This window comes from Lepus europaeus, chromosome 1, assembly GCF_033115175.1.
Source record: "Lepus europaeus isolate LE1 chromosome 1, mLepTim1.pri, whole genome shotgun sequence".
In the NCBI taxonomy this organism is placed as follows: domain Eukaryota; kingdom Metazoa; phylum Chordata; class Mammalia; order Lagomorpha; family Leporidae; genus Lepus; species Lepus europaeus.
Genome location: NC_084827.1, coordinates 167,678,940 through 167,751,028, shown reverse-complemented (window position 1 = coordinate 167,751,028; position 72,089 = coordinate 167,678,940).

Here is a 72,089-nt window from a genome sequence, read left to right as displayed (position 1 = left end):
CACCCGCATGGGAGACCAGGAAGAAGTACCTGGCTCCTGGCTTCAGACTGGCACAGTTCCAGTCATGGCAGTCATTTACAGGGTGACCCAACGGAAGGAAGACCTTTCTCTCTGTTTCTCTCTCACTGTCTATAACTCTACCTGTCAAATAAATTTTTTAAAAAATTTTAAAAAATCAACTCGAAGATGCATGCTGATTTCAAAGATATTATAAAGTAAAAAAGTGCATCTTTGAATTGATGAAATGCAATAATTTTATCTGCTTTTTGCTCTCCACATAAATTGTAAAATGGGAACAAACATACCAGAAACAACACCAGCCCCCTTTCCATTGCTTCTATGTAAAACTAGTCTTCTAGGATATATACACTATTTTTAATAATTTGAATAGAACAATAGTAAATTATAATCGGGTAGGGGTTTTTTGGTTAAAATTTATTTATTTATTTTAAAAGCAGAGTTACAGAGAGGCAGAGGCTGGAAGAGGGAGAGAGATACCTTCTACCCACTGGTTCACTCCCCAGATGGCTGCAACGGCCGGAGGTACGCCGATCCAAAGTGAGGAGCTTTCTTCAGGTCTGCCACAAGGGTGCAGGGGTCCACGCACTTGGGCCATCCTCCACTGCTTTCCCAGGACATAGCAGAGAGTTGGATCAGAAGTGGAGCAGCCAGGACTTGAACCAGCACCCATATGGGATGCCGGCGCTCCAGGCAGATGGTTTACTTGCTACACCACAGTGCCGACCCCAGTATAATTGGGTAGTTTTAAAAATATTAGTCCAAGGGTGATAAATGTCTATTTAAAGTAACCCAACATGGCCATAGTCATACAAGTGCACCCTCTTTACACAGAAATTCAGTAAGGAGCTTTTGAATGCCCTATCTCAAACTCTAGATTTCAGGAGCACTTGATTTCATTTTCTGAACCATCGGTGTTGCTGAAAACCATGTGAAAGTTAAGGTTAATAAAATCACTTACGAGGTTGGCACCATGGCAAAGTATGTTAATCCTCTGCCTTTGGCACTGGCATCCCATATCTCTTCCAATCCAGCTCTCTGCTGTGGCCTGGGAAAGCAGTAGAAGATAGCCCAAGTCCTTGGGCCCCTGTACCCTTGTGGGAGACTGGGAGGAAGCACCTGGCTCCTGGCTTCAGATTGGCACAGTTCCAGCCATTGCAGCCAATGGGGAATGAACCAAAGCATGGAAGATCTTTCTCTCTGTCTCTCCTTCTCACTGTCTGTAACTCTACCTCTCAAATAAATAAAATCTTTAGAAAATAAAATAAAATAACTTAAAAATCCTTAACAAATAGTGTCTTCACCCATTTGGCTTCCACGGACCAAATTACCTCTAACACAGCAAATAATGAAGAATGTTGTTTAGCTCCAACAACTTAGTACCTAGTTACCTCAAATCCATTTTAGAAGTAGATAAGTATAGATTTTGAATAAATTAAGGACATCATGCCCTGTCTTCATAATACTCTACGTAACTTTAAGGTTATATTTTGCATGACTAAAATCCAGCCTGTTTTTCTCTTAGTGATCAGTTTTAGGAGATAAATACTAACATACTTCTTGACCACAACTAAATTGGCAATTGGAAAAAAAAAATTGAGCCCAGAAATGTTGTCCCACTTATTGCAGTCTGAAAAACATTAGCAGTCATAATTTTTAGTAGTCTCTCTTCCCTGAAGGAGTAGGCACATAGTACACGAAATAAAACCCACAGCTCTTTCTACTCAGCCTGGCACAAAATGCACCAGTATCTGGATGACCAATAATAATCCAGGATTTTCTCCCTCAAACATGCTATAAATTATTGATAGACTCATGCATCAAGCAGAATGGCAGTGGCAAGAGGGTTTGGAGGAGCACTCTGCCAATATGAAGTTGATGCTTGTTTTCAAATCACTATTAATATGTTATATTCTCTTGTATCTTTCAGTAAACAAAAATGGTTTTGTCACTTTACATTACTTCTCTGTTGTTTATTGTGAATGCAGATAAACCAAAGTAATGTCATTAACCAAAACAACCAATGAATTTTGGAATTGCCTAGAAAATGAAACTCAGGCCATAATAATTATCAAGCTTAGTAAACTCTCAAATGCTTTCACATACTGGATATTTAATAGTAGTAGGCTACAATATCCAGTTCTGAAAGCACTGTGTGTTGGTTTCTTCTTTCTTATGGATAAGAATTTTTAAAATTTCCTTAAACTGGAGAAGCCTAGAGGAAAAACTACCTAAATGAGTCCAGAACTTTAAAGTTGTAACTTTTAAAATCTTGCTGCCTGCTTCTTTCCTTTTACAGGTAAGGAGACTGAAGCTCCAGGAGGCTGAATGTTGCCCAAGTTGTTGAAGTTGGAGAACCAAACGAAATACTGGTTCCTGGGCTCCCCAACCAGTGTTCCATCTAATATGTGATGACAAAATGCATTGCTGCAGATTTCAGCTTACACAGAGGTCTACCTTGAGTCACCTAGAAAAATATAACAGAGTCGGGGCAGGCACTGTGGCACAGCAGGTTAAAGTCCTGGCCTGAAGCACCAGCATCCCATATGGGCACAAGTTCTAGTCCCAGCTGCTCCTCTCTAGATCCAGCTCTCTGCTATGGCCTAGGAAAGCAGTGAAAGATGGCCCAAGTCCTTGGGCCCCTACACCCACGTGGGAGACCCTGAAGAAGCTCCTGGCTCCTGGCTTCTGATCAGCGCAGCTCCAGCCATTGCAGCCATCTGGGGAGTGAACCAGTGGATGGAAGACCTCTCTCTCTCTCTCCACCTCTTTCTGTAACTCTGTCTTTCAAATAAATAAAAAATAAATCTTTTAAAAAAAGAAAATGTAACTGAGTCAAACTATTTGGAACAAAGAATTGACATCAGTTCAGTACTTGTCAATAGTTCTATAGCTCATTCCTGACATCAATTAGTGATGCTGCACACTACTTGACTGAGGTGAATCAAGTATTATTAGCTGTGCAGCACAGAGGAAAAATCCACCTATATGTTTTATGTGTTTGTTGTCTAGTTGCCTTGCTTACTAAAATTCACAAATGTGCTCCAAATCCATTAATTTCTAGGGCAACCATGGAACTCTTTAAGAACACAGTTTCTAAATATGGTTTTCAGTCTATCCTAACACCGTAATGTTTTTCCACAACAAACTTGAGGTGTGCACCTATGTCAACCTAAACTTCATTGCCGGCAAATCCTGTCAGTCAGTCAACACCTTTCCATGCCCTACTGTAGCTTTACTATGTAGAAACTGGATACACTGTGTGGGGTTGTTTTGGAGGGAATGAGACAAATCAAGCCTTGTCTGCCTGGAGTTTCTCGTGGAGCCATGCCCATCATTGTGAAACTTCTCTTGGCACTAGTGGATGGGTAAAAAAGATAATAAAATGAGAAAAATGTTTTTATGATCTATTATCGCCAATCTTGACCACGAAACATCCAACTGAGATTTCCCACCCACATACCAGAACCAGAGTTTACCAAACCCACATACTGGGTGCCTTACCCTGTGCAGTGTGCTAGGGATAAAACAGTGCATTTAAAGTGTCTTACAGCCTGGTGGTCTTCCTTCTACAAACTGTTTACTGAGGATAACATAAAACAATAATAATAAGGGCAGCTGGTTGTGTTGATATTAGGAGCCATAATTATTAGTTTTTAATTAAACTTTTATTTAATGAATATAAATTTCCAAAGTACAGCTTATGGTTACAATGGCTTCCCCCTCCCAAAATTTCCCTCCCGCCCACAACCCTCCCCTTTCCCGCTCCCTCTCCCCTTCCAATCACATCATGATTCATTTTCAATTCTCTTTATATACAGAAGATCAGTTTAGTATATATTAGGTAACGATTTCAACAGTTTGCCCCCATATAGTATCACAAAGTGAAAAAAAATACTGTTGGAGTACTAGTTATAGCATTAAATAAGAGTGTACAGTACATTAAAGACAGAGATCCTACATAATATATATATTTTTTAAAAATTAATTAATTTTCTATGCCATTTCCAATTTAACACCAGGTTTTTCCTTTTTTCATTTCCAATTATCTTTATATACTAAAGATCGATTCAGTATATAATTAGTAAAGATCTCATCAGTTTGTATTGAGTATCTACTGTGTTCTGTTGTTAAGTAGAGTTTTATTTTATCTCTACAATTGTTTGAGACAGATATGTAGGCACTACTTTATAAATGAGAAAAATGTGATACCAAGATCTGAAATAATCTATATAAGTTATAGAGCCAGAATTAAACCCCAGCTTGTCTGCTACCAAGTTACATGCTCTCATCCGTGCTGCCCAGGTCACAGCACAAAAGCAGCAAAATAAGAGTAGACACATACCCCATGCCCACCGCCAGCTTCCTTTATCAAAATCAGACCAGCTCTCCATTAGAACCAGGCAAGAGATGAACAAAGGTAGAAGTCAGTCCTGCTGCCCTAAACAACACAAATGAGATGAAGTCTAGAAATGTTTAAAGAAGAGAAACCAGATGAGGGATGTGATAATACCCTGCCGTGAAAGCTAAATGACAGGGAAAGAGCTGTTCCCATAATGTTCACAAACTTGCCAAGGTTTCTAAATGGAGCACTGTATCTCTGTCTATTGGCTCCACATTTGTAAGAAAAGCCAAAGGACTTGTAAATCAACGTCACCTTTTCTAATCCTTGAATCACTAAACAATTTATTTTAGTGCAAATTGTAGTTTACATCGTGGATAAAAGCCCTGGCTTTAGGTTCCAGCTCTGTTCCTTGTCATCTATGTGGGGAGAGGCAACTCAGTAATCACTCTGAACCTCAGTTTTCTCGTCTAGAAAAGGTTTACCATCCTATTTCACAGTATTGCTGTGGGGATTCAGTGAAATTGTTCTGGCAATGAGCCTGGCAAATAATCTATACCCAATGAATGTATCTGCTATTATTAGACATTGCATATCTAGGGACAAACTGTAAGAGAAGTGTGAGAAAGAACTGGGAGAGGTGGTCCTGCCCATCAATGAATATAATTGACTTGATGAGACAAATCATTGAGGAAATCATGCAAGACAACCTACAAGGAAGGGCTCAGCGATGTCAGTGCTGTGAACCAGAGTTTACCAAACCTTCATTGGCACACCAATCCCCTGGTGGTCTTGTTAAAATGCATTTTCTGATTCAGTGTGTCTGGCGTGGGACTGAGACTCTACATTTTTAACAGTATCTCACATGAGGTATCATGTCATTGGTTTATAGACCACATTTTACATAGTGAGGCTGTGGATGCCAGAGGTGGGAGCAGGACCCTTCAGGAGGGAGTAAGCCATCAGAGAAGTTTTGAGAATGGATAAAATGGAGCTAGGGCATGAAGAATAAATGGACATGAGCACCTCTGAAGAAGGTAGTGACCTCCTGGGTGTGGAGAATGCCATAGTAGAAAGAGGGAAGACAGGAGAAGTGCATGGAACCATGAGGAAACATTCAAATTTCAAAGTCTGCACTCTGCCCCCACTCAGTGAGGTGCACCCAGCAAAGCTTTCCATCTCAGACCAAAGCTCTCACCCCTCAGTGGGCACCAGAATTAGTGGGGCAGCTCACAAAATCAGATTTGAGCCCCATGCCCCAAGATTCTGATTAAGCTGGTCTGACTCCATTAAACTTCAGGAGCTTGGATTTCAGTTACTGGAGGAAGGAGGAATAGTATGTAGCCATGCATCTTAAAGTCAGCTGCACTGTTACATTCACAGTACCATCAACATTGCAGAATCTTTAACTATTGAATTAATGAAGGACAAGTCTCCAAAACCATAGGAAACTGAGGTGAAGCATATCTTGGTCCATTACTACAAGGCTTTGGAAATATTTATTAACACTCAATCTGTGTTCCATGGCTTCCAGGCACCTATGCCTCTTGCAAGTGATGGCCAATTTATTATTTTATTTATTTCCAAAGTTCCTGGAAAAATCTAGGGATCATGTCACCAGATCCTACTGATTTGCATGCCCCAGGCTTTCCACATATTCCGTATGTATTTGTTTCTTCTTCTAATATGCTCTTCCTTCAAAAGTAGCTCAGCCAACAATGCATCTCTGATATTTCTGCAGAAGATAAAACAAAGAAGACAGTAAGCATGTCTGTCTTTACATTGGGCTTCTCTGACTCAATGGGAAAGATTTAAATTTTTTATTTCGTTATTATCTTCTACTTGACTGCCTAAATAGCTTTGTGAGTCTTTGATGTCACTCACCAAATGATCCCCTGTTTACCTGGAGCACTCCTTAAATAAAACAATTTTCTTTGACCGTGAAAGGCATTGAATACATATTTCCCAACGCACTTTCTTGAATAATGTTTCTCCAAAGTCTTTCTTGCTTTCTAATGTGAATAAAGGAAAATGGGTAGGAAGAGAGAGAGAGAGAGAGGTGGGAGGAAAGGAGAAAGGGAGAAGAAAGAAGGAGGAGGAGTAGGAGAGGAGGGAGGAAGAGGAGGAAAGCAGAAAACAGAGAGAGAGAGAGAGAGAGAAGAGGAGGGGAGGGGAAGAGATAGGAGGTGAGGGGGGAGTGGAGGGAGGGGAGGGAAACAGAGGGGAGTGGGGAGGGCAGGGGAGGGAGGAAGAGAAAACATGGAAGAAATAATGAAGGAAAAGAAAAGAAAAAGAAGGAAAGATGATGAAAACTTATGCATGAGTTGTTTGAGAAATAATAATGCTTATTGGAAGAAATAATCTTGAGTTAAATATCTCAGCAGAAAAATAAATATAAATAAATATGTAAATATAAGAATAAAAATAAGTATAGATAAATATATATTGACAAATTGGTAAATTCTTGCCAGAGATTAATCATTTTTCTTTTTGGTTTTAAACAGGGTTAATTATTTAAGTTTCTTATTAATGCAATTAATTGCACTGAACACTGTAACATTACAAAACATAGTAGTGTAGGAGCCACTAAATAAAATCTATGTGATTCTAGCATTCAAAAAGGTCTTCAGTGAAGAAATATAGTGTAACTCTGGAATAAAAATTTCCTTAAAATGCAAGGTCTTAAATGTGGAGAGAAACATTAGCACATTATTTCTTGTGCACAATACTTTAGAAGATTTATAAACCTCTCATGCCATTGATCTTTCTCTACTGCAAAGGAGAAAAGTTAGAATAAAAAGAATTTCTTTTTACAATAGTTATAGTTAACACTAATTGTTTGCTACGTGCCCAGCATTGTAGGACATGCTTTATCTGTTTCTTCCTCTTTGGCTTTTATAACAACTGCATGAGACTGGCATAATTTTAATCTCATTTTATGGAGAAAGAGCAAGAGGTTTAGTGGAGACATTGAGCAACTTGACCAAGATCAAGTAGTGAAACTGTATCATGATCCCAGGCTGCCTGACTCCAGATAGCCTAAAATTAACCAAATTGTTAAAGGAAACATTTAGACAAGAGTCACAGTCTTATCTTTCAAATACCTTTGTGCATAGTGCTTATTGTTTTGCATGTTTTTTGAGCAGGAAGTACAAATAAAATCCATCAAAATGAATCTTCCTTTGAATAGCACTAACCATTTACAAAGAAAAGCTTTATTCACATGAATTTCACATAAGTACATATCAACTGTTAATCAAAGCAAAAGCCTAAGGTCATTATGTTTGAAGTTCACCTTTCCGTTAGTCAGAGACTAGAATGTCCTCTAAGACAAATTTAGAATTCCTAGAACTGCCTGACCTTTAATATCCGTGTCACAAGACAAGTATACTTTGGTATCATTATCACATTATCGTTGATATATTTCTGTTATTCATCCCTCTCTGTTCATTAATCAGGCAAACATCCTGTAAACAGCTAAATTTATACAGGAATATAAATAGGATGGAGTTCTTTGGTTATTCACAAAATATCAAGAGATCCATGGGGAAAAAATTATGTGACAAAAACTGACGTGGTGGCAGCTTTTCACAGTCGCTATCATTTGATCTCAAATACATTTTCTTTTCTTATGTGCCATGAAATTAAGAGCTTGAGAGAAAAATAAAGAGTTCAAAAGAACTGCAAATTGTTTCATAATAATCAGCAATGAACTTTAGAGATGAAATAGGAAAAGTATGAAGTTACCCAACAGTAATAGCTGCTTGTTGGGTTTTTTTTTTTTTTTTTTTTTTTTTTTTTTTTTTTTTTTTTTTTTTTTTTAGTGTTTACCGTGTTCTCAATCCTTCATGTGATTACAATTAGTTTGGTCTCTCTGAAAAGAAAAGGTAAATAGGTAATTTATAAGCTGGAGGGAAAGTCAAAAAGAGGATAGAGAAATGAAACAGGGAAGGCAAGGCAGGTGATAAAGGGTACATTGTGAAGCCTGTTACCACTGTAGGAGAATAGAGCTGGATCTTACACAAAGTCCATGCCTCCTAGTTATTCCAACAGGCAAGGGAGCTGGAATATAGTTCTACAAATTTCCTTCAGTCATTATTTGAGAGATGCTTGTTGGATGTTAACTCCCCAGTACCTCAAGCTGATGCCTTCCACACCCTCAGAGAAAGCTTCAGGCAGAGACATAAATGGTGACCACTAGGACTCAACTTGCAGGTGGGAGATAGGACAACTCAAGAGCCTTAGGCAGTACACATATGGCATCTGCTACAGATGATTTAATTTAACTCCTCACAATAACCTTGTTAACTCTATGAGAATAGTGCTGTTATTATCTCCACTCCAAAGACAAGAACATTAAGGCTCAGAAATATGGAGTAACTACAAAGCAATTATGGGGGTTGACCTTACTTCCAAGGAGAACATAGTCAAGAGCTTGCAATCTTAGGTGTTAGTTCAGATTCCAAAATAAACATCTAATGGGTGATTTCACTGCCTCCCAGGGGGAAATAGGTGTCAATAACCTCTTTTCACCTACTGAGATCTGGTGGAATTTTTCTCTTAACATTTTTGTCATGAAAATTCTTGTTTTCTTTTATTATTTCTAGCACAATTTTCTGGCATTCAGTAAGTCTTAAATAAATGCTGAACTAATGAATGAATGGATGAGTGAATGACTCTATATGGTTAGCCATATGTGTGTGTGTGTGTGTGTAAAAAGAACTCTACTAGGTTCCAAAGAACTCTACTAGCTTCTAGTTTAAAATGTTGCCACACAAATTGTACAATTAAACAGTATTATACAGACTTTTCTTTCCACTTGCAGGACCACACAGCTTTCTGAAAAGGTCTCTCAAATATAGCTAGAAGACTCCAGGGAATTTTTTGCAGGCCATTCCAGCCTAAGACCATGTGACAGCTAACATTTTCCCTTCTCTGTTGCATTTTCTGCATTTCCCAGGGCTTCCAACAGGCACCACTAATGTGTGGCTGCCACACAGTACCAAACTGCAGGGTGTTGGTGTGGAAGTAGAGAAGACAGAAGCAGTACTACGCTGCTGGCCAACATTTTCCATGGAATAGTGAGCGAAAAACAAAACAAAATGAACAATTAAAAAAAATCTTTTCGGCCGGCACTGCGGCTCACTAGGCTAATCCTCCACCTGCGGCGCCGGCACCCCGGGGTTCTAGTCCCAGTCAGGGCGCCGGATTCTGTCCCGGTTGCTTCTCTTCCAGTTCAGCTCTCTGCTGTGGCCTGGGAAGGCAGTGGAGGATGGCCCAAGTGCTTGGGCCCTGCACCCTCATGGGAGACCAGGAGAAGCACCTGGCTCCTGGCTTCAGATCAGCGCGGTGCGCCGGCCGCAACGCACGGGTCACAGCAGCCATTGGGGGGTGAACCAATGGAAAAGGAAGACCTTTCTCTCTCTCTCTCTCTCTCTCTCTCTCACTGTCCACTCTGCCTGTCAAAAAAAATGAAAAATGAAAAAAAAAATCTTTTCTGCATTTTTACTCCCAGTTTTCTCTTGCCCTGGGACCTGGTCAGGGCTCCATATGATTCGGAGCCAGAAGGCGTGATCACGTAGGTCCCATGCAGACCAAGACTCTCTCTGGCCACTTTTAGGATGCCTGATTCTTCTTAGCATGAATGCTTTCCCAGTGGCCTTCCTGCTCTGCTATTTCTGAATGCTAGATAACTGGTACCCTATTCTGGTACCTATATTACAGTAATGCTTAAAGTAGATCTCCTGGTATCTTCATTTATTCTTAGTAGGATGATAGGATTCATACTTCATATGCAACATTGCATCTAAAGTTAGGAATATAATTCAATACTGCTATTGCTGGCAGATATGTTCCTCAGTTTCAAACTTGCTAACTTGCCATTCACTGTACTTAAAATATTCTTAGAATATATGCACAATAAAAAATTAAAAATTTTAATTTAAAAATCTGTTTTAAAATTTACCTATAACCCATATTTCGGAATCTGCAAACTCACAGAACATGCCTTCTTGACTTAATCTGACACCGGAGCTTTCTAACTAAATACACGGAGAGGGACAATGTCTCAGCACATAGAAATAAATCTCTAATGAGGAAGTTTGGGACAAATAGGTGGAGATGATATTTTGGTCAGAATTTTCCCTAGCATTTCTAAAATACTATTGTATAGCTAATTCCCATCAATAACATTAAGTGTACAATGACTTTATGGTGCTGAGCAATCAAAATACTGATTTTTTTCAAGTCAAATGGCAATGTGCTCTTTTGAGTAATGATCTTTGCCAAGAATTAAGGAAAACTCACAGAAAGTTTCAGATTTCAGGAACATCAATCTCCCATAATACGTGTTTAGAGATGGATGAACAAAATAATTGGATTTAGCTTTTTACCTATTTTTTGAAAAGAACAGTGTAAACAATTAACCGAATCAGATATAAATGCATTTTTAAAGAATTTTATTTATTTATTTAAAAGGCAGAGTTACAGAAAGAGAGGGAGAGACAGGGAGGGAGAAAGGTCTTCCATTTGCTGGCTTACTGCCCAACTAGCCACAATGACCAGGTCTGGGCCAGGCTGAAGCCAAACTCCATTCAGATCTCCCACATGCGTGGCAGAGGCCCAAACATTTGGGCCATCTTCTGGTGTTTTCCAAGGCACATTAGCAGGGAGCTGGATCAGAGTGGAACAGCCAGCACTTGAACCAATGCTCATGTGGGCTGCCAGCACTGCAGGTAGTGGCTGAACCATCCCCTACAAAAGCCATTTTTAAAATACTAATTAGATCTCTGTAATGTTGGCATAAAACATCATATAGCTCAAAAATATGAAAAAGGTAGAGTTTAAAATAAACACAGTGCCTGTATGACAAAAATATGCAGTTAAGATAAACAAGATTTAATAAAAAAAATATGCAAAATCAGCAGGTATCTGGGAATCACTATTGGGCACACAGCAAATATGAAGAAATTATCATCACCTGTGTATGCACATCAAATTTTATGTTGTACAAGAGAGTTCTGGGGACATTGATGAAGAAATCTTTCAAGAAATATTATAGGGACTGTGGCACAAAAAGTTAAGCTTCTGCCTGCATTGTCAGCATCCCATATGGGTGCTTTTTAGTGTCCCAGCTTCTCCACTTCAGATCCAGCTCCCTACTAATGCCTCTGGGAAAGCAGAGGAAGACGGCCAAGTGCTTGGGCCCCTACACCAATGTGGGAAACCTGAAGGAAGCTCCTGGCTCTTGGCTTCAGCCTGGCCCAGCCCTGGCCATTGCAGCCATTTGGGGAGTGAACCAGCAGATGGAAGATCTCTCTCTCCCTCTATTTCTGCCTTTCAAATACATAAATAAAATCCTTTAAAAAAAAAGAAATGTAGTATTTCCAACACTTGTCAAACAAACTCAGATTTCTATAACTCTAAATCAAGAAGTCATTCCAAATAGTGTGACTGTCCATGTGAAGAAGTTCTAGGGATAACTTAGCCAATTTATTTTATTTGTAGTTCCCTTTTTGTGTATGCAGACCTTACTTTATGTAAGAAAAGCCTATGTTTAAGTAAATATAAAAGCTCTTTAATGTTTAAATGCAAAAATTTAAGTAATAGGAGTCCTCACACTTTAGTTTAATTGACATGACTTTTCCTTTCCTAATGCTACATAGTCAGTGGCATTTTGGATTAGTGAAATGCTACATGGGACACGTCAACAAATTACTTCCTACAATTTCGTTCTTGAAGTGATTCAATGATACCTAAGGTAAATGAGTCAGTTAAGAGTCCTTTGGTTGTAGAACCAAACTAGTGATCCTGAAGACATGACAGAATTCTGACCTTAAATGATAAAGGAAATTTGAAATCCATATAACTCAACAATTCTGGGATTCCAGCAATGTTCATCCAATAATTAAAAGAATGTAACTGAAAGAGCTGATTTCCTTCTATTATTCTGTGGTATCATGTAAGTGACTTCATCCTCAGGGTGGCTCTCCTTTTAACAATGGGATGACTGCAGTAATTGCAGCCTTTACGTAGTCACTACAACAACCAAGTTACAACGGGATGAAGTGAGCTCCTGCAAAATTCACTTTTTGAAGTCCTTACTCCCAATACCTCATAATGTAGGACTACATTTGGATATAGGCCCTTTACATAAGTGATTAAGTGAAATATTAAACACTTAATATGATTGTCATATTAGTGGTATCTTTACATGAACAGGAAATTCAACCACAGGGAGAAACAAAGGAAAGACCACAGGAGGCTACAAATGAGAATATAGCCTTCTGCAAGTCACAAAAGAGGCCTCAGGAGACCCCAACATGCTGACACCCATATCTTAGATGTCTGACCTCCTGAATTGTGGGACAATAAGTTTCTACTACTTAAGCCACTCACTCTGGATATTTGTTATGGCAACTGCAGCAAACTGATACACGAGGCAAAGGCAAGACCTCTCACACAGCCCCTGCAAAAGGGAGGGAGTCTTTATTCCCAGGAACAAGAGCAGAGGTCTCCATTGTTTTGATTAGTTAACAAAGAGATGTTATAGATCTTTTGATTTTACCAACAAAAACCCACCTTCAGAGGAGAAGAGAGTTAAGTTCAGCCAGACCATGGTTTAGGAATGCCTTCCCATCAGGAAGTTTCTCAAGTAAAATTGGTACTGGGAATAGTTTCTAGAAAGAGGAGGCTTAAATTTTGAATCTTGAGGCTTAAGTAATTTTCCCAGGTCTGTATCAGTCAGCAGCTGTGCTTCAACCCAAGTTTGCTTAGCAACGCTGTCTGGTGCTTCCCATGCTTCACACTGTCTCTCTGGGCTGGACAAGCATCTTCTACCTCTTTCTACAGCTTAAGAAAGATTTCTCCATGAGAAACTGTCCTTAGAAGCAGATAGACTTGGAAACTGAGAACAGAAGATGGTATTTCCTAGTAGCACTCAAGACTTGAGAGAGAGAGAGGAGAGAGAGAGAGAGAGAGAGAGAGAGATCAACAATATAAAAGAAGAAAATTACCCCAGTTGTGGATCACGATTGAGTTGTCCCCTCACCCTGACCTGTACACCATTCCAGAAAGCTTCATACCAATTCAGAGAATATGAGACATTTTTCAAATTGCCTCTGAGAACATGATGCTCATGAGTGGCCTAGGATCTATCCTGCTCTTATGTTGTGTCTGTTCTTCTTTCTTCCCATTAACGTGAAAGAGAATGAAGGCCTTTGATGGGGATATGTGGAAGAGGCACACAATACCTTTCTTTTGCCTTATGCTGATCATCAAACCTTTTCAGAACCACAGTTTTCACCTCAAGCAGAACGTCTCATCCAATCTCAGTTCTGGTCCACTTATCAAGGAGGCTTTTCATTTCTGCACCTAACAAAGGATGTTACTGATGAAAGCCCGGACCTCCTTCTGGACCTTAAAAGATTACAAGTGATGGAATACTAGCCATTTACACCTCCTCTCAACTACAAGAGTATTTGTGGGAATGACAACCCCCCAATATTGTGGGAGTCCCATTGTGCCATAGATGCTTTCAAATTGCAAAGTGGGTTGAAGGCAATATGCTTATCTCCAAAGGACAGAACTTTTCTTATCACTTCTCACAAGGCATTAGAACAAGACTTTGGTTTGCTCAGTTCTATTTTTAATAACACCAAATTGGGGCCAGTGCTGTGGCATAGTGGATAAAGATGCCACCTGCAATGCTGGCATCCCTTATGGGAGCTGGTTCAAGTCCCAGCTGCTCCACTTCCAATCCAGCTCTCTACTATGGCCTGGAAAAGCAGTTGAAGATGGCCCAAGTCCTTGGGCCTCTGCACCCACATGGGAGACCTGGAAGAAGCTCCTGACTCCTGGCTTTGGGTCGGCTCAGCTTCAGCCATTGAGGCCAATAGGGGAGTGAACAAGCGATGGAAGACTTCTCTCTCTCTCTCTACCTCTCTGTAACTCTGCCTTTCAAATAAATAAATAAATCTTTAAAAAAAAAAAAAAACACCAAATCATCCTTGAAAACAGCTATCCGAGCACCAAAAAGGAAACCTGTTGAAGTGAAATGGACACTATGAGAAGCAGTGACTTGATTATCCCTTGTCCTGACTGTCGATCAACAACTAAATACTCTATCCCTTTGAGTATTTTTTTTGTTCTACTTAATACTATTGGTTGAACTCTTTAATTAGCACACAATTATTCTTAGGTGTTTAAATTTAACTGAAAAGTGATCTCTGTTAAATATAAGAGTGGGAATAAGAGAGGGAGGAGATGTACAGTTTGGGACATGCTCAAGCTGACTTGCCCCAAATGGTAGAGTTAGAAACGTGCCAGGGGATTCCAATGCAATCCCATCAAGGTAGCATCTACCAATGCCATCTCACTAGTCCAAGTGATCAATTTTAATTCATAATTGATCATACTGATAGGTCTAAGAAGTCAAAGGGATCACATAAACAAGTCTAATGTCTGCTAATACTAACTGATAGAATTAAAAAGGAGAGAACGATCCAACATGGTAAGCGGGATATACATCAGACTCATAGAATGGCAGATGTCCTAAACAGCACTCTGGCCTCAGAATCAGCCCTTAAGGCATTCAGATCCATCTAAAAAGTGCAAGAGAGTATTTTAGGCATGGAAAGCCAAGACACTCTGGAAAAAAAAAAAGGACCTAAATGAAAGATCACTGTGAGCGAGAGCCCAGTGGAAAGAATGGGCCATCAAAGAAGGAGGTACCTTTCTCTGAAGGCAGGAGAGAACTTCCACTTTGACTATGACCTTGTCTAAATAAGATTGGAGTTGGCGAACTCAAAAGGCTTCCATAGCCTTGGCAACTCATGACAAGAGCCTAGGGTGATTACTGATGCCATAAACAAGAGTATCAAATTGTTAAGTCAACAACAGGAGTCACTGTGCACTTGCTCCCCATATAGGATCTCTGTTCTTAATGTGTTGTCCAATGTGATTTAATGCTATAACTAGTACTCAAACAGTACTTTACACTTTGTGTTCTGTGTGGGTACAAACTGTTGAAATCTTTACTTAGTATATACTAAATCGATCTTCTATATATAAAGAGAATTGAAAATGAATCTTGATGTGAATGGCATGGGAGAGGGAGCAGGAGATGGGAGGGGTGCGAGTGGGAGGGAAGTTATGGGGGGGGGGAAGCCACTGTAATCCAAAAGCTATACTTTAGAAATTTATATTTATTAAATAAAAGTTAAAAAAAAGAAAACAGCTATCAGCTTTCCATCAGGCAGGTCTCAGTATTGGATATTTTTCTCAGTCTCTCTGCAACCTCTATCCTTCCCTGGATCCTGGCGAAACAAGCCGTGAGTCATTTCACTGCTGAGAGAAGAGAGAAGGAAAAGAGCAGTCACTGAGGAAATCATAGCGATGGCATTGGAAATGCCCGTTCGATGCCCGCATTGAATCTAATGAGGTCGTTTGCTTTTTCTGCTGAAGATTTAAAAGCATTTTGTTGTTATATAAGGTAGACTTTTACCCTTGAAATGCAATACTGTTGAAATATAAAACAATGGCAAAAGGTCTAGAGTAGAAAACCAGAGATATGATTCTGACTTGGCTCTATAATAAACAGCCCTATTCAGGTCCCTTATAGTAAAATGAGAGTCTATTCTGGCTTTTATTCTATCAAGCAACTGCTTACTGCATCTCCTATTCATGTCAGGCACTGTGCAAGGCACCCACACTGAGGAAGCAGGCAGTGCTGACCTCAGTGAGTCTGGCCTCAGAGAAGCAGATGAGTAGAGAAACCTGTGATCCAGAGGCAAAAGTGCCTTGATAGGAATTAGCACAAATTATTTCATCATATATTATATAACATTATATTAATATATTATGTATTAATATATAATTAATTATATATACTCAATGTATAATATATTATATTATATAACATTATACTAATATATAAATAAGATAAGTAAAAGTTTTCAGTATCTTGCAGTTATGCAAAATCAAATTTTCTAAAGACAAAATATTATAAATGTAATCAGAAGTTATCAAAATAGAATTCTTATCAAACAAAATTCAATTTATCAAAATATAGTGGTATAATTTTTAAAAAGCAGAAATTATGCCAAATGTTAATTTTAAACCATGCCCATGCCCAGAGAGTATAAGTGGAAACTTTTCTAAATATTTGTATAATTTCCAGATTGAGTTCTTCTAGAACTGTTTCATAAAATACACGTTATTTTCAACTATAACATTTTAAATATAATACACTTTCATGGAAATTTTTTATATTTTTTCCCATCACACCATAAGCATTATTTTGATTTAAATGATAGTGGTATTGAATTTAGAATCCAACCTTAATTTGTATAATCCTCTAATAGCAGCCCCAGAAATCCATTAAAGATCACCTTACTTTCTCATTTATATATAAAATACCAATCTGTTCATTCATTTCTGATTTTTTTGTAAATCTTGCTAATTTAAAAAAAATTGCCATTTTAACTCCTGGATTGAAAGCCCTTTCCATGTACTTTACCTTTTTAGATAATTTTTTAAAATTTATATAAGGGGAACAAATTTCATGTATTTTATACATACAGATTGAGGAGCCTAGTGATACTTCGCACCCTGCCCTCCCTCCTACCCAGGTTCCAATCCCCCCTCTTCCCTCCTTTCTTATTCTTTCTTTTAATTTTTACAATGACATACTTTCAGTTTATTTTATAATTATAAGATTAACCCTCCACTAAGCAAAGAATTCAACAAAAAGTAAGAAAAAAATAAAGAAACACGGTTCCACAACAGTAGAGACAAGAAATGTAAACAATAATCAATTCTCAAAACATCAATTTTGCTAATATACATTTTATTTTTTCATACTCCATTAACATAGATAAGGGAAAACATAAGGTTTTTGTCTTTTGGGGACTGGCTTATTTCACTACGTTTTGACTGACATGTAACACTCGTACATCTTTCGAGAATACAGTGCAATATTTTAATCTATGTGTATAAGATAAACTGATTAGAACAGGCAGTAATTTTTCCATTTCCTTAATTTTTTTCTTACATTTGGAGCCTACCAACTCCTTTATTCCAGTTTTATTTATTTATTTATTGGTTTGTTTATATTTGAAAGCCAGAGAGAGACACAGAGAAAGATAGAAAGAGCTTCCATCCACTGATTTACTCTTCAAATGTCCAAAAGAATACTTTTATTGCAGAAATCCAAATTGGCATGGGATTAAATATGACATACCCCTAATTCATAATTTTTGTTTTTATAACAATTTTATTTATCACTCAGAGTAAAGCACGCATGCACACACACACACACAAACACAATACATTTTTTAAATGTGTAAATAATTTTCCAATTTTTTGTTGTGTTTTTTCTGTTTACTATCAGCTTTTAAAATTTGAATGCATTCCTCCATAAATCCCCTCACCTTCCAAAAATCCACAAATCCTTAGTAAATGCTTTGCCTGAACAAAAAATTAGTTTGTTCTCCTATTCTCCTAGAAGCTGAGCTTTTGCTATTGTGTAAGCTCTTAAACTTTTAAAATCCGGCTTTTTTCAGTCCAGTCTCTATCTCCAACCTCTTACCAGTTACTTGGTGCCTGGCTTTTTATCCCAAGTTAAAATCTCTTTTTTAATTTTCTGCCAGTTCAAACAGGAGACTGTCTTTAAAACAGTTTGGTGCATCTTAGTTATTCGGTTTCAACATTCTGTGTCACATTGTCTTCTAGCTAAAAAAAAAAAAAAAAAATCCTGTCAAAATCTCAAATTACAAGTCAGCCACATTACATATATTTCAAAAATACGTATATTTTAACTGCTAGTTTAGAAGACACCTTTTCAGAGACAGGTTTTAAGCCTATATATCTGAGATACCCAAGCTAAGCTTTTTTATAATTTTCAGATAATAGGATTTTTATTTTTTTTAAAGATTTATTTATTGGGGTCGGCAATGTAGCATAGTGGGTAAGCCACTGCCTGCTCTGCCAGCATCCCATATGGGAGCAGATTTGAGTCCCAGCTGCTCTACTTCTGATCCAGCTCCCTGCTAATATGCCTGGAAAAGCAGCAAATGATAACCCAAGTATTTAGGGCCCTGCACCCAAATGGGAGGCCTAGAAGAAGCTCTTGGCTCCTGGCTTTAGCCTGGCATGGCCACAGCCATTGCAGATATTTGAGGAGTGTACCAGCGAATGAAAGGCTTTTCTCTCTGTACTTTTTCCTCTCTCAGATAGATATCTGAGATAGAAATCTTCCATCCGCTGGTTCAATCCCCAAATGGCTACAACTGCCAAAGCTGGGCCAGGCCAAAATCAGGATCCAGAAGATTCATCTGAGTCCCCCACATGAGTGCAGGGTCCCAAGTGCTTGTGTTATCTTCCATTGCTCTCCCAGGCTCATTAGCAAGGAGCTGAATCAGAAATATAGCTGCTGACACTTAAACTGACACCCATAGTGGATGCCAGCATCACAGGCGGCAGCTTCTGTGTCACAACACTTGCCCCAGTAAGATCTTCTCACCTGAAAGCCAGTACAAGCTAAATTGGAGCTGCTCAAATTGTAGCATTACTCAACATCTCTTGCTAAATTAAGATTTTTTTTGTTCTTGTTTAGAGCAGCAGGAATTTTTCTACCTCAGGACTATTATCTATGCCAACTGAAGAAACTCTATTCTGATCTATTTCCGATTGCTCAAAACCTAGGGATTGAAAAGTCAAAGTTAATTTCAGTCAACAGAATTTTCCTATGAAGGAATTTTTGATCCATTTCCCATTGGCTCAGGCACTTGGGCCTTTCCCAGGCACATTACCAGGGGGCTGGTTTGGAAGTGGAGCAGCCAAGATTTGAACCAGTAACCATATGGGATGCAAGCACTGCTGGCAGTGACTTAACCTGCTATGCCACCGTGCTGGTCTCTAAATAAATCTATATAAAAAAAAAAAACATAAAAACACATTGTCTACACCTTCAACACAAATTATCTAGCCTTTCCTCTCAACAAGACTATTGTACATAGTCTATCCTGTTCAGAAATTTGGACACTTCCATTAATTAATATAATCAAAGATTGGATATATGAGATCAGAAAAAGAAATATGATCTATTCAAACATTGGAGATAATCTGAGTTTAGCTCATGCAGAGTGGTCACTCTCTTCAGGTTCTCCTGTCCACTCAATCAGCACCCTATTTCCAACAAAGCAAAAATTTCAGCTATGAGAAGGAAACTGGCTAGAACTTTGTTACTTGGCCACTCTGGTTACTGAAGTAGTCTGTGAACATGTCCCTTGCATCCACTATTATGGACTCTCTTTGTAGAAGAGGGACAGGTTACAGTCAGTCAATGAGCTTCTGTATAGATGAAACCATTCAAGAGAGCTGGCCTGGAGCAATGTGCCCCCTTGGGGAAAACCCTTTGCCTCTCCTTTGCGTGAAAACTCTTCACTCTCCCAGAGGAGAGGAAGGAGAGTTCAGTGTGTTACAAATCTTCTTGACACTTATGAATTGGATGGGGAACATAGCTTCGTCATTGACCTTTGTTCTGAGCCTCAGTCAAGATGTTAGTTGAACTCAAAGTCAATTGAATGGATAGAAAGGAGATGTGAAAATGCAGGACTCTCCATTCCAGGTCATGCCATGCTGAGAGTAGAAACACCAGTTTTTTAAACTCTTGGTATGCCTCTGTGCTTTGCATGATGTTCAGCAAGGAGAGGTGCCCCAGAAGGTCTGTCTCAGTGACAACAACTCCAGGACGGAACTGTTCTTCCTGACTGGAAGAGAGGCCAAAGGCTCTGCAAGTTGGATTTGTGGTAGGACAGGCTGATGCCAAATGTTAGGAGAGGGGGGTGTATGTTCTGAAAGTCGTTGCTGTGGCTCATGGAAAGGCTTAAGCACAATAAAAAAAAAATCCCTAAAAATATTTGAGCCTTAGGAAGCCAAAACAATCTGCCTACTGAGTTCAGTTTCCAAAGGCAGCCATCCAGTTATAATTCTTGTATTCTTATTTCACAACTCTTCATCTCTCAATGCTTGTTATTGGGCCTTTTTAAAGAAATGATGAATTTTAATCAGCAAAATAAAAGATGAATGATTTTAATTTGAAGTCTTACAAAATCAGTTGGAACATAAAAAGGCTAAGTGGAATTTCAAAGGCAATGAGGGAGAGAAAATAAGAGGTAAATATAAAATTTGTTCCCAACACATTCAATCTGTGAATTTTATTAAACTCATCAAATTTCAGACACTGTTCTATGAACCACTCATTAAATTTATTTCTAGGTAATCTGACAAACATTGAGTCTACAGTAAAACAAACCAAAAGACCCATAGTGTAAAGATCTAATAAATATTTATATTTCTGCTGTATACATCTTTGTAGCTGCTGTGTGAACTCCAATAGCTAAAAATAACTAACTTGGTGCTATACCAGTAGAGAGCAATAGGAGTTATGGATATTTATGAGCTCTTCTGGCAATGGAAATTCTTTTGATCTTAATCTTCGTTTCTCCTGTGGTGTAGTCCAAATTGTGATTCTTAATACTTTTCCATCAAACTAACTCTTTATGTGTTCTCCAAGCAAGATTAGTGTTGCCATACCTGTCGTTCAGCACTGTCACTTGATGAGATGAAGCCCAGAAAGTGGTACAGGAAATGAGTGATGACTTGGAGACCTCAGGTGTTACCTGTGCCCCATTGTTGATGTGCTTCGCCTCTCAATTCTTACCTCCCCTCCCTAGAGACGTGCCCCTTCACTTGGAGTTGTTCTGGTAGCAAACACTGGAGTCTAGTGGTGGACAATCACTCTCTTCATCATCATATGATCCTCTTCTCCTTGCCGGTTTTCACGTTGTCTTCTGTCTACGTATGTCTCTTTTCCTGCTCTTCTCAGGGGCACACCAGTCAAGTCAGATTAAGTGCTCACTTCCTTCTAGTATGGCCTCATTTTTATCTATTTAATTATAATTCATAACATCTACAATGACATTATTTCCAAATAAAATCACATCCTGAGTTACTGAGAATTAGGACATCAACATATATTTTGGGGGACAAACTTCAACCCCTAAAAATTTGTGTTATACCAATTTTTTACTATTCTTGAATTAGTTTTAGGATTTTGAATCTTTTTAAGAAAATTTTCCTGAGTCAGTGCTGTGGTGTAGAGGGTGGGGCCACTGCCTGCAAGGCCGGTGCCCCATGGGGCTCCATTTCCAGTCCAGCTCTCGACTGTGGCCTGGGAAAGCAGTGGAAGGAAGATGGCTCAGGTTAACGTGTTGCAATGTGTTCTGTGCACCTTCTCCTCAATGCCTGGGCCTACAGCTTCTGCTGCTTCTCACATTTTCTTCTGGAGCATCCTTTCATCCTGGATAGGTCCCATCGCTGACCATTTTTCCACAAAAGCCAGTCCTACAGCTCCCTCCAATATCCTACACTCAAACATTCCCCAGGAAGCTACAATGAGCAGTGCCAGGATTTCTGGACTCCTCCTCCCTCCTGGTCCCAACTTAACACTGCCTACTGACACAGAAGCAATCCTCTGATTCAAAGGCCAGAACTCTTAGATTCAAATGCTGACTCTATATTTTATTATGTGACCACAGCTGATTAGAAAACTGCTGTAATCATGATATGTCATAGCGAGGTCAATAATTGTAACTACCTCATTTGGTCTATTATTGAGGGAGTCAAGTGAAATTAAATGATATAAGACATTTAAGCTTTATGCTCACTAGAAGTTGGTTGTTACATTTATTACTTTTATTATTATTACTACTTCTACTTAGAACATATTCTCCTTCTCCTCCTATTCCAGGAATGGCACTCAAAATGTTTTTCCTGTATTTTGCCACAATCACCTAAGAAATAAGGAATCCTTAGGGGGTGCTCATGAATAAGTGTTCCTGGTGGCGATGTGGCATGTAGCATTTTCCTTCTGCTCTGGGAAGGCCCTTTATTCTTTAACACCAAGGGTACCTATCCCAAAGATGCTGTTTCTTTTATCCCCAATGTGCCAAGCCTGCACCATTCAGATGCCCTGGGGGCTGCTTTCAGGTGTATGAGTGTGGCCGCTGACCTTAAACTCTTATTATGCTAATAACTCTCTGTTTCTCATCTCTCTGCTTCCTCTTATTCCATGGCTATAACAGGTACCAAATCATATAATTCATTGTGAGAGCAGGCACATCCTACAACCATGTCTTGGAAGAGATTGGTAGCAAAATTGATTTCTGAAATCCACTAACAAGCAATGAAGCCTGAAATGCAGGTTTTTCTAAATTCTTTTTTCATACCTTAAGCAAAACTAAGTAATACAATCCTGATCATGGACTTTAATCTAAGCTATTTAGTGGATAAGGAAGAGGCAAATAACACAAGAGCAGCCAAATACTTTGTTTACTAAGAAGCTGTGCTGCAAATGCCTTCCTGTGCTGTGATGTAAGGGAAGCTGAGTTAATCGTGTCGGGGTGACTTCAACAAGCAGCTTGTGGCTAGGTAACCAACTAAGGCCAAGTTCTCAAGTCATATTTAGTCTGATTGCTCCCTGGTGATTATAATACAGGATGAATTCCTCTGTTGGGTTTTCCTGCCTCTCCCGCTCAATTTCACAGTTGCTTCTTCACTATTGAACATAAAGAGATTAAAAACGCCTTTGTTCTCAAATTGCTTTACTGTAGAACCTGTCTTTATGCAAGGGAAATGAAAATTTCCATATTCAAATTAATGTCATGTTTCTGAGGTATATTTGAACAATTGTGAGGACTCATAAAACATGTGATAATTCATGAATAATATCTGTTGTTAATCACTTCAGATACAACTGAACTGACAAGGCAAAAGGGGCAACTTTTTTCCTCTCTTCCCATCTTAGACTGAATGTTTTGCTTCTAACCCACTAAGAACCCAGTGCAACTTCTAACATTTTGAAATATTAGTTGATGTTTTCCTGGCATTGTTCCACAATTCAGGATAGCTTGTAGCTTGAATTAGATAAAAGCGCCTCCAACAATTTCTAAATTTAAAAGCAGGAATGAGAGCCTTTTTCTTCCATATACATTTTTTTTAACTTTTGGAATCATTGACCTAAAACTGTGAATTATAAAACTAGGAAAAAGAACAGGAAATTATTTTTTTTTTAAAAAATACAAGGCTGGAGTTAAACAAAATAGTTATTTTTTTAAAAAATATTTATTTAATTATTTGAAAGAATTACAGAGAGTAGGCCGGTGCTGTGGCTTAACAGGCTAATCCTCCACCTTGCGGCGCTGGCACACCAGGTTCTAGTCCCGGTTGGGGCACCGGATTCTATCCTGGTTGCCCCTCTTCCAGGCCAGCTCTCTGCTATGGCCCGGGAAGGCAGTGGAGGATGGCCCAAGTCCTTGGGCCCTGCACCCGCATGGGAGACCAGGAGAAGCACCTGGCTCCTGGCTTCAGATCAGCGAGATGCGCCAGCCACAGCAGCCATTGGAGGGTGAACCAATGGCAAAAAGGAAGACCTTTCTCTCTGTCTCTCTCTCTCTCACTATCCACTCTGCCTGCCAAAAAAAGAAGAAGAAGAAGAAGAATTATAGAGAGTAAAGGAGAGACAGAGAAAAAAGAGAGATCTTCCATCTCTCCTCAACAGCCAGGGCTGGTCAAGGCCAAAGCCAGGAGCCGAGAACTCCACCCAGGACTCCATCATGGGTGCAAGGGCACAAACACTTGGGCCATCTTTCATTGCTTTTTGAGGCACATTAGTAGGAATCTGAATTGAAAGTGGAGCATCCAGGATTCAAACTCGTACACTCATGGGATGCAGGCATCATAGGCAGCAGGTTAACCTGCTATTGCACTGCACTAGCCACCCTTTTTTTTTTTTTAATTTGTTTTTTAAGGAATACCAATTTCATAAGTACAACTTTTGGAATATAGCTATACTTCCCATTATACCTACCCTCCCACCCACAATTCCATTCCTCCTCTCCCTCCTCCCTCTCCCATTCCCAGTCCCATTCTCCATTAAGATTCATTTTCTTTTTTTTTTTTAAGATTTATTTATTTACTTGAAAGTCAGAGTTACACAGAGAGGAGAAGCAGAAAGAGAGGTTCACTCCTCACTTGGCCGAAACAGCTGGAGCTGCACTGATCCGAAGCCAGGAGCCAGGAGCTTCCTCCAGGTCTTCCCACATGCCTACAGGGGCTCAAGGACTTGGGCCATCTTCTACTGCTTTCCCAGGCCATAGCAGAGAGCTGGATTGGAAGTGGAGCAGCTGGGTCTTGAACTGGCGCTCATATGGGGTGCCAGCACTGTGGGCAGCGGCTTTACCCACTACGCCACAACGCCAGCCCCTAGATTCATTTTCACTTAACTTTGTACACAGAAGACCAACTCTATACTAAGTAAAGATTTCAACAATTTGCACACACACAAAAAAATTTTAAAAACTGAGAACTAGTTTTACAGTTAACTCTCATAATATAATTCATTGAGGAAAGAGGTTGTGCATGCAGAGTTAGTGCACAGTGACTCCTGTTGTTAATTTAACAATTAACACTCTTATGTATGGTGTCAGTGACCATGCAAAGCTCTTGATATGATCTGCCTAAGCAATGGAAGCCTTTTGAGTCCATAAACTCCATCAGTGTTTAGACAAGGCCATAGCAAAGTGGAAGTTCTCTCCTCTGTTTAGAGAAAAGTACATCCTTCTCTGATGGCTGCTTCTTTCTGCTGGGGACTCACTCATTTCACATAAGACATTTTTTGCCATAGTGTCTTGGCTTTCCATGCCTGAAATGCTCTCTGAGGCTTTTTAGTCAGACCAGGAATCCTGAGGGCTGATTCTGAGGTCAGAGTGTTACTTAAAGTAATTATCATTCTATGAGTCCGCTGTGTGGACTGCTCCCCATGTTGGAACATTCTCTCCTTTTTAACTCTATCTATTACCATTACCAGGCACTTGATCCTATCGTTATGATCACTTTAACACTTAATTCTATCTGTATGCTCACTTTAACATTTAATATGATCACTTTAACAATTAAGATGGCATTTTTACCACTAAGTTTAATGGGATTTGGATTCCCATGACAAGTTTTCAAACTGTATCCTAAAAAGCCAAGACTCTGTGACAAAAAAAAATCCTACACAGAGAATCTCTGTAAGACCTCAGAGGAGCAAAAGGGTCATCAAAGAAGGAGACACTCTTCTCTGAAGGGAAGAGAACATACACTTTGCTTATGGCCTTGTCCAAAAACTTTTAGAGTCTATGGTCACAAAAAGGTTTCCATAGCCTTGGAAGACCATGGCAAGAGCCTCGGATGATCACTGATGTCATACAAAAAGAGTGTTAATTGTTAAAGGAACAACAGTAGTCACTGTGCACTTGCTCCCCCAGTAGGACCTCTGTCCCTATTAAATTGTAACTGAGAATTGACTGCAAATTCTCTCCCCAAACTGCACTCTGTATGTTGTGTGTGGGCATGGGTGCAAATTGTTGAAGTCTATGATTAGCATAGAGTTGGTCCTCTGTATATAAAGTCATACTAAAAATGGTTCATAATGAAGAAGGAGATGGGAGAGGGAATGGGAGGTAGGAGGAGTATGGGGGAAAGAACCACTATATTACTAAAGTTGTATCTATGTAAAAATGTATTCATTAAATAAAAATTTAAAAAACTGTATCCTTAGATGTAGGCTTGTAGAAATACATGCAGACTTGTACAGCTTTATAGTTACAAACTTCTTCCTCCTTCTCTTATTCCAACTCTTATTTTTTACTGAGGTCTAGTTTCATTTGACTTTATACACATATGATTAACTCTGTCAAGTAAAGAGTCAAATAGTAAGAAAAAATGAAAAAAAACAAAAAACAAAAAAAAAATGAAACTATTCCTCGACAGTCAAGTCATCCCTTCTCGAAGTGTCAATTTCAGTTCTACAGTTTCCTTTTAGGTGCTCTATTAGTTCTCATAGATCAAGGAGAATATATGATATTAGTCCCTCTGGGACAGGCTTATTTCACTCAGTATGATGTTTTTCAGATTCATCCATTTTGTTGCAAATAACCGGGTTACATTTTTTTTCCACTATGTAGTACTCTGTAGTGTACATATCCCATAATTTCCTTAAACAGACTTTGGTTGATGAGTATTTAGGTTGATTCCATGTTTAACTATTGTTAATTGAGTTGAAATAAACATGGAGCTACAGATAACACTTTTGTTTATTGATTTCATTTCCCTTGGGAAAATTCCCAGGAGTGGGATGGCTACGTCATATAGTAGGTCTATACTGAGATTTCTGAAGTATTCCCATACTGTCTTCCATAGTGGCTTTACCAGTTTACATTCCCACCAACAGTGGATTAGGATACCTTTTTCCCCACATCCTCGCCAGCATTTGTTATTTATTGATTTCTGTATGAAAGCAATTCTAACTGAGGTGAGGTGAAACCTCATTGTGATTCTGATTTGCATTTCCCTAACAGCTAATGATCCTGAGATTTTTTTTTCATATATTTGTGGTGCATGTGGATTTCTAATTTAGAAAAATGTCTGTTAATTCCTTGGCAGATCTCTTAACTGGGATGTTTGTTTTGGAGATTCTTGATCTCTTTGTATATTCCTGTTATTAATCCTTTATCAGTTGTATAGTTTACAAATAATTTCTCCCATTCTGTCAATTGCCTCTTCACTTTCCTGACTGTTTCATTTGCCATACAGAAACTTCTCAATTTGATGCAATCACATTTGTTAATTTTGGCTTTGACTGCCTATACCAGTTTTTTTTTTTTTTTTTTTCCTTTTAAGCCTTGGACTACATCTTGTCATTTGCTTCTAGCTTGTAGGGTTTCTGATGAGAAGTCAGCTATGAAACTAACGGAGAATATCTAAAAGTAATCTGTCATTTCTGTGATGCACATCTAGTCTTTTATTCATGTTTTATTGCAGAAAGTTTAACTACAATGTGTCATGGTGAAGATCTTTTCTGGTAACGTCTGTTCAGTGTTCTATGTGCTTTTTGTACTTGAACATCCCTTTCTTTCTCCACATGTGGGAAGTTTTCTGTAGTTATTTCACTAATAGTCTTTCTAGTCCATTCTCTCTTTCCATACCTTCAGAATCTCCTGAGATCCATACATTGGGTCATTAGATAGTAACCAATAAACCTCCAACACTGTTTTTAACTTTTTTTTTATTTTCCTCTTTTTTTTTTTTGTTTGGTCTAACTGTAAGAGATTTCCAAAGATTTGTCTGCTAGTTTGGATATTCTTTCTCCTGCCCTGCCATGTTTACTGTTAAAGCTTTTCACCACATTTTTAATTCGATCTATTGAATTCTCCATTTCTAATGTTATATTTAGATTTCTCTTTAAAATCTAAATGTCATGGGAAAGATTTTCATTCGTGACAGGTGTTATTTTCCTTAGTTTGTGGATTTGCTTCTGATTGCTTTTGAGTAACCTTATGATTCATTTTTTGAATTCCATTTCTGGCATTTCCTCAATCTATTCATCTTTACATTCTAATATTGAAATATTGTTGTGTGCTTTGAAAAAGGGAGGTATCATGGTATCTTCCTAATTCTTGTTTCTTAAATTTCTGCATTTGTTTTTAGGCATTTGTGAAGTTGATTTTTTATGTTTTCCACTGATGGCCTTAACTTTGAGCTATGCCTCTGTGGCTTAGTGGAATATCTTCACATTCAGTGAATATCAAGAAGTGTGTTGTGGATGTGACCAGGGAGGTCTGATTAGTGCTCCAAGGCGTGGGGAGTATCCAGGGTAACACCCACATAGGGAGTTGTAGATCTCAATGCCTGTGTGTTAGCCCCCAATGTGTTCTGCACCACTGTATGAACCATACAAATGATCTGTGCAGTACTCACTGTGAGCACATTTCCCACTTTAAAGACCTGTTCTAGGCCACTAAGGAGCTCTGAGCACATGGAGCCACACCCAATGTTTGTCCAGAGATCCAGATACTCCTGCACCTTCTCATGTGACCACCAAATCCCCACAGTCTCAGCACACAAGGCTCCCACAGTTGCTGGGTGAAGAGGTTTCTCTCTGTGCTGCCAGCCTGTCCAATCAACAGAGAGGCAGATGTTCCCAGGGAGAGCCCTGCTTAGGCTTCTTGATCCTGGAAGGCTGCAGCCATCTCATCATCCTACATGGCTGCCCAGGAACCTCCCACCCAGGCTCAAAGTCAGTGGGGACTGTTGATTATTCCCTCTGCAAGAATCTCTGGATCACAAGCATACGTAAGAGCCATCAACCAAATGTTGCTCTCTCCCTGCCACTGCCACCAGTACTGCTGTGAAGATGGCATCCTATCTCAGCCAGTTGCTGTGTGTGCTCACAGTCTTCTGCAGCTCCCACCCAATCCCAAAATGGTGCCCATCTTTCTCAGCTGGGCAGCGGGCACCATTGTGGGGAAGTTGGGGCAAGATAAACATGCTCCCCTTACTTCCACTGGGTTTGTAGGCAACCATTAGACCCCAAGGCTCCAGTCCATATGCATAACACACTCTCACTCTGGTTATATTACCATGTGTTGCCGTAGTCTGGTGTCGCCTCTGTCTCTTGGCTGCTGAAGTTGTGTGTTGTGTTCATGTTTGTGCTGTGCATCTGCACATTCCACAAGGGTCCACAGCATCCCTTTTCCTCTGTAATATTTTCAGTGTGGTTTTCTTTCCTATTCTCCCCTGAGATTGCATTTCCTACACTTTATCCCTAGCATAGTATGTCATTCCCTAATCTACCATCTTGGAATCCTCTGCTATGTTTACTTTTAATATCTTTAGACAATTAACATTTTCTGTACAAGAAATCCTACATTTTCTGCCTATTCAAAATCTTATTAAGTGACAATTTAGTCTAAAAAGTGTTCACCTTGTCATACTTCAATTTATTGAGGGAAAAACTATTTTCCTTAAAGCTGAAATTCTTGACATTAATGAAAGCAAGGCTAAAAAAATACAATGTTGAAATACTTCCAAAAGTCATTGTATCAATTTTCATGCTCATCATCAAGTTTTAAAGCTCCACATTCACACAGCTCTGTTAAAATTGGACTCTATTTTTCCAGCTTTAGCGAGCAACCTTGACAGATTAAATTTGCATATACTTAGAATATACTCTGACATTTTGACATATGTTTATATTGTGAAATGATCACGACGATCAAGCCAATGAACATACCCATCACCTCGCATCTTCACCCTTTGTCTGTGTGTGGTGAGTACACAGGAAATCTACTCTTAGTAAACGTCAAGTGTGAAATATTATTTTATTTTTACCAGTGTAACTGGTAAGGAATAGTTCACTGTGACTTTAATATACATTTTCTTAATTGCTAAATTTAAGTATCTGGTTTTAGCCATTTCTGTGTGCTTTTTTCTGAAGTGTTTATTCAAGACTTTTTGTGTATTTGTCCTTTGAGTCACTTGGTTTTTTGGTGATTTTTAGAAGTTCAATAAAGTCTTCTTTAGTCATGTGTAAATAGAGCAAAATTTTTCTCTTACTTTTCACCCTCTAGATATGGTTCAGAAATGAGTAGATGACAATTCCTATAATGTAATACTTGTATTATTCATCAACTTTTTCTTACATAGTCTATGCTTTTTATGTATATTTCTCAAAGTTTTCTTTAGCAGTGGTTGGGTTTGTCTCTGCCCATATTCATAATATGTTAGTAAAAAAGGAAGACTTTTCTCTCTGTCTCTCTCTCTCTCTCACTGTCTGTAACTCTACCTTTCAAAAAATAAATAAATAAATAAACCTTTCCTCTAACTCCGGTGTTTGGTGTGTTTTGTGGCAGCTTTCAATTGGTGCTATGACTCGGATCTGGGCTTCCCCATTGACTTTGCTCTTCCTTTGGGATTTGAGCTCCCTTGAGGTCTTGGATTTCTTCCAGTCACAAAACATACCCCATGAACTCCTTCCATACCACCAAATGCTCCATGATCTCCACCCACACACCAGCCTTTCAAATCCTGAGATGAGATGTGGAACAGGAAATTCTCACAGTGACCTCCACAACAGGTTGTGGCTCCTTCCTCTGCTTTGTCTCAAAGTCCTGGTACCAGGCACCACAACTCCTACAGCCTGGTGCCTCTACAGACTCTGTCTGGGCAACAGTGGGTGTGGGTGAAGACTCAACCCCCTGTTTCCCTTCTATGGGCTAAGCCCTGGACTCCAGTGGGTGCATGGGTGATGACCCCAACCCTCTGTTCCCATTATCATCCCTTCGGACAGCCATGATCTCCAGGATACCCAAAATCTGCCAATCCAACTCTATAGGACACCATGGGGGCTTCTTCTTCCCACGTTCATTCAGTTCTCCTCTTAGCTGCCTTCTAAGTAATATGGTCCCTCTCAAATTGGCTCCAGACCTCAAATGCTGCTGCCTCATCTTAGTTTGTAATCAGGCATGGCCCATGTATAACCTTAATAATCAATCAAAGTGGCCCCTCAATGGTACATTTGACCCTGATATCATTCAAGATCTTTATCACTTCTGTGAGCCTTTGGGAAAATAATATGTTCAAGCTTTTTACTTTCTTCTATGTGTACTTCCTGATCTCTAGTCCAGGTCCTTTTGGCCTCCAAAGTTCCCACTAGCAGAAAAGGGCCTGAGCTGAAACCCTTTCCCTTCTATGTTCATGGCCCCAGATCTCACTGTCTCGGCTCACTGTACCTCTCCCACCCGCCCAAGAATTCTGACCTAGCCTCAGAACCAGACTTTGTCCAAAGTCTACTCCTGTGTCTTATCAATGATCCTCTCTAACACCATCCTACCAGAGAAGCAAGGGCAAGTTTGAAAACAGACCTGTATCCATGCCTTCACCCTCTGGCCCTTGTCCTCCAACTGGTCTTTGCCCCTCCCCTTCCTGTTCCGATTTTACCATAATAGCACCCTTTTGTTGGCTCTTTTGTTTTATCCTGAGCAAGCCAGACAGGATAAACAGATCTTTTGAATACCAAGGTGACTTGCCAGATCTCTTCAATTCCTACAAACTTGATTTCATGGTCTTATTAGTGAGCATTTCCTAAATTGGCCTTCAAACCAGCCAGCTCACTGGGTTAATTATTATTTTCAGACATACCTCCTTTTCCCTAATTTCCTTTTACTCTGTTACCTACCAGATTCTCCTTCTTAAAATCTCTCTCTCCAATGGATGCCCCCCTCCATTAAACCTAACATAATGGTGAACAATCTCTAGTGGACTTCTTGTCCCTGGCACATTGGCCCCTAACCCACAATCACCTGTGGAACCTGCCTGAACTTTTCAGAGGCAGTCCCAAATGGCTGACTGTTGACTAGGGCATCATTGGCCTACGGTGTTCTTAGGGTAGAAAGTAAATGTAACTAGACATTGGGCTTGAAGAAATTTCTCTCTTTGAATCTAGGAAGATCACTGCCTTTAAAAATATTGCTTTGTAACTTGATGAACTTATTCAGCAATTTGTTTTAACAGGTTTCTGATAATATAACAATGGGTAGTCAGCACTCGATGAAACAGCAATGGGTAATCAGTACTCATTATAGCCCCTAAGGTAGATTTTGCAATCTCTAGTTTAATGTCATTGATTTATAGCTGGAGATTTATAAAAGGAGTAGAATTCCAAATGAATGCAAATTTGACCTTAATTCAGATAGAGGTATGATATATTATCAACATCTTAAGTCATTTAGGTATAATTGCTAAATGTAAATTGGGTAAAGGAGATGAGATAAATGTGTCTGAATGTAAACTTTAGTGCTCTTGGCACCTTAACACCTTATAGTCTATAGAAAACTATTTGGGTTTGTTAACAACTATGTTTTCATAAACTGTCTATGAAAAATAATTCAACATTGCTTAAAAGTAACTAAGGCTGAAATTTGATGTGTTACCTTATTTAGAAAATGTTGTCTTAATTTGGAGATTTTCAACAGGTTATGTCAAAATGTAAATCAAGGAAATAAGCAGATGGAAAAAAGGTCACAAGTATAAAAAATATGTTCTTGGCAAGAAAGGTTAAGAAAGAGAGGTTTTTTTTTTTTTTTTTTTTGAATAAACAAAACACATGGTTTGTAAGAATTACTTTATCCTAGGGGCCTGCGTCATGGCTCACTTGGTTAATCATCCGCCTGTGGCCCGGCATACCATATGGACGCCGCGGCTTACTAGGCTAATCCTCCACCTGCGGCGCCAGCACCCCGGGTTCTAGTCCCAGATGGGGCACTGGATTCTGTCCCAGTTGCTCCTCTTCCAGTCCAGCTCTCTGCTGTGGTCCGAGAAGGCAGTGGAGGATGGCCCAAGTGCTAGGGTCCTGCATCTGCATGGGAGACCAGGAGGAAGCTCCTGGCTTAGGATCGGCGCGCTGGCAGTGAACCAACGGAAGGAAGACCTTTCTCTCTGTCTCTCTCTATCAAACTCTGCCTGTCAAAAAAAAAATTGTCAGTAGAAAGAAACTAAAAACGTTTTTATATGTTTATGCTTGAGTTTATTGGTCAAACAAGCTACACCATGATAGATATTTAAGAAATGTTTTCCAAATACATGTATTCCCAAAATTTATAAAAGGAATTGAACCTTCCAGTAAACAATTTCATAAATTGTTGTTTAATGGTTGAAATTGTTTGCTAAGTTTTCATTTAATTTTGCTGTTGTCAGCAGCTTGAGACTTGCTCCCTCATATCTCTATTCTAAGCCTGACTTTTGCCTCATTTCTTTATTCCCTTCAAGATGGGAAACTGATTCTATACTGAAGTACTCTCCAGGATGTACAGTTTGATTTTTAGATCTTATAAAAGGGATGGCTAACATTTTCTGTAATAATAACATAGCCAAAATGAGAGCTTAGATTATGATTTCATGGCTAGACTTACTTCTCCATGGACACAGCAAACAGGCAAAACCTCCCTTTCAGACCAAACAAAGGGAGAAAAGGTTTTCACGTGAGGACATAGCTTTCCTCATGGGCATTGTCTACCTCACATAAAAACCACTATGGAAACATGCCTGTGACTATACACTTCTGGTTTAGCCCAAATGTTAGAGATGGGATTTGAGCATCCCTTTGACTTGCATCCTCTGGTCTGCTTTAACAAAAACCAGGAGGAAAAGAAAGCTAGGCATCAGAAGAAATGTAAAGATAGATGGCAGGCCTATTAAATGTAGCTCTGTACAGTGATCTGCCATCAAGGAGACCCAACAGGCCAGTCCACTACATTGGTTTATATGGAAAGCCAGGGCTTCAGCAGAAGATAGCTTATGAAGAGCCCTGGCAGCTCTGCCAGCCAAGAGTTGGATCACTGAAAATGGAACTGCCCTGGAGTTGAAGGACACCCAGGTCAGAGCCACAGATCTTGCTGACTCTAAGGTAAAAAGCCTTTCACTCAGCCCAGCTTCCAAAGTGACCACTGCTGCTGAGGGGACAGCCAGTAGGATCAGTGACATTGAGGCAGGACTGTAAATTTCCTATTAGAGATGCCACGTGCCTTTACCTAGCCAGCTTTCCTCCCAGGCCAGCTAGGTAATCTAAGTCAACAGGGTGCCTTCCCCAAAGAGGTTCACACCTCTCTTAGGATGTACCCCATGTGAAGAGATAGATACCACTGGGCCTCATAAGTGTCAAGGCCTTAAAGCCCATTAGATTATTATCAGGTCCCTTCTGTCCATTTCTATTGGCCTCTCAATTGCAAAACTTAGTCGTGGTTTAGATGGAACCTTTCTCAGATCCTCCAATAATGACTCTATCCTTTGTTCTACACCCTATCTAGCCCACTTGGGGCCTTATTCCTTTGCAATCATAGCCTCTACTCTAACATCAATGGCTCTACTCCTGACTTGTGTGTATCAACGGTCCTCTCCCTCACTTAATGTTGTATGATTGTTCAGAATTTCTCTACAGACAAACTCCTCTACTTGTAAGAGACAAGCAGCCTTTCTCCCAGTCTTAGTGGAGATCAGCTTCAAATCACATCCATCAAACAGTCTTCACAAGGATTCATAGACCCCCCTCATTTCCTCTCCTCTATGAAATACTCTCATTACTTGATTAATGCCACTCAGGATCATTGGTTACTATTCTCACTCTGTCTTTTATACAACTAAGTCTAAGTGTTTACAGGAGGTGATAATGGAACAAACCAAAGCTTTCATCAACCAGGTGGTCAACCAAATGCTGCTACAGAGATATACTCAGCTCCCTACCCAGGAGGCAGTGGCTTGAGACATTGCCCCATGCCAGCAGAGAGTACCTCATCACCCAGTGTTAGCAGGAAGTAGCCCTAAAGACAGATCATTGTCCTTTCACCCCTTCTGGAATTTTGGGGTTGATGTAATCCAATACAACTCTTGCTTTATTAAAAACAAAAGGCGGGGGGATGTTAGTAAAACAGGGCAGTCTTATCTGTGGCATGATCTATGCCTTAGACATCATCCTAGGCTCTAGTCCCCACTGCCATTGCTGGAAGTCAGGTGACCACATGGCCCAACCACAGGTGTCAGCTCCACTCCTACCCTAATGGGATTCACTGCTCCTACTTCCCTGCCCATCCTCCAGCAAATGTTTAACAGGAGCTGTTCCTGAACACGTGCTCTCCTGATCTCCCTCTTTTACACTCTCGTACTCTCTTACTCTCTCGCCCTCTCCCCCTGGCCTGCCAGGCTTCCCCCACCTGACAATAAACCTTTCCTCTAACTCCGGTGTTTGGTGTGTTTGTGGCAGCCTTACAATGCAGACCTTCAGGTCTTCTAACGTTGTACAGGAATCCCAGGCTCAGCTTACTCTCATTAAGTAGACCTAGGCCCTGCCTCACAGTCCCAACGTGGTGTCATGGAGCCCCCTGGTTTCCTAACTTGTTTGCTTCCAGGGCAGCTCTGACTCCTTATGTTCTCCTATCACCCATGCTCGATTTGTGAGCCCACGAAAATTTGTCTTCCTTTCCTCTAAGCTCAATAATGCACTAAAAAGTACACTTGTCAGAGCATCTATTCTCCCAAAGGTGGAATTGCCATAAGAATTATTCCATGATTTAAAAAAAAAAAAAAAAGAATGATGGGCCGACGCCACTGCTCACTTGCTAATCCTCCGCCTGAAGCACCAGCACACCAGGTTCTAGTCCCGGGCAGGGCGCTGGATTCTGTCCCGGTTGCCCCTCTTCCAGGCCAGCTCTCTGCTGTGGCCCAGGAGTACAGAGGAGGATGGCCCAAGAACTTGGGCCCTGCACCCCATGGGAGACCAGAGAAGCACCTGGCTCCTGGCTTCGGATCAGCGTGGTGCACCGGCCACAGCGCGCTGGCCGCGGCGGCCATTGGAGGGTGAACCAATGGCAAAAAGGAAGACCTTTCTCTCTGTCTCTCTCTCTCTCACTGTCCACTCTGCCTGTCAAAAAAAAAAAAAAAAGAATGATGAATATGTGTTTACTTAGAACTGAACCGAGGTGTGAAACTTGGTATTCCAATGATATTCTGAGCAACAGTAAGGTATTGTAGACATAAAACTAGCACTCCCTTTCTCTGACCAAGATAGTATTATAGGACCAAGTGTCTGCCTTTAGCCAAGCACTGTATATGACTTGTGATGATTGTTGTTGTTTGTGTTTGAGTTTAGTATGGGTTAGGTGGCTTTGTTATTTTATATTTTATTTTCAGGCATTCCAATCCCTCAGGCATATGTTCCTGGCAAGAATTCCTAGCATTCATTCTGTCATTTTTCTTCCTTTACTTTGTACCTTTAGAATGAAACTTGGAATTTCTCAAGTTTTTAAAATCATTCTGAAGTTTTGTAAAGACAGTAATTCAGAATGTACTGAACTTTCTTCCTTAGGAGAATGTAGATATAATGAACGATTTTGTTCAAGCCACATTTGGATAAATAAAGAGACTGCTTATAGCACACCAGTGACCAAAGGAATTTCTTTCAGGCATTAACTGAATCCAATTTCCTCAGTGTTCTTTCTGTATATCCAGAGATTTACAGTCTCACCTAGCATTCCTAAAATTCCCTGTTAATGCATACTCTGGTAGGCAGTAGTGACAGGAGAGACATGGATTGTGTTCCTGGCTCTTAGCCCCAGTCCTGGTCTAGTCCTACTATTGCAGGCATTTGGGGAGTGAACCAGAAGATGGGGCATTCTCTCTCTCTCATATTTTCAAATAATAAAATGTTTAAAATATTTCAAGAATTCATTCTTTCTATGAGGAAAATTCACAAGTATGGATAGATTGTGCTGCCCTGCCTACCACAGCACATAGTACAACTTTGCACTTTCATCCCAGCCCAGAAAAAGAGCCCATAAACATTGCAAGTAATTCTGTTCACACTACCCAAAGCCCAGAACCTTTTGCAAAGAAACGTCAATCAGGAATATAGTCATTGATTCCTTTTCCGCAAACTTCATTGCTACTTAGATTGAAGTACTTAAACTGTTTTTGTGTAAGCAGCCAGTCGTGTCACCAAAGTTTTGTATTTTGTGGTAGAATCAAGTTACAACCTCCCAGAGTATAAAACAAAGTGTTATTTAAAGTGTAAAATCTCATACACACAATAATGAAATTTGTCAGTTAGAATGTCATGCATTTAAATTAAAAGACTTAAAGACACTTCTAAAAACGTTTACTCAGAATTATATATATTCTATTCAACAAAATCCTAAATTATGATATTAGAATATAACCTTTCATCAACATAAAGTGGGTACAGAATTTCAGTTTTATGAGTTGTATTTGATAATATGTTTTTTTGGCAGCAACAGCCAGAGCCAGGAGCCAGGAGCCAGGAGCTTCTTCCAGGTCTCCCACATGTTTACAGGGGCCCAAGGACTTGGACCATCCTCTGCTCCTTTCCCAGGCATATTAGCATGGAGCTGGGTTGGAAGTAAGCAGCAGGAACTCGAACTGGCACCTGTATGGAATGCTGGCACTGTAGGCCAGGGCTTTAACATGCTGGGCCACAGCACCAGCACCTGACTCTATGCTTTTCTCTGGTAACTTCTCAAAAATACATCAGCAACCAGTTAAACAATAGCAAAATGACTTGAAAAGTTTAAAAAAGAGAGAATAAAGATTATTGTTTAGTAAGCATCAGTTATATTTCACATGCCAGGCACTTTATGTACATTATTATAAACAGTTTAAGATCCTGCAAGTGAGATATGAAAATCCCCAGTTTAACAAAAAAGGAAACTGACATTCACAGAGTTTAACAACTGTGCCAAGGGTTAATAGTGGTCAATGATTTTCTTTCCACGATTACATTGGCTCAAACACTACAGATAATCTTTTTAAATTGTTTCCTTTTACAATAAATCCTTAATACTTCACAGCTGGTGCTTGAAAATAATTGAGAGTCCCAGAGCAAACATTGTGGCACAACACGTTAAGCCTTCACTTTGAATGCCTGCATGCCATATCAGAGTGCCTAATTTGAGCCCCAACTTCTCTGCTTCTGACCCAGCTTCCTGCTAGTATATCTGGGTGGCACTGGGTGATAGTATTTGGGCTCCTGCCACCCACATGGGAGACCCTCATGGAGTCCTTGGCTCCTAGTTTTGGCCTGTCCAGCCCTGGCTCCACCAGTTTGGAGGGAGTAAACCAGCAACTGAAAGATTCTCTCTCTCTCTCTCGCTCTCGCTCTCTCTCTCTCCCCGCTCCACACATACACTCTCTCTCTCTCTCTCTCTCTCTCTCTCTCCCTTGCTCCCAGTCACTCTGCCTTTCCAATAGATAAATCAATTTTTTAGAATACCAAAATAAGTTAATATTCTTCAAATGGTTAAAATCTAAGTTTTTCTTTTTGCCTTGGAATTTAAGGAATAAGAAATAAATTCTTTTTAAAAAAGATAATGTAGTAATGTTTTCTTGATTAATTTCACTGCAGAGAGCAATCATAAAAATATATAAGTACTTGAAACCATCTTCAATCTGCTACTTTATATGTTTTCTTCTATATATGAAATTTTTTCCCAAAAGTCAGATGCTCCATGTCTATAGTATTGGCCTCAGGTACCTCATTTAATCAGCTACCAATGAGATGATAGCATTCTATAGTAAATGTTTTCTAAGTATACAGAGTCAAATGAATGAAATAACACAGCAACAAGAATAAGGCTGCATTCAGTGTGCTACAGAATAAGAGTATACAAGCTTCTAATCTTACTTTATAATGCCAATTTTATTACAAAAATAAAAATAAAAAAATACACTTCTATTAAAAAAAGAGAATTCCAGAGAATATCTTTGAAGAAGTTAAAGGTAAACCTTGGAATCTTGTACAATTTTTGCAACCATTGATGGGGTGTTGTCTCCCCCATTGCAGTGTCAGCAATGTCAGACCATGGTTTTCCTGCTTTACAGGTTGAAATATGTATCCTCAGAAGTGACAACATGAATTTTAATTGCTTGAAGGATTTTCTCATGTATTCGTATTTCCTTGTTTGAATACTCTGTCTTAATGCCATTGTTCTTCTGCAAAATTTTCACTTATCAATTTCTGGAAATGAGAAACCCAAGCAAAACTGTTCCCAGAACTTTTTTTTTTTGGACAGGCAGAGTGGATAGTAAGAGAAAGAGAGACAGAGAGAAAGGTCTTCCTTTTTGACATTGGTTCACCCTCCAATGGCTGCTGTGGCTGGCGCATCTCGCTGATCTGAAGCCAGGAGCCAGGTGCTTCTCCTGGTCTCCCATGCAGGTGCAGGGCCCAAGGACTTGGGCTATCCTCCACTGCCTTCCCGGGCCATAGCAGAGAGCTGGCCTGGAAGAGGGGCAACCGGGACAGAATCTGGCACCCCGACTGGGACTAGAACCCGGTGTGCCGGTGCCACAAGGCGGAGGATTAGCCTGTTAAGCCACGGCGCCGGCCTGTTGCCAGAACTTCTAACACTGATCTCTTTGTTTAGAGTTGACACAAGATTGACAAGATCACTTGAAACCTATTTTTGTTACTATAAAAATCTCTAGTTTGACACTTCACACACTAGCCTATAGCCCTCCATGTGAGTAGCTAGGTATTTAAATATAGACTCTATCCTGAGTGAAACAAAAAACTGTCAATTTAATAGGACATAATCAAAGACATAAGGCTTTTATTCATTGTTTATTTTAAATAATTCACCATTAGAAAAGAAATAAAATCTCCCAAAGGAAGACTCACTAGATAGGACTCAAATCCCTACGAGGCACAGAGAAAGCAGGTTAACCTGTCAGCTGTATTACTGTACTTTGCGTGTGTAACTCTTTTTCTTCCCCGTGCAATTTAAAGGACAAGGGACGAAACAGTGATTATCAACCTGTGTTAGGCAAAAGGCGTGGGGTGGAGACGGCCGGTGGTGTGGACCCATACCCACACACCGGCAGAAAACAGCAGGTACGACTCAGGCCAGGTTGCTACCCGTTTAAAACGGTGGTTGCCATCTCCAAGTCGACCACGGAGAAGCAACCAAGAAAACAGGCAGAAGAGGAGAGGAGCCGGAAACCCAAAGGGCACACCATAAATACCAACTGAATACGAATTCACCAGCAGTGGAGGCATCGAGGAGTATAAAATATGTCAGGTATGCAGAGAGCAAACAGCCAAGCCCCCTGAGCTAAGTCTCTGCTGAGCCGTGATTGCCTCACCTGTCTGTGGGTTAAACTCTCCTCCCACATCTGGAGACCAGATCGTGATCTGTAGTGGAATGAGAAGGCCATGCGAAGGTGGCCACTGGCAAGCGAGCATCAGTTAGTCAGGAATGGCTTTGAAACCCACCTGGCAATGGAGCCTGCCTGGCAACAGGCTGTGATTGGATGGCTTTGGAAACTGCCTGGCAACAGGCTGTGATTGGATGGATTTGGAAACTGCCTGGCGACAGGCTGTGATTGGATGGCTTCGGAAACCACATGACAACAGAGCCTGACTGACGGCAGGCCGTGATTGGATGGTTTCAGAAACTGCCTGGCAACAAGAGCCTGACTGGCAACAGGCTGTGATTGGATGGCTTTGGAAACTGCCTGGCAACAGGCTGTGATTGGTTGGGGCATAGACCGCCCCTTGACCAGATTGGCTGGTCTTGGCTATATAAGCTGTTGCACCAACTGTAATAAACGAGTCTGCGGGCTGCTCGCCTCAAGCCTGCTTTCACCCGACTCCCGGGGTCTGTGTGTTGACTCCGCGCCTCTTGCCCCCACCACGCTGCTCCTCTCAGAAACGAACCCACTGCAACATTGTGGAGAAATCAACGGCAACAGTGATCCACTGCACACTCAAGCACGGACACAGGACCTGAACGTGAAGAACGGGACAAGGTGCTGCCTGCTACACGGCCATGTTCCTGTCCAGTGAAACAGATGCCAGCTGACAAAGGTTACGAGACACAGAGGAGGGTGATGCAGGCTGATAAGGGATACAAGCCGGCAAGGAGTGCCACAACGCTGATAAGCACCGACACACCTGGGGCACAGCCTCCAAATAAACAGAGCAAAACCAGGATACCAGCGAAAGGGCAGACGTTTCCACAGCAATGGTGGGAGACCCTGGTCTAAGTACTTTTGATGATGTCAGGACACAAGGGAAACAGGGACCAGAACAGAGCTCCAGACTGGTCAGAGCTCACTGACCACACAGGAAACTCGCTCTCCTCCAGGGCACAGGTGAAGCCACAACTCCACAAAGAAGTGTTTCCATGCATCCAAAAAGTTGATATAAGAGGGACCAGCACTGTGGCGTAGGGGGTAAAACCGCTGCCTGCAGTGCCGGCAACCCATATGGGCACTGGTTCGAGTCCCGGCTGCTCCACTTCTGATCCAGCTCTCTGCTATAGTCTGGGAAAGCAGTATAAGATGGGCTCAAGTGCTTGGGCCTCTGCACCTGCATGGGAGACCTGGAGGAAGCTCTTGGCTTCTGGCTTCTGATCGGCACAGCTCTGGCCATTGCAGCCATCTTGGGAGTGAAACAGTGAATGGAAAAACCTCTCTCGTTCTCTCTCTGTGTCTGTCTCTACCTCTCTGTAACTCTGCCTTTCAAATAAATAAACCTTTATAAAAATTTAAAAAAAGAAAAGAAAAGAAATAAAATCTCATGTAAAACCATCATAACAATTATCAAGAAAACTTAGGAATTGATGATTCCTACATCCTGTAGTAACAAAGCTCGCACAGGAATTTCCACACATGTGTCTGCTTCAGGGCTGTAAAATAGAAGACATCCAACAAGTGAGAAATCAAATCAATCGAAACAGAGTATTTATATTACCTCTATATAAAATAAGATGATATGATAAAATTGATTTTAAATGTAAGAAATTTAATGAGTATGGGCATTATCCTTTTCAAATGTGGAATTATATATACTTATTCTAGCGATACTGCTGTGACCCATTGCATATTACTAGGCATTCCACTTCTCAAACTTTCTTCAAAGAAGGATCTGGATGTATACACAAACATGCAGATACCGGCACCCATAGAACTAATACATTTATTTATAGAGTTATCTTCCATCTATTCAAAAAAAAATGTATTGGCCAGCTCAATTATCCAACTTATGACCTGGAACTAAATTCAGCAAAAGTTTCTAAAAGTCTAAGTCTAACTTTTAAGTTATAACTCCAAAAGGAAAAGTCAAAAGGATTTTCAAGTTTGAAAATAAATTTTGGATCACAGGTATAAATCTTCCAAAGTTCCACATTAAAGGCACAGTGATTTATATTCAGAGGCTCAGGCAAGGCTGTCAACTTAAAAAAAAAAAAATCAGTTACAAGGCATACATGTTAAGAGTTGATAAAGCCAACCATATCTTCATGACAGAATAGGGTGAAAAGAGTTCAAGGAATCTTTCTTAGGGCATATCAGAACCAAGAAACCAATCCACTGAAGTTTTAAAACATAAGTAATGCTAACCAAAATTACTGGGCATATACGGGTGCACTGAAAGCAATAGAAGAGAGGGGGGATTCAAATAATCAAGATATGTGTGCACAGCTACCATTGCATCACTCAAAGAGTACAGCCTATGAACTTGCAAGTCATGTTAATTGTACCACATGTGGAGAAGAAACGAAGATTAGGAGATTCCGTTATGCTTCACCTCAATGGTCTGTCATAGCAAAACATGGCAGATTGGGGGACTGACACAACAGAAATTTATTTCCTCATAGTTCTGAAGTCTAGAAGTCCAAGATTAAGGTGCCATCATGGCAAGTTACGACTTTCCTCGTAGGTTGCCTGCCTTCTCCTATGTCTCCAATGGATTTTTCTCTGAGAACATGGAAATAGAGTTCTCTGGTGTCTCTTCTCCTTCATGTACGAAAACTAATGCTGTAGGGTTAGGGTCCCTTCTTTATAAATCCCACTTAATTTTAATTACTTCCCTAAATGCCCAATCTTCAAATATATTTATATTCAGAGTTAGGGCACCGATATCTGAATTTCCATAGGATATAATTCAGTCCATAGTAGGTGTCATTCTCACTTCATGAGACTTTCAGATGAGATTTGAGTACAACATTGCATTTCTTGTTAATCCATTCAGAGAGCTAAATTCTGAAGTTTCAGTATATTCATTACATTGCATACTTCCTTATATCAAAAGTCCTTTGGCCTCAAAGACTTTGGAAATAAAGGCCTCTGGAGACTTATCATAGCAGATCCTCTATTAGTTCCTGTGGTCACACACCATTTAGATAATGTATATTTACCATGTTAAAATACCCTAAACTCAAACAGAGAATCTTGAGTTTGAAGCACTGAACATCTATATCAGTTTCTAAAGAAGTTCCAAAGTAGCTAGGGAAAAAGGCACTGAGCAAATACTGAGCACATTAGTGGATCAGGCTTTGATTTTCTGTGGAAAATACTTAGAACATATGTCATAATGTATCCACACTTCCAACCATCTATGGATGTTCTTGTGATTCAGTTTCAAGAAAAATTAATTTTACAGGAAAAACTCTGCTCATGTGTCATTCAGGACTCCTATTTCAAGTAAAAAAAATACGAGGGTAAAATAAATTATAGGAGGATGCATTGTACGTCAATCATCAAAGGAAAAGGGCTCCATTGCAATTGTACTGTCACAGACATGTCCCAATGCCACTCACTATGACTTTGTCCAATCCAAGCCCAGCCCTGAAGTTAAGATGGTCACAATTCCACCCAACTGAGGGCTTAAAACGGAGAAAGGACAGTTCTCAAGAGTAAATTTTGAATGTTCATAAAAAGGATACCAATACGTAAATGTAAATTTTATGTTAAATTTACATAAATTTAACATAAAATTTCTCACATTTACATAAATTTAACATAAGATTAAACATAATTCAACGAAGTTTTTGTAATACCTGAACCAAGATCAATATTGTAGACATCAGCTTTTCTTGCTGAGTGCTATAATCATATAATTCTTCTAAAGAAATATTTGGTCTCAGTTGTACTGATTACCAGAGAAATCTGCCAGTTGAAAGCTGCTGCTTTATTTTCTTCCTCAATGAAATCTCTACTATCAGTTCACTGCCATAAGATGGGAGAGGGATAGTTCTTTGTCACTTTCCCATAAAAAGAGAATGCACAAAAGTACTCTGCTTCTTGAAATATTATTTTATATTAGTGTTCAGATAACCCTAAATGGACTGTGTGACAGATGTGAGCATAAGCATAGAGAAGGCAAAATATCTATCCATTATAATAATATTAACAAATAAATTAACTTGGAAACCTGTTTTTAAAAAAAAAAAAAAAAGGATGCCAATATGGAAAAGAGTAGGCATAAATATTCTACAAATCAATTTAATTTAATTTAATTGATTAAAATTTAATTATTATAATTTCTTCTTCCACATGGTTATATTGTAAGCAAAGCTTCAGATGCTTGGGTTTTTTAAATACCTTTGTTTGCAATAAACCAATGAAAAAAAATCAGGAATTATTATTACAGATTTCAGATTGGAATCAGAATTGATATGAAGGCTGTGAGAATACAAAGTCCATTTCTTAAAAACTAAGTCCAATAGTCTCAGTAACTCACTCAGCAATTATCCATAGATCTACAATCATGCACAGTTTTACAAATAAAGCTGTAAGCACTTCTAGGTCTGTTACTGAAGTTCTACCATTATTAATTACTAAGCACTATTTCACTTGATGTTTCCAGCAAATGTCTTTAAGCTTCATTCACATACTGTTCACATAGGTCAGTACTGAGAGAACCAGTGGATTCTTGGAAACACCAGGACCTCTTCCTGTTGAGTAGAGAGCTAGAAATGAGCAGAGCCCAGATCTCCTGGAGAGTCTCAAGGACTTTCCACATAAAGGTAGCTCAGAAACTGTAGGGTTAGCAACTATCTCAAAAGTCTAATTCGTATTGTAAGTCATACCATTACCTAAATTAACCTTAGGCTCTTTAAAATATCATTAGCGTTGTGGTTTCAGATACAAACTGCTTCTAAAACTGCCATGACAGATCAAGAAGGACCCTATTAAGAAAGGAAACAGATGGCACCGTATTCAAGAAAATCCCCATCTGATTTTCCACCTGGACATAAACTTTTTACTATCATTCCCACTCCGTGAGCTTCATGGAAAGGAGAGTTTTCTATAAGGGATTCAGACTTGATCTTGAGAAGACAACCTGAAATCAGATCCTCTATGTTCTGCTTCATCTGGGAAAAACGCTAAGGGAGTTTGTAGATTCTTCGGTGAGATTCTGAAATCTTTTTGGGATGACTTAGGCAGACTTTTATCACTTCTAGGTCCCTTAAAGATCTGGGAGATAGAGGACCTGGAGTGGTTTTCTCACTATTCTAAAGAACCAAGAGGTAGTAATGTCATAGAACTCACTCAATAAAACTACCTATCTTTCTAGTTATACCTGCATAATACTTAAAAAGATAAAGATTACTTCTGCCTCTAGTAAAAAATAACTTGCCCCTAGAGAGTATCCTAACAAAGTCTATAAATGCTAGGTTAGTTTACAGCTTGTATAGCTTCTGCAATGAGTAAGATCATGTATGGACCCTCACAAGATTAGAGGAATAGGACAGAGCAACACTGTCATCAATTTCAAGCCAGCTGTTCCACTAAATAAACACATTATAATGGGAATAACTGACTTAATGCTGGTTAAATTGTAGGACAAAATTCCATTTACATGGTCAAGATGCTTGTCTAGTTCAGTAGCTAAATCCTCAGGAATAGAAACCTAACCGTGTTTGGTCAAGTTTGAATATCAAAGTTCCAAATACTATTACATATCCATCTAAATATGCAGTGACGTCTTAGAACATTGAAGACAAGCATCTGAGGATGATATAAAAGAATAATAAATAAGGAATTTCAAGCCTTAATAATAAACCAATTTTCCGCACATAGCATTCTGCATAACATGAATTGTCAATATTCCTCATTAGACAAATAACTGCATTGAGTAGATAATTAGACATCAACGACTGAGGAGGAACCACAAGGCTCTCCTCCAGGGGTGACTCTAAGGCTCTGCTCTCTGCCAGGTCCCACCTAAAACTGCCCAACCTTGCATTTGTTACTAAAGTATGTGAGCTGAACCCAGGTGGAGCTGCTGACTCCTGGGCAGACAATCAAGCGTTACAGGCCCCAGAGTTCTGCTCAGCCAGCACTCTGTCTGTGTATTTGTCTGTCTCTATGAGGCATTCAGCCTCCAAGTCTAATTAAAAACATCTAGATTGTAGCCACCTGTGCAGACAGCCCAAAAGCATGCAACTCCCAGCTGTCAAAAATGCCAGTCATGAGCATCAGGGTTACATCATTGGTCAACACCCCTCATACTTTAGAGATAAAAGCCAAAAATCAAGAAGAAAGAATGTCATTTTTTTTTTCTACTTGCCAGTTCCTCTCTTGGAATATACTGAGATTCACTGCCCCTATGTGACCACATGTTCTTTCTACTGGCCCCTCCCTCCTTTAAAACATATTTCAATAATCTGCTTAAATAGCCTACATTCATCTCTCTGAGTTATAATTTATTATGCCATCAATGAAAAGGAACCAAGACAAGCCAGCCACCACTAGTGAAATCTTCATAATCTATGAGAAAAAAATAGATTATATACACACACATATATGTGTGTGTGTGCAAAACCTTTGTTACAATTGCATAGAAAAGGAATTACTTTTCAACTCTCCAAGACTAAATTAATTTTCTATTTTCCTCCTACTTCTCAAAGTTTATTGTGTGCACAGAGGATATTAAAGAGAATACTGAAGGAGTAACAGTCAAGATTATAGTGCTGCACCTGCCAGCTGTGTGTCAGTTCCCAGAGCAGCTGACCTTTCTGACCCACCTACCCCTCCAGTTTTCTCACCAATAAACTGAGAGAACTAGATGAATGGCCTTAACTCTTCCCAATCTTTGACAGATTCTTGAATTACAAAACTCATCTTCCCAGTGCCAAGGTGACCATATTAGGTGGTCACTGGTGTGTAGGTGTTCCTTCTCTATGAACACATAATATGAATAATTCCAGACCCTCCTCTGGCCTGCTTCTGACTAGAAGAAAAGCCATTAATCCACTCTAATTCTGTCATCAAAAGACCTTGAATTATCATGCTTGGGTATAGATTTTATGGAGGGGACAAAACAATGAAAACTTTATAAAAGTTCACTCTGAACATCTGTCACGTTCCCCTGTTAAATTTGACCTAAAGCAGGCTCCATACTTGGGAGAGAAAACTTGTCCCAAATCAGTCTTTTTATTTAATGGACTGCAGTCAAATTTGGCACAAGCATCTCATAACCCAACCAAACAGTATACACTAGAAGTCAAGCATCTCAACCTCAGTCAATTATAGCAAGCAAACCCTCTTCCAGGCTGAAGGCTGCCATTTTATGCCCATATAGGGAACAGGGAGCTGCACCAATCAGCCACCTCTTCAGACCATTTCCCCTCTTTCTGTATTTAAATTAACTCACAAAGTTGTGGGTGTGGCACGCTCACCCATCATCCAGAATGCTACCTGGTTCCAGACTTTATCTTGCTTAAATAAACCTTGTCAAATTCCACTGGCCTCAGAATGTTTCAGCACACCCAAGCTTCCCACCACCTAGCAGCTTCTTTCCTTTCTTTCTGTTCATGCACCTTGTACAACAAAGTACTCACTCCTTCTCTTCTGCTTACTGCTGTGAAGCCTCTGCCCCTTAAAAGAGCACCCTAATAACACATGAAGTCCTCCAGGGAGTTGCTCCAATGTTCTGTTTACCTAGAGGAGAGATAGCCTAGATTGTAGTATATAAAATGTCCTGGCTCTCTACATCTATGTAAATCACCATATCTTATCCCTCTCCACATGGTGTCTTGCAGGTGATTTGGCCTCTTTGAAACCTGAATCACCTGTAAAGCTGTCAAGAGAGGGACTGACACCGGGGTTCTGCTCTCAGGATAACCTGAGTGTGACAAGGTTTGCTAATTTAACATAAAGCAATGATCTGCATCCTGAGCCAAGGAGCAAACGTTATCTGCTGGGACTCAGAAGAGCTGGCTAGAAGATTTTTAATTTTGACTGTTTTTATTTTGACTAAATACACTATCACTTGGAAAAAATGTCCAATTTTTGCTGTAAGTAAGAAAAAAAAGCCTAAACTAAAACTGTGATTCTGCATATCATAGATATCACTCTACACCATTGCCACTCTGTGTAATATCCACAGATGTCCAAATTCCACTGAAATTTATCTGAACATCCAGGTGACACACTCTCATATTTTTTTTTTTTTTCAAAAAAAGCCACCTTTAGGCCGGCGTCGCGGCTCACTAGGCTAATCCTCCACCTTGCGGCACCGGCACACCGGGTTCTAGTCCCAGTCGGGGCACCGGATTCTGTCCCGGTTGCCCCTCTTCCAGGCCAGCTCTCTGCTGTGGCCAGGGAGTGCAGTGGAGGATGGCCCAAGTCCTTGGGCCCTGCACCCCATGGGAGACCAGGAGAAGCACCTGGCTCCTGCCATCAGATCAGCGCAGTGCGCCGGCCGCAGCGCACCAGCCGTGGCGGCCATTGGAGGGTGAACCAACGGCAAAGAAAGACCTTTCTCTCTGTCTCTCTCTCACTGTCCACTCTGCCTGTCAAAAAAAAAAAAAGCCACCTTTATGTGTTATCAGATTGGATTTCATTACAAATTGAATCAAAGATGTGCAGGTGCCCTCCTCTGTCTGCCCAAATTTACCTCCTGATACAAATCCCTCAGATGAGGAAGCTAAAGCCAACAAGATAGGCAGTCCAGTAACGTTTTTTTCTTCCCCAAAAACCTTTTATTTAAGGAATAAAAACTTCATACATTTCATAATTACAACTTTAGGAACATGGTGATTCTTCCCATGGTACCCATCTTCCCACCCCTCTTCCTCTTCTCTCTCCTTTCCCCATTCATATATTTTTAAAGATTTATTTATTTATTGGAAAGTCAGAGTTTGACAGAGGAGAGGCAGAGAGAAAGACAGAGATCTTCCATTCGATGGTTCACTCCCCAATTGGCCATAACAGCCAGAGCTGCACAGATCCGAAGCCAGGAGCCAGGAGCTTCTTCCAAGTGCAGGGGCCCAAAGACGTGGGCCATCTTCTACTGCTTTCCCAGGCCATAGCAGAGAGCTAAATTGGAAGTGGAGCAGCCGGATCTTGAACTGGCACCCATATGGGTTGCCAATGCTTCAGGCCAGGGTGTTAATCTGCTGTGCCACAGCACTGGACCCCCAATTCATATTTTTTACTAAGATTTATTGTCAATTAACTTTATACTCATATAGTTAACTCTATGTTAAGTAAAGAGTTCAAAAAATAGTATGAAAAAAAAAAACTGTTCTTCAATAGTTGAGACAAGGCTGTACAAAGTCATTGCTTCCCCAATTGTCAATTTCACTTCTATAGATTGCATTCTAGGTGGTCTATTAGTTATCACAGACCAGAGAGAACATACGGTATTTGTCCTACTGGTGTGTAAGGTAAGGGTCTTACTTCATACTCTGCATGTGTAAATCCAGTTTTCCCAACAACACTTGATGAAGAAATAGTCCTTGATCCAGGGATTGATTTTATCCCCTTTATCAAAGATAAGTTAGTTGTAGATACATGGGTAGATTTATGACATTTCTATTCCGTTCCATTGGTCTATCCTCCTATTTTGTACCAGTACCAGGCTGTTGTGATTGTAACTTCCCTATGGTATGCCTTGAAGTCTGGTATTGTGATGTTTCTGACTTTGTATATGTTATATAATATTGCTTTAGCTACTCGTGGTCTCCTGTGTTTCCATAAGAATTCCAGCAACATTTTTTCTATATCTGAGAAGAACATTCTTGGCATTTTTATTGGGATCACATTGAATCTGTAAATTAATTTCAGTAGTATGGGCATTTTGATGATATTGATTCTTCCAATCCACAAACATGAAAAATTTTTCCATTTTTTGTATCTTCTACTATTTCTTTCTTTAATGTTTTATAATTCTGATCATAGAGATCTTTGACATCTTTGGTTAAATTTATTCCAAAGTATTGGATTTTTGGGGGGTACCTATTGTGAATGGGACTAATCTTAGAAGTGCTTTCTCAGCCATGGCAGTGTCTGTGCATACAAAGATTGTTAATTTTTGTATGTTGATTTTATATCCTGCTGCTTTACCAAACTCTTCTATGAGTTCCAATAATCTCTTTGTGAAGTTTTATGGATCCCTTATACAGAGGATTGTGTCATCTGCAAATAGGGATAGTGCCAATTTGTATCCCTTAGATTTATTTTCCTTGCCTAATGACTGGCTAAAATTTCCAGGACTACATTGATAGCAGTAGTGAGAGTGGGCATCCTTGTCTGGTTCTGGATCTCAGAATGCTTCCAACTTTTCCCCATTCGATATGACAATGACCATGGGTTTGTCATAAATTGCCTTGATTGTGTTGAGGAATGTTCCTTCTATACCCAATTTGCTGAGAGCTTTCATCATGAAAGAGTATTGTATTTTAGCAATACTTTCTCTACATGTATTGAAATAATCATATGGTTATTAACCTTCAATGTATTAATGTGATGTATCACATTGATTGATTTGTGAATGTTGAACCATCCTTGCATAACTGGGATGAATCTCACCTGGTCCAGTTGAATGATCTTTCTGATGTGCTGTTGTATTTGATTGGCTAGTATTTTGTTGAAGATTTGTGCATCCATGTTCATTAGGGAGATTGGTCTGTAGTTCTTTTTCCTTGGTGTATCTTTTTCAGGTTTAGGAATTAAGGTGATTCTGGCTTCATAGGAGTTTGAGGGGATTCCCTCCCTTTAAATCATTTTGAATAGGTTTAGAATAATTGGTGTTAATTCTTCTTAGAATTCAGCAGTGAAGCCATCTGGTCCTGGGCTTCTCTTTGTTGGGAGGGTCTTTATTATTTGATTCAATTTCCATCTTGATTATGGGCTGTTTAGATTTTCTATGTCTTTATGGCTCAGTTTAGGTAAGTTGTATGTGTCCAATAATCTATTGATTTCTTCTAGGTTTGCAGTTTGTTGGCATACAGCTCTTTATAGTAATTTCTTATGATTCTTTTTATTTCTAAGAGGTCTGTTATTACAATTCCCTTTTTTATGAAAGCTTTTATTTGATGAATACAATTTTCATAGGTACAGATTTAACAATTACTGTGTTAAAGCCTATTTAGTCTGATATTATGATGGCTATACCATCTTTTTTTTGGTTTCTGTTAACATGGAATATCTTTTTCCATCCTTTCACTTGCAGTTTGCATGCATCTTTGTTGGTGAGATGTATCTCTTGTAGGCAGCAAATAGATGGTTTCTGTTTTTTAATCTATTCTGCCAGTGTGTATTTTTTAACTGGAGAGTTGAGACCATTTACATTCAAGGTGATTTTTGATAAGTAACAACTTTGCCCTCCCTTTTTTCCATAAATATTTCTGTGGTTTAATTTGGATTTCCTTTGTACTTTTTCTGAGAGTTTTTGCCTTCACCTTCTTTCATAGTGATGACCATGTTTCTGTGTTCCCTAAGCATCTTTTGTAAGGTTGGACGGGCTGTGACAAATTCTTTCAATTTCTGTTTGTCCTGGAAGGTCTTTATTTCACCTGCATTTATAAATGAGAGCTTTACAGTGTACAGTATTCTGAGTTGACAGGTTTTTTTTTTCTCTTAGGATTTCGACTACATCTTGCCACTGTGTTCTAGCCTGAAAGGTTTCTGATGAGAAGTCAGCTATGAGTCTAATTGGAGATGCTCTGAAAGTAATCTGGCACTTCTCTTATGCATATTTTAGGATCTTTTCTTTATGTTTCACTGCGGAGAATTTGACTATAATGTTTCATGATGAAGATCCTTTCTGATCATGTCTATTAAGAGTTCCATGTGCTTCCTGTATTTGTACATCCATTTCATTCCCCAAATTAAGGAAGTTTTCTATAATTATTTCATTAAAAAGGCCTTCTAATCCATTTTCTCTTTCCATGCTTTTAGGAACTCCTCAGACCCATATGTTGGGTAGTATTATAGATACTATAACCTCCAACATTGTTTTTTTAGTTCTTTGATTTCTTCTATTTGAGGGGAGGGGGTTCTGACTGTAAAATTTACCACAATTTTTCTTCTAACTCAGATATTCTTTCTTCTGCTTTACCAAGTCTGTTGTTAAGGATTTCCACCACCTTTTTCATTTGTTCTATTGAATTCTTAATTTGTAATATTTCATTTTTATTTCTCTTTAAGATTTCAATTTCATGAGAGAAATTTTCTTTCATGTCATCTACAGATTTCATTAGTACATGGATTTGCTTCTGATTACTTCTAAGCAATCCTACAATCAATTTTTTGAATTCCATTTATAGCATTTCTTCAATATCTTCATCTTCACATTCTAGTATGGTGTTGTATTCTTAGGGGTTATCATGTTGTCTTCCTTATCCTTGTTTCTTGAATTGCTGCATTTATTTCACATTCATGGAGATTCTTCTTGGTTTCTTTTTTGTTTTGTTTTGTTTTGTTTTCCCTGTGATGGCTTTTATCTTTGGACTACACCTCTGTAGGTGTAGTACAAATGTAGGTGTAGTACAAGCACAAGGTGTAGTAGAGTGCCTACTTTTTCATTGAATACCCAGAGACATGTGATGGGTGTGGCCACTAGCTCTGCTCAGTGTTCCAGGGTGAAGGGCATAGTCAAGGTGACACACAGGGTTTTTTTTTGTTTTGTTTTGTTTTGTTTTTATCAGAAGGAAGGTTTGTTCTGCTCTGTTGATGTAGTCTCACACTCACCTCCTCTCCTCAAAGGTGATCAGTCCTGGAACTAGAGCCAATGAGTGCAATATTCATCCACACTGCCAGAAGAATCGCAAAACTATCTGTGCAGTCATCAGTGTAAGTACCAATCTCAGAGCAATGACCTTCACCAGGGAATCAGGAAGCCCCAAGCCTGTGCAGCCACCCACAGTGACTGTCCAAAGTCCCAGCCACACCCTGCACCCTCCCACACAGGCACAGTGTTTTCACAGTCTTGACACACACCCTCCTACAGTCACAGGCACACAGCCCCCTATCAGTTCTCCCAGTGTCTCTTCGGCTTGGCTGGGTGCTGAGCAAGTGGACACAAGCCAGTACAGCTGCTATGATCAAAATGGCACCCACTCTCTCTCAGCTTGTTAAAGGACACTGGTGCAGGATGGTCAGTTTGGCAGGTACACGGTCCCTCACATGGCTCCAAGCCAGACTCATGCCAGTCCCTTCCCACAACTTTATTGCCAGTGGCATGGGCTGCTGCAATCTGGTCTCATTTCACTCTCCAGAGCTGGTGCTAAGGCTCTCCGCTGCTGGGGTCCCAAGTTGTGGATGTCCACACTGTCCACAAGGGTCCTCAGTGTCCCTCTAAGTTGTGTGGAATTTCATCTGCTGCTTTCTCCCTAACTCTTCTGAGGCTGTACTCTCTCCATTTTTTTAAACTATCTTGCCCTAGACTTAAGCAGTAACCCCCTCCATATTCCACCATCTGGGATCTCCAATCTAGTCCACTAACTTCTAATCACAATACCATGTGATGACACTGTTTTACTTCTGTGAGTCTGCAAAACAGAACACTGAATGAAGAAACCTCAAATGGTAGAGGGGAAAGAGATCTTTCACTTAGTTCCTAGCATGCTCTCTGGCATATGGTCTTCAATCAACAAGTATTTGCTAAATGGGCTAATGAACACTTTTTTTTCATTGATCCAAAGTTCATGTTGTTAGTAAAGATCAAACCTAGGCATTTATTTCCAAAGAATTAAGAAATTAACTTAGAAAATGTCCCAGTACCTCACTAATGTCGTTTTTGGGCTTCAGGCAGAAATGGTCCCCTGCTCTCAAAATGTCTCAGATGCTCAGCCTGTTGGGTTAGAATTCAGAGGCAATTTGCTATAGAAGAAAGTGTTCAGGGCTGGGTTCAAATCTTGAGTGCAGCCCTTTCTTCAGTGTATGTTGGCCACATCCTTTAATTTTTTGTGTCTCAGTGCAGCACTTGAGAAAGACTCATGGTATTTCTGAGAAGGGTACCAAGAGCATGTCCATGAAAGGATTTCCTAAGTTCTTATCTTGTTTGTTATTTTTTTAAAAGATTTTATTTATTTATTTGAAAGGCAGAGTCATAGAAAAGGAGAGAGAGAGAGAGAAAGAAAGAGAGAGAGAGAGACCTTCCATCCTTCCATCCACTGGTTCATTTCCCAAATGGTTGCATGGCCAGGGCTGGGCCAGGCAGAAGCCTAGAACTCCATGCAGATCACCACATGGGTGGAGGGACACAAGTACATGAACAATCTTCTGCTGCCTTCTCAGGCACATTAGCAGGGAGCCAGATCTAAAATGGTGCAGCCAGAACTGAAACAGGTTCTCATATGGGATGCCAGCATTGTGGCCCCTAGATTTCCTAACTTCTAAAGGACTATTTACCCAACAACAGTTAGTAGAGACACATTCCTCCAGGATTGTATTATCTGACACCAAACAAGTGCACAAACCAGTATTTTTTGAAAGAGAGGTCCTATCTATTCCATGGCTGGTCTTTCAGTAAGCAAAGAGATCATGCCAGGGAAGCATGCAGGGTGAGGAGGTGAGCACTGAAGGCAGTTTTTGTAGGTAGAGTGGCATGTGGCAGTCCTGTGTTGGTCTTATGCTGTATAGCAGGTGGTCCAGATCCCCCTTAGAGATGGAGATGTGAATCCTGTCAGCTAGACATGGTGACTGCTGACCCATGTAGAATTTTGGAATTGCCCTCCATCCACAGGAGACTTCCCCCATGCTATCTCTCCCAAGGCCCTGCCCTCTCTCTAGAGGCAGCCCACATCCAATCACTGTGCTACCGCCAGTAGGGAGTATACAAGTTCTTTTGCTCCAAAGTGGAACAATGAAGGACCATACCAGCTCCTCATCACTCACGCTGCTGCCTCACATCCTAACAGCTCATTCCGTTCATTCCTGCTTCCCTCACTCTCTCACAGTTGTCGCTGCTGAACACGTACAGAATAAACTGTGCATGCAAACCTCAGTTTCAGAGTCTGTTTCACTGAAAATTCAACCTGCAGATTGATGGCCATGTAAAGATGAATTGGATTCTCAGGAATAACCAACATAATTTCAATGGCCACATTTTAAATGGGTGGTAATGTGCTTTGCCTATTCATTTAAAAGCCAGAGTAGCATTAGAAAATTTATTACACACAGAATGATGCAAGGTCTTGACACATAGTAAATACTCAGTAAATATTTTGTAATGATTGAATTTAAACTGTTTTCATCAGATCGACAGACTAAATGATAAGCTGAGGTTTAAACCAGAGAGCTTTGGTAAATGGCTTTTCACATCCCTCCAAATGCTCCTCAATCCCTCCCTTCCCCAGGGGAGTAGGCAGAGTTTGAGTCCAGGCATCAGAATAGAATCTGGAGGGCAACACCCACTGCTGTTGGAGCAGCAGCACCAGGAGGCACTGCTGGCTCCAGAAGGCGCTCTCTTCCAGAGATCGTATAATTTAAGAAAACATTTTATTTTCCCAAATCAAAAGACTAAATCTCTCTGAATTTATTTGTTTCAATTTAGAAATACAAACCCATATTTCTAGAGGAGAGGAAGAGGAAGGGGAGGAGAAAGGGAGAGGAGAGTTTTGGTGCTATGTGTCTCTTCATTTTTATTATTTGGTTTCAACAGGAAATGCGTGCATCTGATGATTGGAAGCAGCTGTGGACTGTGACATCTGGGGCAGGATGGAGCACAAGTTCCTGCTGCAGCCTGTGAAGCCACTTCCTTAGCTATCCGCCTGCCACCACACACTTCCCCAACACACCCTGTGTCCCCTTCGCCTCCCGTGTTATCTGCTTCTCCCTCCAAGTAGCAGCCACTATGTGTGATAAAAGATGTGTGAAGGAGGCAAATTGCACTGGGGAGTTTCACCAGGAAAAGAACCTGGAAGACGTGATGACGCAGATTCAGGTAGGTCCTGAACGAGGTGGAAACTTACAACCACGTGACCTTTCTGTCGCCAGTGGTGGCGCAGCTGTGCTACAGCTACAACGCGCATCGCAGTAATCCCACATCACATCAGTCAGTGCAGTGAGTTTATAGGACAGCAACAAATGACTCCAAAACTTCAAGGCTATTTTCTTCTCTCCCACACTCCTTGGACATCAGGTGTCAGCTCCCATCTGACCCATCAGGCTTTCTGGACCTCAGAAAAAGGAGCAGCCCATACTGAGGACAGTGGTGAGCTCAGAAGAGAGATGGCTGACCAAGAGTTGACTCTTTTTGGGAAAGTGCCATGTGTCACTTTTGTCCACAATTTAGTGATCAAAACAATTTAGTGATCAAAATATGATAACTTCTGAATTCAACAAAATAGAGACCGATAATCTTTAGAGGCAAAGACATCCAAAGTCACGTGACCAAGCTTGGAATGGATGAGAAAACAAAGGCAAAAAATGTTTAAGTGATTTGCTCAGGAACACCAAACGGAAGGGAGCCAAGTGGCATTTTCCCAAAGCCTTTGTCAGACCTGTGTGCTAGCATAGTGCCTGATACCAGGTGGTTATTCAATAAATACTGATCTGAGTGAATTACATAAGCAAGTGAGTGGATGAATTACTGAATAACTGTGGAAACTCAACTCTGCCAAGGTTTTGTCTTCATTTACAGAAAAGATCTATTGACATAAATTAAGTTATAAAGGGCCATTTATAAAGTAACTCTTGAAGTGTCACCTTTCATAGCTCTCACGAGTATAAGTCATCACTGGCCACCCTGTCAACACAAATAAACCAACGAAACTGTGTCAACACTGAGTACCCCCCTTCTTATATTTAAAAAGAGGCACCAGAGAGGCTGGCCAGGCTGCACTCTGAGCTGGAGCCAAAACGCGATTGCAGTCGCAGGCATTGAGACTCTGTGTACTTTTCCATTGTAAGAGGTTGAGCTACTGTGTAATATTTCCTGCCTGGCCCTCCTGGGATCTTCAACCAAAGTTGAGTATTTTATAAGAAAACCTTAAATTAAATATGATGCAGATAGTACTCTTTAGCCATAGGCAGTGCCCCATTGTAACCCCAATTGAAGACAATAATATAATCATACATTACCAAAATGAAAATAAGATTCCACCTAAATAATAGAAAGGCAACTTTTCTAGTTTACTCTGAAGTGATTGCTTTATTTGAACAATCTCAATTTTTTAAAACAATGTCAAAGCTTTAGAACTCTAAAATATTAGAAAAACAGGTGAAAAAGTATTATTTCCATGTGAATGTTTCTTCTTCCTCTAAAAAGGAAGGAGGATGAAAAGACCATTAAAATATTTTAGATGCCATTGTGGTCGATGCAGTAATAATTGAGAAACAAGGAAAAGAGAAGCTAGAAACCTGTTATAGTGTGTTAACCTTATACAACTCAAAAATAGTATGGCTTTAAAGTCTATGAAATTAATTTGATTGTCTTTAACATTTTATGTTTTTTATGGTTAGTATTATGAGCTCCATAACTCGAGAAGCTTAGGTCTTACACAGATGTTATTTGACGTACAATGGAGTTATCTCCAAATAAGCCCATCTTGTGATGAAAACATCACAAGTCAGAAATGTACTTAATACACCTAACCCACTGAACATCTTAGCTCACCAATGCAGTGTACTGCAGAATGTCACTTGTTGCATCTCAAGATCACAGGAGTGGCTGGGAGCTACAGCTCATTCTTATGGCAGATTACAGGACCTCACACTACTAGACCAGCAAAGGATCAAAATTCAAAATGCAAATTACAGTTCCTACTAAATATGTAACAGTTTTACAGCATTGAAAAAAATGAGAACTCAATGAATGTAAGTTAAGAACTGTCTGTACAGCTTAGATTCCATGGAAAAAGTCATGATTCACCTCCTAGGTGGAATCGAGCTAAATGGTGTAGGATTTCATCACACTACTCAGAAAGGGGTAAAATTTAAAACTTCTGAATCATTTATGGAATTGTCTATTTAATATTTTCCAGTCAGAGTTGACCATGGGTAACTAAAACCATAGATGGAGGGACTACTATCCATCTAAGTTGTGTTGGACACTATGAAACCCTTATTCCTTATCTTTGTATTATGCTGAAAGTGAAAGCCATACTGGTTGTATTGAGTAAACTCTTCACACCATCGTAAAGTCAAAAACTTCTAAGTTAAACTATAGTATATTAGAGAGTATACCATCTATTGAGTCCCACAAGACCCTACACATAATTGGTATTCAAATCAAATCAATCAGCAGAAATGTCCTCATCAGGGAAGAATAATTGAAAACTGTTTTTCCATTTGGTCTATTTTTAAGGTTCATTGTTTATTCATCTAAGTTCTTCTTCTAAGACTTAGAGGTGACAAACAGGCACATCAGTTCCACATTTTAGGAGCCAAGGCAACTTAACTTCCTTTTGAAAGACATCAAAGGTCTATATTCTAGTTCTGGTTCCCTGAGTAGAAAAATAAACAATTTTTTAAGTAAATAACTGCTCCCAGCAGCAGTAGCATATCTAAACCTGGCCTTTGATCAGGATATAGTTAGTGTATGAGTATTGAAAAGGGAAATTAAATCAGCAAATAAAAGAGCTATCTGCACCTCAATGTTTATTGCAGCTCAAATCACAATAGCTAAGACATGGAATCAACCTAAATGCTCATCAGCGGAAGACTGGATAAAGAAATTATTGAATATGTACTCTATAGAATACTACACAGCAGTAAAAGAAAATGAAATCCAGTCATTTGCAACAAAATGGAGGAATCTGGAAAACAATGTGCTGAGTGAAATAAGCCAGTCCCAAAGGGACAAATATCATATGTTCTCCCTGATCTGTGAAAACTGAGCACCTAAAAGGAAACCTGTAGAAGTGAAACTGACACTATGCAAAGCAATGATTTGATCAGCCTTTGTCCTTACTGTCGAGGAACAGCTTAGTATTTTATTCTGTTTAGTATATTCTTTTTCTACTTAATACCATTGGTTGAACTCTTTACTTAACACAGAATTATTCTTAGGTGTTTAAATGCAATTTAACGTTCCCTTGGACGTATCTCTAAGGGTAAAGCTCAAAACTTGCCATGGGTCTCCAAATCCCATTAAGTTGTCAGGTGTCAATGCCATCTTTTTAGTTAAAGGGATCATTTTAAGTTCATAACTGATCATAAAGATAGGATTAACTGTCAAAGGGATCACATAAATAAGACCAAGTATCTGCCAATAATAATTGATAGAATTAAAGAGAGATCCAATATGGAAAGCAAAACTCAAAGCAGAATCATAGAATGACAAATGCCCTAAACAGCACTCTGGCCTCAGAATCAGCCTTTAAGGCATTCGGACCTGGCTGAAAAGCCCATGAGAGCATTTCAGGCATGGAAGCCAAGACACTGTGGCAAAAAATGGCCTACATGAAAGATCTCTGTCAGTGAGAGCCAGATGGAAAGAAGGGGCCATCAAAGAAGGATGTGTTTTTCTCTGAAGGGAGGAGAGAACTTCCACTTTGATTATGGCCTTGTCTAAATATTGTGGGAGTTTGTGGACTCAAGAGGCTTCCATAGCCTTGGCAGCTCATGACAAGAGCCTCAGGTGATCACTGATGTCATATAGGAGTGTCAATTATTAAATCAACAACAGGAGTCACTGTGTACTTGCTCCCCATGTAGGACCTCTGTCCTTAATGTATTGTACTATGAGAATTAATGGTAAAAGTAGTCTTCAAACAGTACTTTATACTTTGTGTGTCTGTATGGGTACAAACTGTTGAAATCTTTACTTAGTATAGAATTGATCTTCTGTATATAAAGATAATTAAAAATGACTCTTAATGAAGAATGGGATGGGAGAGGGAGTAGGAGGTGAGATGGTTTGAGGGTGGGAGGGCAGGTATGGAGGAAGAACTGCTATAATCCAAAAGTTGTACTTATGAAATTTATATTTTTTAAATAAAAGCCTTCTATAAAAAATCAAAAAAGGAAATATCTGGCTTAAGTATGTATTCAATGTTTGCTCTGTTTTTAGCTATATTCCAATAAAAACAACAAAAATAATAACATTTATTATGTATCTCCTATGCACCAGGTAGTTTCTGAGCACTTTACACATACTGAAACATTTACTACGGCCTCTTTGCCACACCCCATGATTCTGAACCTTGCTGGCACATAAGAATTACCTAGGGAGTTTAAAAACAGCAACTTAATGCCCAGGTCATATTGCTCAGGCCAACTAAATCAAAAATTCTGGGAGGGAACCCAGAAATTGGCACTTATAAATCTTTCCCTAATGATTCCAATGTGGAGATAAGGTAGTTGACCTATTCTTGAAATGGTATGAATACAGTCACGTAGCTATGGTTAATTCCTTAAGATGTGGTCTATGTTTCCCACCAAATTATACAAATAATTGAGGACTTATTTGGTCCAAATTTTGGAGTGGTTATGAGTCAATCTTACTTCCAAAGGCCAGAGACATCACCACCAACTCCTTGTGGCCTCCATATCTCCTTGCCACACCATAACATTGCTGAACAAGGGTCTTACAACATTCTATGGAGGTAGCTTGGCTTACATATGTTGATTTTTTTATTGTTGAATTCTTTTATTAGTTCTAAATGTTATTTTGGGGATTCTTCAGGATTTTCTACATATAGAGCATGTGATCCAAAAACACATGTCTGAAATATGATCATTGTTGAAAATGTTGAAAAAGATCTGGAGTAAAAGGAACTCTCATAACTATTGGTAAAATGTATATTAGTGGAAAAAGGTACAAACATTTCTCAAAAAGTTAAAAATGGAATGCCATATGGTCCTGCAATCCTACTTGTGGATATAGATCCAAAGGAAGTAAAATTGTTAGGCCAAAGAGACATCTGCATGCTTGTATTTACTGCACTGCTGTTTCCAATACCCAAGATAAGGAAACAGCCTATCAACAAATGAGTGAACAAAGAAAACATGGAATACATACACAATGGAATGTTATTCGGCCTTTTAAAGAGGGAATTCTCTCTTTTTAAACAACATAAATGAATCTGCATAGATGAATCTGGAGGGCATTATGTTAAGTGAAATAAGCCAGGCACAGAAAAACAAATGACTTTAGTTCTATGAGGAGTATAAAAATATTAAGCTCAAGATCAGGGAATAAAGTGGTGATTACAAGAGACTGAAGGGAGGAGGGAGAGAAATAGGGAAGGGATGCGGAGAGAGAGAAAGAGACAGAGACAGATGAGAGATAACTGGAAGGTCATATAAGGAACTGAATGGAAACCAAGTAAAAACCAAGAGTCAAAAAAATTTTTAAAAAAGACAAAAAAAGAAAAAGAATGGTGAGCTTCCACCCTAGTCCTCAGGCCTGAGGCCCAGGAGTTGGACGTTAGCCAGTGCCAGGACCACAGAGAGATTCCAGAGACACTTGGAGCCAGAACTAGTTTGGATTCTGCTAAACTCCCTGTCCCAGCTAGAATCCAGTCTGTGGTATTTTTCTTGACTGATTCAACCACTTCTTCTCATTACCTAAGGTTCCATTCCCCTCCCTGCTATTCCTTCTCAGACTGATTCATCCCAGTGTTCTCAGTGAGAACCAAAGCTTTTCAGTTAGAGAAAACTATTCTTCAGAATGAGACAATGAAGAGGTGTCTCCAACTAGATTTGAGTGCATAACAAGGAAGTCCAGCCATGTGGACTGAAATGGCAATGATATTAGCCTCTATTTAATTCCACCTGCTAATGGCTCTACAAAATTATGTAAAATACACGAACAAGATTTCCCCTCAACATGTGCAAGCCAAACTGACATACCACCCAACATTGTCATTCTAAAAGTACAGGATGAGCTCAGACAGTTGAGTAAGAACAGCAGGTTTATAAATCGGGTACATATGTCTAAAGTTGAGCATTGTACAAACTCCCTCTTATTAAGTAAAATTGAGAATATTACTTAGAAACACATCCATGACTGTTTAATAGGATTTAGATAACTCTACTTCATTAACTTTGCAAGGGGACCCTGGCAAAGAATGGAATTTAAGTATCATGCCAAGCTAACTGCAAACAGTTATCTGTTATTCATGTCACCATACTAGCCCTGAAGTCCAAAGACAGGCAGCAGCTGCTTCCCCATGGTGTGTCACTGATCTCTGAGAACTTGGCTGTCACACTCATGGTAGGCACTCTGAGAGTGAAGGCTATTCCTTTTGAAACTGAGTTCTTAATAAGAACCCAGTTTTTATTCAAATTATATATTTTTTGGAGTAGAATTGATGGAAGTTCCAATGAGACTCAAAGCCTTCCAACCCATAATTTTGCTCCATCACTCTGGTATCCAATATGAATAAGATCATGGATGCAGAGTACCCTGATGTGCTGTCTCTGTAGCAATGTGCAAAGCTTCTTTTTCTCTTCTTTCCTTTATTTCTTTTTTTGGCAGAAGCAAAAGGATGGAGAAATATGAATAGAGAATCTTCTATAATGAGAACATTATAAAAAAAATCCCCAAATTCTTAAGTCTTGTAAATGTTGTGAAAGGGACTTATCAAGAAATTTAATTGTTTTTTGAGTATTTCTCATAACAGATACATTTTCAGAGAATCAAGAGATCCCTATTTTCACTTCCCAAAATTGTTTTTCTGGAAGGAAACTATTTCAAACAGAAAAAGGCCACCAGTTCACACCATCTGTGACTTAGATGAGACTTGTATGTTTTCCTGAGAATGAAATCAATGACTCCATCTTTTAACAACACATTTTGTGAATGAACCAAGCATCTGTCTCTTTATGACTTGAATGATCAGTACCATCTGAGATAGGGTTAATGAAATTGCCATCTATTTCCAAGCTATCCTGGAATAACCCTGTGGGAATGTTGTGAACCTGATACGAGTCACTGATTGAAGAAAGTCAAAGTGCAGTCAGACTCACAAGGATGGTTTTGGCAATTTGGCAACAGCAAAGAGTTCCGACAATAGAACGCATTTCAGCGAGGACACTGCCATTGCTTGCCAATTATAAGAAAGTCATCTGGGGAGAATGTGCTATGCAAGGAATCCAGTTGGCAGTGTCTGTATGAACATATTTTCAGGTGAATTACTGTATGCAGTTGCTCAATGGCTTTGCCTCTACTCTTTGGCAGATAAGGGATCAGCAGAGAATGGATATGATGCTGCCTTTAGTAGTCAGTGTTGAAAGTTTCAACACTATGTGCATCATCTCTCGGAAGTCCTCCCTCATTCACATTTTCCATTTTATTTGATGTGAGGCTACTCGTTATGTTCCCTTTGGAGACTGTGACAAAAATTCTACCATGATACCTCTTTGTTGCATCCTAGGCTTTGTGCCTACCTCCAAGCACACCTCATGGTGACCCACAATTCCCAGTGTCACAGATCATACCATGCCCTTGTTAGATATTGGACTGGAGGCCTCTCCAGGCTGGGAACTCTGCCTTCTTCTTCCTGGGTCCTCATCCAGAGCACAACGCCTGGCATAAAGCAGGTTCTCTGCAACTGGCAGTTCATCTCCAGTGAACTGAGACCCTTGGGGATGGGATTTCCCAGTGCTACAAAAGGGCTATTTTAATTCTTCTTCCTATGTGAAATAAAAGGGGGCTTTTCACAGCCATTAAATCTCTTATGAGCTGTTTCTCAAAATGAAAATATGTTTAAATGTATTTTCGGATCTGCTAACCTCTGGTGTTTTCCGGTCTTCAACCAGAGCACTTCTGCGTGCTGTGACCCATTCCTTCATTTCAAGTGTCTTGATACTTGGTTTTTTTTTTTTTTTTTCATCTCCATGGTGTTTTTCCTTCTACAAATTATGTTTCCCTTTGGACATCTTTCCTCTGTCAGTGTATGAGCCTGTGAAAGGAAAGTTTGCACAATGTTCCTTCTTCTAGCAGGAAGCCCTAAGACAGAAAGAGGGGAATGCGTTCCATGGTTTAAATAAGGTTCATTTGTTTCATGATTACCTGTCATAGAGTATCCCACTAACATGCAATACAAAATGTGTTTACAGTATACCTTGCCTTTTCCTGAAAATCCACAACTTTACTTAAATGTTAGACATGCATTAAAGAAAATTTGGCTTGAATATTTTCAAGAAGTCATGTGCAGACCCAAAGGTATAAAAGGTACAAAGAGGGAAATGTATCATAAGCTCAAAGTATATCCTGAATTCAAGGAACCTCACTGTTCATAAGATATGAAACTAAAAATGAGTCCCATAAAGGCAAAATTTTGTGTCTGTCTTGAACATCCTCCCTAGCATTCACTGAATCACGTGGCACCAAAGGGTCTAATAGCTGTTAAATGATGAATACTTGAGTTATTTAATAAGTGAGGTTAAAAGACATAACTAGGCCCAAATGAGTGGAAATACTGTTCCTTCCTTCATGTGCCTCAGCTTAATCTTGGAATCAAAATATCTCAATCCAAATTGAACATTCTAAAGAGTTATTCTGCTCATCACTGCAATTATGTAGAAGTTGTGCTTTAAAATAAGAGGAAAAATCTTAGTCCTTGTCCTTGGGGTAATCATTCTCTAGCTATGGACCTCATACACATGCAAAGGTAACTAGAGGAAAGGTGATAACTTCTGTACTTCCATTCTGAACACTCAACCAGGAAAAACTAGGAACGCACCTACCATTCCAGGCCCCATGATAGACTTTACAGTATGCCTCTGAGGAGAAACAAGTATTTCTCCCTTTTCCAGTTTGAAAATGTGAAGAGCTAGTTGTGCCTAGAAAATTAGAAAACAGAAAAGTCTGGAAGCTAGAACCTCTCACTGAAATGCTATAGCTATATAATCTCAGATATGACAGTAATGTTAGCAGTTACTACTCTGAGGGTGTATCATGAACTTTCCACTCTTTTACTGCAATATTCCCACGATTCCAGAATAGTAAATGTTTCTCCTGTTCCACTATAATATTTCTGCTATGCCAAGCACTTTCCACTCTCCACTTACTCCTTACAGTAGCCCCATAAAACAGTTGCTATTACTGTATTATCGGCATTTACAGATTTTTTTAAATTGAGGCTTGGAATGGCTAACTTGTCAAAGATTATGTGACATTTTTATTTGAGAGGCAAGAGGGGGGAAAGAGAGAGAGAGAGAGAGAGGTAGGCAGACATAAAAAGAGAGAGAAGTGTTCTCACCTGCTGGTTCATTCATCAAATGCCCACAACTGCCAGGACTAGGCCAGGTTGAAGCCAGCAGCCAGTAATTCAATCCAGGTCTCCTATATCAGTGGCAAGGATCTAATTACCTAACCATCACTGGCTACCTCCCATCCTCTGCATTAACGGGACACTGCAATCAGAAGAGGAGAAAAGTTCAAACCAAACCACGCCAATATGGGATGGGGATGTCCCAATGGATGCCGTAACTGCAAGACTAAACATCTGCCCCCAGGCTATGTGATTTAGCTTGTCAAACATTACACAGCTACCCTGTGGCTGGCAAGGCTCTGACCACAGGTGGCCAGACCTGTGAACCCACTCTGACCACCGTGCACAGTGATAACTGAACCCTGCATTGCATTCTCCATTTCCAAAAGCAGCACTGAGCCTTGCAACAACTTCATGAGTTTTGCCTTTTATCTCCAGCTACAGATGAGAAAATGAAGAGTCATGGAAGTTAAATAACTTTCCCAAATTACAGAGCATGCGATTGGTGACTCCCAGTCATTACTTTGTTTTCTCTACAGCACAGAGCCTTTCAAATGACAACTATGTACCATCATTCTGCCACAAAATTTTGAAAAGGCCTATGCTTCCAGAAAATTCTGGCTTCACTGAACTGAAACAAGGATAACCACAGATGTAGCTTATTGAGGTTTGTTTTAATTAATAGGAATCTATTCTATCTGCCTCTCTCACAGTGCCTGGTGATCTTAGACATCTGAGATTTTCTGACCACTGATACAAGTGTGGGGAATCATGCAATATCTTAGGAGCCCAAAGAGCACTGGAGACCACATTTTACATTCCAGTGACTACCTCAAATGGAAGAATTTTTTTTGGTATCCTTCCCTTAGAGTTTTGAGACTTTAAACAAATTTTTCAGCATAGAACAAGTTCCATGTGGTTATTTCTTTTTACATAAATCACATCATGAGGACCTGATAACATTTCAGTTACTCTTTGAAGTGTTTCAAAACATAAATAAATAAAGTGCTGCTTGATATACAGTAGCCAGTAAAGAACATTAAGTTCTAGGATGCTGGCTGAAGGCTGTGGCATGATATGAAGATTTTCCAATGAGCACCTGAGTCATGAATCCTTCATTTCATGATTTACAAGTATGAAGCATCTGCCTCCAAACCCAAAATATAAAACATTATTAAGCTTTTTAGAAATACCCAAGTTGGACACAGCTTATGATCTTAACATCCTCCTATTAGTTTTGCAGTTGTCATAATCATTAGAATTGAATGACAACTTCCTACAGTGCCGGGAAAAGAAGGAAAGTATGCATGATTTCTTCTTTCTCATTTTCCCTCTCTGAGAAGGCTTTCCTCAATGAGAAGTGTGGATTGGACACCAGACACTAAGCCCCCAGGACATCTCCAGCTGGTGACTCTCCTCCTCACCTAACTCTGCTGAATGTTTGAATCATATGGTCCTTTGTTTTTAGAAACAGGTAACTTTAAAAGGCCTCAAAAGAACCTCAACTCCAGTCTCCTGCGTCACAGATGTTTGTACTTGGGTTTTCAAATACCCCAACACCAAATTCATGACTTTCTCTTGCTCATTAGATTATTTATGGGCTCCAATGTTCTAAGAAAATGATGTTTTCTGAAACTTAAATCAATCACCTGCTGGGAAATCGTGTTAAATATTTGTATCTGAGAAATCCTCATGAAGCCCTCACTGCTTTTACCTTCCTAGGCCAACAACTGTCATAGTTACTTCTGTATGAAAGTAACAGAACCCAATGTAAATAAGTACTTAGCAGAACTTTATAAGGATTTTAAGGATGTAGGGATGTCACATGCTATACAAGTATAGTGATGTAGCTCAGCCTCAGAAAGAAACTAGAACTATGAAACAGAGATTTAGACACCAAAAGGACTCTCCTATCAGTACAAGTAGAGATCAGAACACAGCCTAGAGTCAGACTCCCCAGGTTCAAGTCCCTCCACAGGTGGCAGCTCTAAGAGTGAAAGGGCCCTCATTACAATCAATCTTCCATAATAATCAAATCATAGACTCCTGTCTGAGCCCCAAGGGGTCCACCACACTTCTCTAACCATTGAATTCTCTCAAAATCATAGAGTAAACCTCATAGGCAAAATTAGAGAAGCACAGTGTAGTTTAATGCTTTACTTGGAATGAGATGCACTCAGTTTATCAATGTATCTAAAGTGACTACATCTAGTACATAACTCAATCACATGCTTCACTATTATTCAGTTTGGAAGAATTAAAACAATAAAATCATTTTTCTAAATTGCTTCTCTATTCCTTTTGATTAATGAGGACAGTTAACTTTGTGTCTTAAAGTGTCAGTGTATTGACCTCATTGGAATGTATACTTTTGTAGAATGTCTAATTTCTCCCTGTCCCACCAACACTTGGAATTCTACATCTTTCAAGCCCTCAGCAATCTAGGAATTTCATTTATGTCATCTGAGAACTCATAGACTACATTCTTGATTCCCTCCATCAGGTGCTGACCCATTCACGCAGAACAGATACAAGATACTAAGCACAGCGCAATTTCCGTCACACACCTCTTGGGCTCCACAATGAGTCAAAGCCTTATATAAACCCCTGGGTTCTGCTGTCAGCAGAACTTATGACTCACTTCTAGCCAACAATACATAGCAGAGGTTATGGGATGTCATTATATGGTTATAGAACAGTACTTTTTTTTTGACAGGCAGAGTTAGACAGTGAGAGAGACACAGAGAGAAAGATCTTCCTTCCATCGGTTTACGCCCCAGATGGCTGCTACGGCCAGTGCACTGCACCGATCCAAAGTCAAGAGCCAGCTGCTTCCTCCTGGTCTCCCATGCAGGGGCAGGGGCCCAAGCACTTGGGCCATCCTCCGCTGCCCCCCCCAACCTGGGCCACAGCAGAGAGCTGGACTGGTCAGCATCCCGACGGGGACTAGAACCCGGGGTTCTGGTGCCGCAGGCAGAGGATTAGCCTAGTGAGCCATGGCGTTGGCCAATAGAACAGTACTTCAGACTTAGTCTTAGCATACTGGAGACAAAAATTTTCCTATGTCCTTGAAGAAATAAGCTGCCATGTTTTATGGGAACCTGGGAGGCAAGTATTGCTACTTTTCTAAGGTTTAATATTTTATTTGAAAACTGGGTGTTATGAATTAAATTTTACAACTGCTCTAAAATTCATAGGTTGAAATCCTAATCTCCCAATAAGACTTATAGGAAATAGGCCCTCTAAGGACATAATGTAGCTAAAATGAGGTCACGATGGTGGATCCCTAATCCAATAGGATTGGTGTCACTAGGGGAAGATGAAGGGACCCCAGAGAACTCTGTGTGCGGTGTATGCATGCCTGCATTGAGAGAGAGCAGAGAGACATAGGGAATGCACATAGGGAATGATGAGGACTCAAGAAAAGTCCTCATCAGAAACAGAGCCTTCCAGAAATCTTGATTGTGGACTTCCAGCCTCCAAAACTGTGAGAAGATAATTTTCAGTTACTGAAGCCTCCCATTCTGGGCTACCTTGTTAGGGCAGTCTGAGCTGACCAATACACATGATTTCCCATTAAGACAGCCTTGACTGCAAGTTATGTCACTATTTTTAACTACTTCTTCATTAATCTTTGTGTTGACACATATTAAATATGAGTATAGCACTGATTCTTGTTTATCTACAACCTTCTCCTTCCCTTGGTCACACAATGTCTTAATTATAAAACAATGTTTTAAAGTAGGGAAAGGAAAGGATATTCCAGTTTAACTCCAAGTAGCTCCAGCCCCGACTCGGAGTCTAGTAAGCTGACTATGAATACTTTGGACTGGAAATGCCTTCTTTGGAATATTTCAGGCAAACCCTCAGTCTCTCTTCTCTTTAGCTACTGTGTGACATTCTGAAATCAATTTCTTATAACCCTAAACTTGCTCTGTGTATCATCTTTCTCATTTGTATATTCAGAAAAACAGTGACACCTACCTCCTAATGCCACAATGATGATAAATCACTTAATCTTGGCAAACAATCGAGCACTATCACTGTGTGTAGTAAACACCTAATAAATGTTAGCTGTTCTCATTATTAGTGAAAAATAACACCTTATCTCTGAGCATCTCAGTATAAATCATTTCCCAGAAGACAGAGATGTAGAAATATTCTTTATTTGATAATTATCTCAAACTATCCATGAGGTCATACCGTCTAGTCACAAGGCAAACCACCAAACACTACTCTAAAATCCACATGAGGAGACCAGTGGGTCACAAGTTTGCCATCTTATAAAATCCCTATAGTCCTCTATGATTCTTCAAGTCCCAGTCCTTTTCAAGGAGGGGAGACAGTTTTCATGGAACTCTCATATTCCTGAAAATCCTGGGAATGTGGCAGTAACTGCTGTTTCAGTCTGGATTATCCTTCCAAGGATGTCTGAGAATAGACATCATTGTAAGATACAGATAGGATGTCCTCCATAGCAAAGAGAACATTTTTACTGTCCAGTACAATAAAGGTAACATTTACCTGTTAATCTGCGAATAGGGTAAAATCTCAAGCTCTATCCTAGAAGGCCTCTCAAGAATAAATCAGTAATATAGATGCCCATTGTGGCCCTTCAAGACTGCCCAGCTTCAGCCGCAGCCCCAGCCATCCAATAATCCCTGACACTCATCTCCATCGTGACATCTTACGACCCCCAAAACCTGTTAGGAATGGTGTATGGGTACAAGATTCAGGAGGTAAAAAGAGACACTTCACTCAAGAATGGTAAAGAGTTGTAGACAATTTTGCATTTTCTGTGTGTGGACCCCTTGAAAACTTTCCTGGCCCTTGAGTGAAGGGGGCACAGGTTTGCAATTTGTTAGAATTTGTTCCATGATTAATATATAAGTACTTTGATGTCATTTTAAATTCTTAGGGAATTTTTCCCTGATTTTTACTAAGAATATTCACAATTAAAGAGTAGCTAAACTAGCGCATATCAACAACTAATGTAGATGAGTAAGTAATGCTTCATTGATGACATCAAACAAAATCAGCTTTTAACATTTTCTTAACTACCAGTCTCTATTAGCCATTCTATAATGAGAGTATATCCATTTTATGAATCAAAACGCTTTTAGATTACCTAACAATAGGTAGGATTTAAATTTCCTTAAACACTAGCAAAATTTGTTATCACACACACACACATACACACACACATACCAGTGTCATCAAGAATTTCACTGGATCCCTTTTTTATTCCTTTGACTTAACCCTTCTCCAGATAGGAAAAGATGGATGCAGGAACTTAAAGCATCATAAAAATTAACTTTATATCCATAGAAGGAAGAGGAGTTTTATTTTAGGAAAAGAAAAACTTTCTCAACAACACTCAAATGACTTTTTACCGCCTTACAGTCCAGAATCCAGGCAACCCTCTCATTCTTAATCTGATCACTGGCAAGTGGACTGGGCTACCTCTGGTTTAGATTCATCACCGTGTTATGTTTGCTCCATCCTAGTGATACAAAAAAAAAGAAGATAAGAATAAAAAATTAAATTAAAATTGAAAGATGATTTTAAGAATTACATCATTTTGTCTAGAAATTAGTAGTATTCTCTATCATTTCCGTTGTTCTCAACACAATTATTTTTTACTCATTCATCCATACAGCCACCCAACTATATCCAGGAAGTATTTATTGATTGTTACACATATTCCAGGCATTATTCTAATCGCTGAGATTCACAAGCAAACAAAGCAAAGTCCCTGCTCTCATGGAGCATGAATTCTTCTGCCTTGTGTTAGAGTTATTGGTTAGTGGATAAGTTAGATAAATATAACCAATGAAATGTGGGTAATTTATTTTGAATAATTGGTCCATGCAATTGTAAGAGCTGGCAAATCTGAAACCCCACCCAGATCAGCAGGCTTTAAACCAAGGCAGCTGTTACAGGCACAGTTTTGAGGCAGAATTTCTTTTTATTCAGGAAAACTCAGTGTTTTCTCTTAAAGCCTTTAAAATGAGGCTACATTATCAAAGATGGTATCCTTTACTTAAAGTCAACCTGTGTGAATGCTAACTACATCTACAAAATACCTTCATAGCAATCCCGAGATAAATGTTTGGTTACCTAAGTGGCACTATCATCTAGCCAAGTTGATGTGTCAAGCTGTCCATCCCAGTCTTCTTGCTTATCTCTCTAACTCCACAGCCAGCTTCTGGAAAACACTATGTTGTCATGTATTTGTCAACGTGGAATCCCACAGAGCTTCATACAGTGCCTTGCAGCTAGTAGAAGTCCAGGAAATGTGTGTTATTGTGTTACTTAAGTTCAATTTTATGGCACATGCTATGTCTGCATGTCTTTGAATGAGAAGGGAATTCAAATCAAAGAAGATCACCCACAGCTGAAACAAGATCATGAATCATAAAACAAAGGGGGCCAAGTTCTTCATTCTCTTGGCCTGATCTGAAAACTCTGCTCTTCTTTCAACCACATGCCCTATCTTAACTCATAGTACATCCCAGGCCATAACACCAATGTCGAGGACTTACGCTCCTCTGAAAAATTCTACTAAGTACATCACATGCCTGTTTTGGGAAATTAACTTGAGCCTAGGGCTTAAGAGAGTTCATTTTTTCCCATCTGACTTGGATCTTTTCTTGGGCCATTTGATCTGCTTCTTTCCATAAAGCAGATGTTCCAGAGAGATTGCACAGGGAGCCCTGGGCCAGAGCCAGCTCTCTGATCTACATGTGTCTCCACTGGCCACCCGTGGGGCACTAGGCAAGCTGTGACCTCTGTGACTCAGAATCTGGCACTACCAAGCATTCCGTATAACTGATATCCTCTGCTCAAGACCCCATCCAGTCTTTAAGAAGACACACACTGGCAAGCATATTCCGATGGTATAGAGACGCCTGACCCACAAATCATTTAGTGTAAATTGCTTTCTCCTCAGTGCTAATCTAACTACACTCACAAGGCTTCACTTTCTGCATCCAAAATCACAAAAATATGAAAACTAATGAACTAATCAAGCAAGGAGTGAAGCTGATACACATAATTATTTTCCAAGAACTTTATGAACTCTGTGTCATTATATTTAT